A 60,948-nucleotide genomic window follows, 5' to 3' on the forward strand; every position below is an offset into this window, starting at 1 on the left:
GTGCGTCCGCTCCGGGCTTCAGTGAGAACCAGCCAGAACTCTAAAGGAGCTATCCAAGGTGCTGAACTTATTTTGGGGACAGGATTCAGCACCTTGAATAGCTCCTTTAGAGTTCTGGCTGCCTGAAACCCGGAATGGATTTACAGCCCCACTGAAAACGGAGCCACCAGCCTCCACTGGGCCTGGTGATACTTGGAACTGAGTTCAGTTCAAAACCGGAGGGACAGCTGGTGCAAGGCTAGAAGTTCCTTGGACTTCAGCGGGGATGCAATTGACCAGGCCTCCCCGCGCAGGCGCCGTTTCCTTCCATGGGAGCTCGCCTTGCAAAGCCCCTTGGCATGAATGGCGGTGGTGGGAGCAGTGAGTGTCTCTGGCGGATCGCACCCGTAGCCATTAGGTAGGTGAGTGGCCGCTGGAGTCGTGGGGAGGGCGCAGGCTCGCCAGGGGCAGCCGGAGCCCACCGGAGAAGAGGAACCCGTGGGCTGCTGGCTGAGGCCAGACCATTCAGTCACTGCCTTTCTTCGGCTGCCTTTGGAAAGGCCGGGCTAGGCCGGTGTCTGGAGCCGGGGACTGATGCCAGCCATGGAAAGGGCTGCGGGAGGTGGCCTTAGCGGCGGCGGGTGTTCGCGGAGATCCTTCCTGGCTCCAGGGAGGGGCGGTGGGTAAGCAGGCAGCCCCCCCCCCCGCTTTCTCGGGTGGCCTTGACTCCTCCCCGCAGGTTCGGTTCGAGGAGGATTATTTTCTGTTTGGAAATCGGAGAAGTGGGGAGGCTATTGACAGGGAAGCGAGCGCTTTCCCTCTGGAGAGCTCAACAGCTGCTCTCGGGCGGGCAGCGCCTTGAAATCTATTTAAAGAGAGGGAAAGGGGAGGAGAACAAAGCGGGGATGGAAGGAAGGGGGGAGGGGGAGAGGAGGGAGAGGGGGAGAGGGGGGAGCCAAGCCGGAGCTTTGGAAGGGGAGCGAGGAGACGACGAGGGAGCAGCCGCTTTGCAGTGAGCCTCGATATCTCACATCTGTACACGCTCCGATCGATGGCAAGGAGGGATATTTGTCAGCCTGCAGACCTTCGTTCTTGCAAGAAAGACAGCGAGGAAAGGGAAGCTTTTCTGTCTGAGAGGCATTTCCTCCTGGTTCAATTAAAAAAAAAAAAAAACAGTCCGTGAAGAAGAGAGCCGAAGTAGCCCCATGCACAACCAAATAAAACTGGAGTACAAACCCGATCACCTCCTTCCTGGTCCGCAGTTTAGTTAAATCCACAATTTTGGATTTAGGCCATCGAGTCCCCTTCTCTATTATACAGCTCGTGCTCCGGTCGTCAACAATATTAAATCGCATTGAAGTTACTGACCATAGCATGGTGGTAAAGGTACCTCATCCTAAACAGGTTGACTCGGACCTCGAAATGTACTTCGAGTTGTTTGGGATAATGCCTAATCATCCCGATCCTACGCGTAGTATTTGAGAGTCAGTCCTATAGGCAAGTGAGATCTGTCCAAAAATGTGTCTAGGTGCGGAAGGCAAATCAGCATAGATCTGTTATTTCCACCTAGCTGGCTTATGGATCGCTAGTAATAGAATACACAATAGTATAGAAATCGATTAACGGTGTATTAGACCTTCGGTTTCCTGTACTCTTAAAAAAAGAAGAGGAGGAAAGGAGGCAAGAGAACCTTAAGCGGGTGGTGCCAAATAGGATTTACATTCCGATCTTGAACACGATTGCAGCCTTATTCTGGAAGCCTAGTGCTTTCCCATTAACAAAACAGCGCAAACACCTTCCAGGAGAGCAATAAAGAACAAGATTATTCTCCTTCAGAGAAAAACCTGGTTGACCTGCTTTCTGCAGAGGGTCTGTCTGTCTGTCTGTCTGTCTCTCTCTCTCTCTCGGTTCGTCCTGAGCTATGAGCTATCCACAGAGCTATGAAAGGCGGCGCCTCCCTCCTAGGTTTGGGGACACATAACCGCCTCAACCACGTCGCTCGCTTCTGTTCACATCCTTGGACAGAAACCAGCGGGGCTTGACAACCCGCCCAGAGACAAACAAGGGAACCCGGCCGCGAGGCTTCTGATTCCACCGGGAATCAGCGTGATGGGGCGCCAGACCCGTTTGGCTTCGACTCCAGCTCGGCTGGGCTGTAGCTCGGGGCTACTTTCCCCCGCGCCAGCCCCTTGGCCTCGCAGCGAACGAATCGCGCACGGTCCGCATTCTGCAGAGCTAGCGGCGTGTCTCCTCTCGCCGCGCCGCGATCTGCTGGAGGGAGGGGAGGGGAGGGGAGGGGGGGCGCAGATCAGCCGAGGCCGAACGCAGCTCCAGGAGCGTCGCGCGCGCGCACACAGTTCGGCCGCAAGCCAAGGCCCGACGAAGCCGTTCGTCGACCCCCCGCTCCCTCCTCGGGCACGGCTCGGGCAGCCTTCTCCGGCGGCGGCGCAGCGTGCAAATAGTCCGGCGCGTTCCGAGGGCCTTGACGTGGCTGAGAGCTCGGTCGTTCTCTCAAGCGGCCCTTTGTGCGTCGCCCTCTCCGAAGGAGTGGGTGGGTCGGTGGGTGGCTGGAAGCCAGAGACTCCATGCCTCCCCCTCCGGCTGCACGGGGGGGGGGGAAGGGGAAGGCTGCCCTGGGATACAACAGGGAAGCCAAGGCCTGGCGCTTATTTCCTGGGAGGCGACTGGGAGGCAGGCAGACAGGCAAAGGGATATCTCGAAGGGCTGTCAGTGTCTCCACTGGGTGGACCTGGACCCGCAGCAATTAAAAAAAATATATATATATATTTTTTTACATGCAACCTCCCCACACCCACGGAGCCCAAATAAAAGTCCCAAGTGATTTCCATGGGATTCTACTTTCACATGCTTGGGAGCCGCAATTCTAAACTCAGTTTGTAAGGAAGTCCCATCGAAATTCATCCAGTGGAAATTTCCAAGTCAATGTATCGAAAAACTCTGTTTCAGGATAGAATGGGCCACCAGGATTTTAAATTCCTCAATAGGTCCCCCAAAGCAAAATGGCGCTGAATCAGACCTGAAACACACACCTCTATTTATTATTTCAGGGGCATCTGCAGGAATTTTTCTAGAGGGAAAAGTATATACATATAAATATACTATAAACTTACAGAATAGAAATCTAAATGCATAAAATAAACATGTCAAAATTTTGACATTTCTCATGAAAAACACACATTTTAATATCATCCAACATTAACGGGCAATTTTTCACTCCAAGGAAAGGAAAGCTTCCTCCTGTGCAAGCACCGGGTCATTGCTGACCCCTGGAGGGACGCCGCTTGCGCTGGCGTTTTCCTGGCAGACTGTAGCGGGGTGGTTTGCCATTGCCTTCCCCAGTCGTGACCACCTTTCCCCCAGCAAGCTGGGTGCTCATTTTACCGACCTGGGAAGGATGGAGGGCTGAGTCGACCTGAGCCGGCTACCCGAGACCCGGCTTCCGCTGGGATCGAACTCAGGTCGTGGGGAGAGTTTCGGTTGCAATACTGCCGCCTACCACAAAGAGTTTAAGTTTATACAGAAAGAACTGAGGGTAGAGAACATAGCTTAAGTCCAAACAATGAGATAGATTTAACATTGCTGCTTCCAACATGTCAATAAACCAAATGTGTAAATCTAAACAATAGGTTAACTTTCTTCATCTTCCCCAAACAAGCAAGCAAACAAAATAGAGTAGGGGACTGGATAACAACTCTGGACTGCAGGGTTGCCAATTTCCCCTCCCCCACACCCCGCAAAATAGGTATAACAACACGGGCTACTCTGTACCCACACTCTTTCAGCCACAACTTTGCCCCCTGAAATATGGGTACAATAACGAGGGCTTTATGATGGATTGGCAGAGTAATTTTTTAAAATGAATAGTCTCCCTGCCCACAAAAAAAAAGGCCTGGGAGGGGCACTTTGGCATGAAATGAGCCTGATCATGAACTCATGTCTTTGCTGCTACCTTCTGTTTTTGTATACACACAGTAGTGCCCAGCCACAGCTACACGGAGGGTGCAATCCTATCTTGATAATCAGTAGGCTCCAGAATTGGAGGTTGCCGAGTATCCAATGCAGGGTGGCCGGAGCATGGAGGAGAGCCTCACCTCCGTGCTCTGGCCACCCTGCATTTTCCCTAGATGGGCGATTTTGCCTGTCTAGGCATGGCTTTCAGGAGGGGGAGGAAAGAAGGCCTCTGGGACATGCATAGGAAGCTGAGTAAAGCAGGTTCTGTGGTCTCCCCTCCCCCGGGACCACCCTCTTTTCGCGACCATGAAGATATAGCTGGTGTGGAGAGAACCATGCCAGCTACAAGGGGTGGGGGTGGGGAGCATGGTTTCTGGGCTCTGAGGTCAGAACCCTGATTCTGACCTCAGATCCCAGAAAGTGAAATACCCTATGCCCCCCAGATGCTGTCTAGGGGACATAGGATTACATCCTAAGTTACCAAAAAAAAAAAAGCCTTAAAAATAAACCAGGAAGTTCCTACTCCAGGAAATGGGGGTGTCAGTCCATATGGCTTACTCTGTTCCTAAATGTCAGTCATAGCTATGACTTCATTCACTGGTCAAACACACTGAAATACTGGAACAGGCTAGTACCTCACAAAAGAAATGGGCAGAATCCTGCCTACACATTTTGCCTTCTATCTTGGGTTCTACAAGAGCTAGATAATTGTGTAGGGGTGGCTTTTTAAATGAAAGCTGGGGATCTGGGGACTGTTGCCCACTTATTCCCCCTTGCCCATGCTCCCTGGACATAGAAAACTAGATATTAGGAAGACGAGTTCTAGCCTAACCGCCCTTGTAAACTAGTTTTGTATTTACCGTTCTGTATTACAGTTTTCTATTTACTCCTTTTTCATGGTGAAGCACTCAACCATGGGATCTCTCACAGGCAGTTTGAAGTGCTATAGGCCAGAAAGTGATTTACCACCTTCTCTGCCATTTGTATGAGCTCTGCCTTGTGACTGAATAGTGGTTCGGATCAGAGGCAGAGGTGGCTCTATATTTGGGGAAATGGGGCAGGGAGCCCCACCCAGTTGTGGTACAGAGATCCCCCCCAATCAGGCACATTTGCTTCAATGCACGGCGTGCAGCTGCCGAGTGCCACGCATGATCTGCTCTGGTCCTCTAGCAATTTCAGTGGGATCCCGAGCATCTGCCTTGCTCTCCACCCCACCAGCCCCAGTGAGCACCAGCCGCCACTGCTCCAGAGGGTAAGATTGCAGTCTTAGACACATGCACTGCTCCATCCTCAAATCTTTATGTCACCTGCTGCCCAGATCCTCATCATATTTACTTGGAAAGAATTCTCACTGATGTCCATTAAACTAGCAAAGATGCTTGAAACTGCAGCCAGAATCAACTTTGATCTGAGTTTGGAAAACTCAGTAGGCAGATTGAACTTGCTAGGTAGTGTTAGCCTGTTGTTGTTGTTGTTGTTTAGAACTACATTTGAAATGAATGAAACTGATGTCTGTTTGTGTTTGGAACCTAAAGAAAGAAAGAGAGGGATTATGATGATGAAAAGGATAATTTAAAAAATATTCATGTTTTCAAAGCATTTTGCTTCATATTGTCTTGGGACATTAAGCAGCCTTGTAATATGGGGCAATGTATAGGCCAGCCTTCTGCAACCTGATGCCCTCCAGATGTTTTTGACTACAATGCCCATCATTCCTGACCATTGGCCATACTGGGTGGGAGTTGTCATCTAAAACATCTGAAGGGCACCAAGTTGGGGAAGGAGTCAGGGACAGGCCACATCCAGTGACCCTCAGATGGTTTAGGCCTCATTTCCCATAAGTCCCAGCCAGCAGTGAATGATCTGGGATTGTGGTAGTCCAAAACATCTGGAGGGTGCCAGGTGGCCTATCTCTGATATAGGCTATGCCCTACCAGTTAGCTGTGACCCTTATAAAGGTGTCCTGGGAACACATATATTATGTGATATATAGAGACCAGGCTGTCTGATTCTGCTGTGGGGGTCTATGCCACAGGACGATGGTACAAGCTTCATCTGCACATCATCCCCTTAACTAAAGCTTCCAGGGTCTTCTTGCCTGATCTCCCAGCCTGGCCTCCCCGCCTTTCTGACTGCCCTTTTGCTGCGGGCAGGAAACCTTTTCTCTTCTGACCACTGATTAGGCCAGGAGCCCAGAGGCCCCCCTCCCCACCCCTAGAGCTAGCCTTCTGCATTTCCTAAGAAGAAGCCCCTTTGCACCAGCCGTTTCCCCCCTCTTGGCTATTTAAAAGAGAAGGGTCGTTGTATTCTCCCACACAGAAACGCGAGGTTTCTCCTCAACAATGCTTACATTCAGCCTATACAGCTCCCTTCTGTGGGACCTTGGCAAGAGAAGCACCATTCTTTATAGTGCATGACAAAGAAATTACAGCCCAATGGGGCTAAGGGAGGCTTGCAAATTGGGCTTGTGCAGAATCAGAGGTTGAGATCTGCAAGCCAAGGCCTGGGAGACAATGGGCTCTGCCAAGGGAAAGAGGGCTCTTGAAATCACTTAAAGCAGCCTATCTGATGGGAATGTGTCTAACGGTGCAGACCACACCAACCACCTTTACAGCCCAATGTGAAGCGCATCAATTTGGAGTGGTTTGGGTGACTGAGCCCTTGAAATCCTGGGGGCCTTTTCCCAAAGAAAGGTTAGGAGTGTCAATGGGAATACCTAGTTTTAAATACCTAGTTTTAAATCTGCTTATCACCATGTCATTGTGTAGTAAGAAATACTCATGAGAAGTGGCCTCAGGTTGTTTGTGGATCATTAAGACCAGTTTAGTGGTTGCTGATGACATCTTCAGTTACCTGGGATTTACTGTGGAGTAACTCGGGAAGGGACTGCTGGAAAGGGCGGATGTGCTTTGGGATTTTTCTCAGACAGGGAAAACATCCACAACCCACTTATCTTTGACTAGCTGAATGTGTTGTTATTACATAGGAAGCTGCCTTATACTGCGTCAGGCCACTGGTCCATCTAGGCCAGAATTGTAGACACTGATTGACAGGGGCTCTCCAGGGTTTGAGGCAGTATTTTTTTCCAGCTCTACCTGGAGATGCTGCTGGGGATAGAACCTGGGACCTTCTGCATGCAAAGTGAGTGCTTTGTGGCTTACCCCATGCACTTGACCCATTTTAAGTGAATAGAACTATTTGAATGGAAGTACTTTGACCAAATTGGATTGTGGAGTCTGGGTCTGATGACGAAACAGATTTGTGTGTGTGTTTGGGGTGGGGGGCATGGAAAGATATTGATATTGCTGAGTATTCAGCAGAGTGCCAAAGGGCCAGATCCAAGATTTTGGGGGCTCTTGAGCAAGGTTCCCATAGTAGGCTTCTTCCTGCTACTGTCCCTGCTGCCTCCCTCACTTGTCCTCTTCCTCTAGACCCAATCTGTGCAACCATCCAGAGAACAAATGCAAGCCAAGTGAAGGAAGCTGCCTTCTCTTCTCACTCTGGTGCCTGCTTCCATGCTCAGAGGAGGCACATGAACAGGTAGTGACAGCAAAGAGGAAGAGCATCAGGGCCAGGGAGTTCCAGGGGTTGACAGTGGGTGTGAGCTTTGAGGTGTGGGCTTGGCAGGTGCCCAGCAATGCCTACCCCTGACACTGGCCCTGGAGGGCCATCTCCTTTCATTATACTTTATTCACTTTTAATTGAGTTTTAACCATTTTACAACTTAAACTGGGATAAGTATAAAGAGAAAGAATTATTCACCACCTGTATGAGATGTAACACATGATGGATGGTAGTGGTACTGTACATTTCTGGAACCTCTTACTGCAAAAAAAGGTTCAGAGATCATCAGGAAATTTCTCTGTGGGTCACGTTTTACTAGACATAAAAGTAAATGTTCACTACAACAAACTGTATGTGGAACTCTGGGCTCCTGCTCCAAAACAGCCTATATCCCATTTCTTCTTTGGATGGTCAGCTAGCTTTGGGTATGTGTGTGTACATGTCTTGTGTTTCCTGTAGCAGCTGGCTTTGGAGTTTAGGTCTCTCTACCATTTAAGCAAGGAGCCCAGTGATGGCACAAACCACCTTTGCGAGGTAACCTGGGGTACCTACTGCTGGCTCTGAGCACCCTCTGTTGCATCAAGGGCTCAGGGCGAGGGAGCTGTGAGGCCTGCGGGTCAAAGGTCTTGGCCTTTGGCTCACTCTACTGAAGCAGATGTCTGAGGACTTAACACTTGTGTCACAGGATTGCCCCCAGGGTGGTAAAGAAACCATGTGGAAATGTGTGTTGGCTAGCAAGGAAGGCAGTTTGTCTCTCCACTCCTTGTGAGCATGCTAAAAAAGAAAACACTTCACTGACTTCATTTGACCTTTTGGCCAAATTTGCATGCAAACTGATATTCCCCACCCCCCACTACACAAATGTACTTCGGGTCTCACTCTAAGTACACCTACACAAGAACAATATCTCTGTCATTCAGATAGCTAATCTGGAACTACCAACCTCGGTTGCCTACTCCCAGTTCATACCAAGGATGCATAGTCAAATTACTGAAGCAGGATTAGTTACTCCTTATCTCCTTTTAAGGATCATTGGGGTTAAAGAGCCATTTCCCACTTTTCACTGCCTGTAAAGCTGAGATTCTAATCTGAGTTTACTGAGTATGATCGTGCAACCTGTCAATGTGTGTGTGCTTGTGTGTGTTAGAGCTACTCTAGGTTAGTGCAGAGCACAATGAGTATGATCCTACATATGTGGCTTAATAGGGCTTAAACTCCATCTTAAATAATGAGTAAGAATAGGGTGGAGTGCAGGTGTGTGTGTGTGTGTGTGTGAGAGAGAGAGAGAGAGAGAGAGAGAGATCCACTCCTTAGCTACCCCGTTGGTGTCAAACAGCTTGACTAAAGGGATAGCTAACCCACATGAAGTGGCCTTGAGTCTGGGCCAGTAGAGCGCACGAGCGATTTCCAGCTAGCGAGAGAGAGGCAGCAGCTGTCAGATTTGTTCGGAGAAAAGCCTTTTGCCAGGCAGAGGCTGTTCTGTTTTGCACTCCGCCTAAACAGAACCATGCTCCGCTGAAGAAGCGATGCGTTTAGCTGGCGGGTCCCTTGCTAATGCTATACATCCCTCCCCCTTCTTAACTGGCTGGATTTGACCTCGGTGGCCTTGGTTGGGGCTGTTGTTCAGCGGAGGCTGCCGCTCAGGGAATATTTCACAGGGTGATTGTCTCCCCTCCCCATCTCTCCTCCACTGCCGCTCCTTCCAGCAACCAGTTTGCTCTTTGTACTGCGTTTACCTTTCACGGAGGAAACCAGCCCCTGCTCCCAACGTTGCCCGATCCTGTGCTGACATAACCTTTCCCTTCCTATCTGAAGTTCCAAAAGGCACCTCACCCACCGCCCCGTCCCCCCCGCCATCAACGATTCTAGGGGAGCCAAAGAACAAGATTTTAAAAGGATTTGGTGCCTCTGATTTGCAACCTCACCCTGCTCCTAAATACATTTATTTGCAAATAAAACCTGCAGATTATAATGTAACTTACTTCGATGGTGCCACCAAAGGATGGTGAAGATCGAGGTTTTGTATGGCATAAAATGCCAGCAAGTTCTACTGAGCTGGATCGTGGATCGGGCTGAAAAAGAGGGAACACAACTCTTTTGTGGCGAGAAATCATTGGAGAGGCCAGGGAAGGGGAAACAACAGCAGCAGCAGCAGCAGCAACAACCCAGTAAAAAGAAAGAAGGAAAAAAGAAAAAGAAAGAAAGGCTCACATTATAAATCTAGAGGCCTCTGAAAGAGAGACCTTTATGAGACAATAGATTTGGGGGCGGGGGGGGGAGAGAGGAGGTTTATGTCCATGATGCCAGCCTTCCCTGCAATAACAACAGATCGATCGCTGCTTTTTCACAAATGCACCCACATACCGCATGTTGGATGGGTTTTACTCAGGCGAACGTAAAGCCAAGAATGTAAATAGTTGCCTACACGTTGAGATGTTAATGTAAGAGTAGAGTGCCATGTGTTTGGCAGCCTTTGGCAAGGGAACTAAGAAAACAGAACGCAAAACTTGGAGACCGAGCGGATGATGGGGAAGAAAAGTTGACTTGCTGTCAAACGTGATGCAAGGCCGGGCTTTAAGCAAACAGAAATGACAAAACCAAACCCCTACTATGGCATTTGTGCTGAAAAGATGAATTTACTGCAGCTCGCGGATCTAAGGGAAATGACTGTGCAGGAAGGGAAACCGAATCCCAAGGCTTCCGTCCAATGCTCGCAGGTGGGAGCTGCGGAGCTGCCGCAGAATTCCCCTCTCGCTTCTGCCTGCCTGGGACCCGTCGTCGCGCCTGCGCGCTAGGCTCTCGGGGGACGCCTGCTCAGGAAGCGTGCCGTGCGCTTTCCTTGCCGCCTGAGCAGCCTCTCCGGCATCTCGCGCCAGCAAGGCATAATGCCACATTAATATGAAACGCCTTGCTACACAAAAAGGCGTCGCTAATTAGGAAATTGATGGGAAGGGGGGGCAGGGCGCCGCGCTTTGTGTTCGCTGCCGGTCGGGAAAGCGGAACAGACGAGGCCCTTGTCCTGAGGCTCCCCAGCACTGCTAACTTTCCTCGGCTTTTTATTAGAACAGCAAGGAGCTGGCCATGCCTAAAAGAGGCCCACATCAGTGTCAACAGCCAGGCTGGGGAGTGTACGAGCTCGACCCCACGAGAAGTCATGGGACTTGAGACTGTGCTCCTTTAGGACGATTTCATGTCAGTAGGACCCAGCCAGGAGAAATCTACCGCCTAGTTTTCCCTGAGCGAATAAACCATGGGCCTGGCTGGGTCATACAGACTGCAGGTGGGACTTATATCATTGAATGCTCCTCCAGTGGGTTCTTTTATTTGAAGAAGTTTCCTGCAGATAGAAAAACAGCTTGTCAGGGAGAAGGCTAGGACAGCATTTTTCTGTCTGACAGGGGAGTTTTCTGTGTGGAGGGAACTGTTTCATAAGGCGCAGTATTCAATCATGTGTGCACCCCTCCCCCAAGCCCAAAATGGTGCAGCCCAGACCCAGGTTCACTGTCCCCGTGAGAGTTAGACCTAAGTCATTCCTCATAACTGGATTGCTAGAGGCTCTGCTCACTTGGAGGAAATGTGGTCATCCCCTGGCTTTGTTGAGCTTGCATGCCACTTTCTGGACCATATCAGACTCGGCAAAGCCTCCATTGTGCTGCCTGCAACTGACCTCCTCCCTTGACCCCTGCCAGAAAAAGACATGGAGGAAAAGCACCCGCCACAGAGCATGCATTTGAGAGATGATTTACTGCACAGTCCTCAAGTTTATTACACCAGTATGCTTGCACTTTAACTGGTTTAATGCCACTGATTTCTGCAAGGGTAAACTGCCCTAATTGAAAATAGACCATGTTAATATGTCTATAATATAACTATAATAATTGTTATGTCTTAATATTGTGTTAATAAGGAAACGCTCAGAACAAGTGAAAATGTGTTAGAGTTACCCAACTTATTAGGAAGCTATGTTGGGAGCACACAGAAGGGTAAGTGGGTTAAAAACAAGCTTTGAAAGCTCTCAGAACTAAAATTAACTGCACACTCAGTTTACAATACACTAAAATTAACCAAATACAGACAGGAACAAATACATCTTCTAAAGGCCAGCAAAAAGGGGGCCATAAGCACCTCCTGGGGGAGGGTATTTCTAAGAGATGGAGCCACCACCAAAAAGGTCATCTCTGGTACTCACTAATCTAACAGTTTTGACCCTGGGCCAGAGGGCAGGGCCCGAGATACTGATCTTAAGGTTTGGGCAGGGTCATATGGGTGCAGGGTGTCTTTTAGGTAACTAGGTGCCAAACCTTAAAGGCTAATACCAGCACATTAAATTGACCCAGAAACAAATAGGCAGCCTATGTAGCTGGCACAGAACAGGTGTAACATGATCTAAATGCCTACCTCCTACAAGTGTTCTGGCTGCTGCATTCTGCACCAACTGTAGTTTACCAACCATCTTTAAGGGCAGCCCAATGCACATTACAGTAATCAAGTCTGGATGTAACCAGGGCATGTTTCTGGTGAGATCTCCTTTACTGATAGTATGAATATTGAAATTTGTGTTATTTCTTTTCTGTAAAAATTGTTTAAGAAGTTAATACTGCAATCCTGTATATGTCTACCCAGAAATATCCTACTGAGTTCAATGGAACTGGGTCCCAGGTAAGTGTGTATAGGATTGCAGCCTAAGTTATGATTTATTGTTTATGTGTTTTATGGTTTTACATCTATTTTATGAACTGCCCAGAGAGCTCTGGCTACTCAGTGGTATACAAGTGTGGCAAATACTCTTTTTTTTAATTTGTGCATGCAAAAATCAATAAACACATGTTTAAAAAGAATGTGACCCTTCATCTGTTATAGCCTGGAAAAAAAGTTCCCTACAGCTTGCTGTTTTACCATATCAATGTTGGCATTATCACCTGCCAAGTTATTTTTTTATTCCTGCTGAACATTTGTCTGCAAAACTCAAAAGCTTGCAACCCTTGGGTGGAAACACTATATATACCACACCTGTGTAGAGTTGGAGGTCCAACTGTACTGGGTTAAATCCATAAACCAGTGTTGATGAAATCATCACAACATACATACTTACCAGTGCATTTAATTCCCACTGATTTCAATGGAACTCAAACTTCCATTGTTTTACAGTCCTTCTCTGGGCTGTACTCATTCCATGGAACTAAGTTCTATTAATCCACTTATAAATAAATTTGTTTAGGATGGGACACCACATTGGCAAAAAACCACTTGCTCCAGAGCAGTTCTAAAGCCTTAACATTTCAAGAATACTCTAGAGCAGGAGTGGGCAGAAGGTAGATTCCAGATGTTTTGGACTTCAACTCCCAGAAGCCCCTGCCAGCATAGACAATGGTCAGGAATGCTGGGAGGTGAAATCCAAAACATCTGGAGATCTACATTCTGCCCACCCCTGTTCTAGATGATAGATTGCAGCCACAGCTATAGTCCCCCTCTATAATGTTGACATTTCCCTTACATTTATATAGTGACATAATGTTCTAGGTGCAGAACAGAGGACTGATGCCCAGAAGGCTCATGATACATGGACAGTACAAAGATGGGAGTAAAGACAGAGTTTGAATAAGTGAATAGCAGAAGAATGTAGTTTGAATAACAAAAGAAAGTACAGAAAATGTGGCCCAGAAAAGGCCTAGTAGAAGTGAACACCAAGGAAGGGCATAGGTTCACAGACTCCTGTAGGGACAGCAGATGACCTGGCAGGCCAAATTTCTCTCCTCCCCAGTTTTGCACAAAAATGACAATCCCACCTGACTTTGATGCCAAACCATCCATTCTGTCTCAACGAGCACTAAAACACACAGTCAGAAGAATCACACTGTGCAGCTTTTATTGGACTGTTCCTTTTAGACTACAGGTCAGAAGATGCAGCTTCCAGGCAGGGTTGACCCTTTGACACCTTGCTTTTTAAAAAGTGGGTTACTGATCACACCTCTGGCCTCCTCTGGCCTCCTCCTCCCAGTCTCTCCAGCCAGCTTCAACTTGGCTCACTATCCCAACCCTCATGCAATGTTCCTCCTTCCCCTCTCTTGCATGTCAAGCCCCCTTCACAGTTAGTTCTGCTCCTGCAGCTTCCCACTTCCCACTATGAAGCCCCTTCCCATGTGCCTTGTCTTGCCCTACAAAACCCTTCCACCTAACTGGGGTGGATAATGCTCTTGCTATCCATGTTTCCTTTCTTTCTGTGTTCAGGCTACTACCATGCCATCTCCTCTCTTGGCAGCAAATGCTAGGAAATTGCAAATTCCACCAGCCCACTTTGCTCTTCTGTACTTGACATGGTCCTTGACACCTGGGGTGCATAGAGGGAAGGGAAACAGAAGAGTCTGTTTCCAGGACATGCAGTAACATCCATTGGTGAGTCAAGGCTGGCAGTAAGAGCCACTGATGAGTCACCACCACCACTTGCATCAGTTTTCCATTTTCTGAGGATGGCTTAGTAATTTCAGTGAAGTGTGTTGACAGTGATGAAGGCTAAGGTGAGGCTCGCTAAACAGGCCTGATAACTCCCCCCCCCTTATGTTGAGATGGATGCATTAAGGACAATCCTTGTATCTCATGCTTATATTTACAAAATAACTTGCATTTTGTTGTCAAAAATTAATTTTGAATGAATTGTATTGTGAGGGCATTTCACAAGAGATTCAAAATTGGGTCCAGCAGCCTCCCCTACCCTCACCCAATGAGATGCAAAATGGCCCCATACAGGGCGTAGAGGGTAGGCGCCTAACAGGCTGTGCATTCCAGGACTAGGTAGGTTGCTTGGCAGCAAGGCCCTATAAAACCAGTGGGACTCCACTTCCAGCAGTGGAGTTTCAGGGATATCAGCCTGAAAATCTCATCCACGGAGAAGAAAGAACACCCAGAGACAGGACCCTAAACACACAGAAGACAACAAGATTTACAGGCATCAGAAGTTCAAGCCACATCCGTGAGCCTTGCTTTGCAAGTACAACACCGTGTTAGAATTTGGGGCATTGACAATTCACACCAGGCCCATTAGAGTAGCTTTTTGGCTGACGATCCTAAGCACTTCACGTGAAAGTATAAGTTTTTTTTTTTTTAAGTGCTTGAATAGGAGCACAACCCTAGGGCGTTGATTTGGAAAAGAAGCCCCACACCGACTTCAACACGACCTTCCTACTACCTTGTGCTCCATCCTAAGTACATCTCCTGGATTTCATTGAAACTTCATTCCAAGTCAATGTAACCATGGGTTAGACATCTGCAAGAACTCCCTTTTGGAGCATCACGCGCGCTCCCCCTCCAGAGTCACGTTCAATCTCCGCGAGGTAGGGATGCGCGCGTGTGTTTAACGGGCGACACTCCCTCCCCTCCCCTAGGGACAAATATCTAAAGCCCGAATGCGGAGACACCCAGCGAGCTCTGAGCCTTATCCCGACGGCTGTGCCATGGTTCCCGGCCCCCCATGTTGGCCGCCACTGTATCCCCCTGCTGCGGTTCTGGCTGCTTCTTTCTCGGTGGTCCCGGCTCCCCTACCGGTGGTGCGCCTTTGAGGACGCACCGAGTTCCCTTTCCCGCTCGGCCCTGGAGTGAAAGCGACTAGCGTGGCGGCGGCGAGCGACTGCAGCGCGGCGGGCACTGCCAGTCAGGTTTCGCGCGTTAGTCAGTTTCACTCCGTGGCCACCAGCATAGGCGGTGCGGCAGGGAAACACAAAGCGGGGGAGGGAGGCGGGGAGGGAGACGAGGCAGGCAGGCAGGCAGGCAGGGAGCGAGCGAGCGAGCGAGCGCGGGAGGAAACAACAGCCGGAGGGGGGAGGAGGAGGAAAGGAAGGAAGGAGGGGGGTCATCTGGCAGCGCTGAGCAAGGGGGAAGGGCTGGCTGTGAGCCTGGAGGTTTATCACCTCGCCCTTGGCTGCGCTGGAGACGAGGCTGAGAAAAGTTGAGCGTTCCTCACCCCGCGAGCCGAAAGAGAGCGAGAAGCGACCTCCTTGAGCTCGCTGGCTGGCTGCACGGCGGCAACTCTCCGGCACGGAACGCCACGACTGGCTGATCCCCCTCTGCTGAGAATAGCGTTTAGCCGTTCATGCATCATGTGTGTCAAATAAATGCCTGATTGAGGCCCTCAGCGGAGGAATTAGCCTGCCTTGCGCTGCAGACGGGGCGGGGGAGAGAGTGCGGAGGCAGCCTGGCTTCGCCGTTTAGCCACGTTCACTCCGAGATTGTTGATTGCTCCGGTGCTGTCGCCGATTTCTTTTCTTTTTGCTCTCTCGCTCCCAGACGCATTCCTTTCCACCCCACCCCCGCAAATGTGGGAGGGAGAGAGACAGCTGGGTCAGAGGAGCGTCAAACGAGGCTGAAAGACCAGCTCCAAAGAAGCGCTCAGTTTGATTAAACCAAGCACCATTTCCGAGCGAGGGTCTTGGAGCCGGAACATTCACCCCACCCCCCGCTCTCGCACTGATCCCTTCCGTCCCCATCCTAAACAGATGTACGTAGAAGACAGGCCCCCTTGATTTGAACGGGACTTACTTCCTACTATCTCTGCTTCGGGTCTGGATGCAAGGTTTGGCCAAACGCCCCGGGACTCAACGCTGGCAAGCCCACGCCTTCGGGGATTCTTTGATCAAGGTCACAGAGAAGTCGTTGGGACCCAAGACGGCTTTAGTTCCGGCTGGGGTTGTGGGAAAAAAGGATGGAAGAACTGGGGGTGATGGTGGGAATCCCCCCGCCAGACCTGATGGCTTCCCAAAGGGAACTGGCTGGTTGCCTAAATAAAGGCTGCAGACACTTTGCACCAAGACATAGATAAGCAGAGGAACAGAGGGGCTCTCCTCGGGCCTCCCTTGCTGCAACCTTGGGCCTCATTCTCTGATGCTGCTAAAAAGGTCCAGGAGAACCGCTGGTTTCAAACAGGCGTCTGAACAGGCCTTCCTCTTCCAATGTCCCCTCTTGCATCTGTTCCCAGAAGAAGAAGAAGAGCCAGTTCACAGACCCTTGAGGACTATGACCGTGCAGTTTTCTTTTTCCATCTCTTACAAGATCCTAGAGATATGGTGCTGGAAATAAAACAAAGGGGTTTATTTCCAACTTTCCAAATACAAATGCGGGGTGGGGGTGGGGCTTTATTCTTTTCTTGCCTCTGTTCTACTTAGGATGGTACATTTTTGCTTCCCTTCCAATACACGCTGATGAGGTGGGCATTCTGTTCTGTGACTGTAAGGGACCAGGACACACAAGTCTCTGGATAATTTTTGCAGAGAGTACAAGTTTACTGGGGGTAGGGGCACCTTAAATCACACATCTCTGCGACCATTTCACCCTTCCGAGGCTCTTTTCCGTGTACTTTGGCCAAGACAGAAAGAGTGTCTCAAAATCGCCCCTCTCCCCACTGCCTTTGGCATCCAGGGTTTAACTGGAGCTTGGGTTCCAGAAGTCCCGCTTTTGAGTACCAGAGCGCTGCCCTCGCATATGTGATGAAGTGTGTTACTCAGATCCCTTTTGGGGGTTCATGTGTTTGTCGCATCACCTGAAGCCCCCCAAAGGGACTTGCCTAACGAAGTGTATGTCTCAGGACATGTGGCGTCCAAACAGAAAACCACAAACCTACTACTTCCAGGTCAGAGGATGGGGGAAACCTTCACACTTTTCTTTTTAGAAACAAAGCGCTTTCCGCGCCCGCACCACCACTCTCTGTTTTGCTGCGTATCAGATGATACGTGTATCAGGTGAGAGGAGCGCTCCTCAGCAAGTACTCCAGCGGTGAAGACGAACAGCTTACTGGTCTGTGGTCCCAAAGTCTTTCGAAGCCGCCCTGCCCCCTGAGAAGGTCAAACGGCAAAATGCTCGTTTACGATGATCTTCATTGATGGTATTCTACTTTTTTTTTTTTTTAAGACAATCTATTTCGGAACGAACTTAAAAGATAAGATGGGTGAGGAGAGTAAGGGGAGAAGGCGAGGAGGTGGAGGCCGGAAATTGCTTTGGGCTGCTATCTGTGTGTCAAGTTTCAGCCCTCGCTGACATTTCTGGCTGAACGCCACAGTCCTGCAAATGGAAAATCAGACGGTGCTGAGGGGGAAGGGGGGGGGGAGAAGTGGAGCGGCGTGTGTGTGTGTGAGCTCCACTGGCAAATGGGCCAGACCGCTCCCCCCCCCCCCGCCCCGCGTCCCTCGGGCAGCGCGCTGTGGCTAGTAACGTCACTGTGCAGCAGAGGGGATGAATCAAGCAGGCATCTGAGCGGAGCAAGGACATCTTCCGCAATCCATTCAGGCACTGGAGCGCGTGAAAGGCTGCTGATCGCTGCCATTGTTACACGCGGCCGATGGGGGAACCGGAGCCTCGGCTCTGGCAAGAGATAAATAGCCTCTGACAGCGCCTTCTCGCCAGGGGATCGCCTCCAACTGCACGCGGCGGCGGCCACGGACGCTCCCAGGTCGGTGCTGCTCTCTTTCCTGCACTCAGCAGTCGCTCGTTGCCTTGGCCCCGGTCCCTCCCCCTTAGATTTCTCTGCCTTTCCCTCCCGCCGCCCTTCTGTGTTTGGAGCCCGGATCGCCCTGCGGCTGCATTCGCCTCGCCACAGCGAGGTTTTCGGAGCTGCGTGTGATCTTGGCCACCTCCGCAGTCACGGACAGGTTGAGCCAGTCCGTTTTACAAGCCCCTTATGTCGAAGTCCCTGGGTTTGCTAGCCATCAGCTGCTGCGACCCCTTGAATCGAGTGGTTTTAACGCCTAAGGGTGTTTGTGGATCGGAGTTGTTAGTTTCCTCTTTCGGGGTGTAAGCTGTAGACCTCGGATGAAGTAGGGGAAGTCCCTAACAGCGCAACCCTACGCTTGTTTTCTTGGAAGTAAACCCTGTTGAGTACAATGGGTCTTACTCCCATGAAAGTGTGCATAGGATTGCAGCCTTGGGGCTGCAGGAGCCAAGAGCCCGAGGCTACCTACGCTTCCACTGGTGACGCCCTTTAAAACTGACCCCAGCAGGCAGGTTATAAGGATTAGGGGTGACCGCAACCCTCCCCTCGCTCCCTGCCAGGATCAGGGCTGTCTGAGATCGCAGATCTTTATGGGTTGCCAGCGAAAATCGATCGCCATCCTAGCGGGGGGGTGTGTGTGTGTAAGGACGAGACTGAGTGTGGAATGGATAGAGCAGCCTTTCCCAACCTGACGTTTTGGACTACAGGTCCCATAATTCCCATTGGCCATGCTGACTTGGGGTGATGGGAGCAGCAGTCCGACACGTCAGGAGGCTACCAGGCTGAGAAGGCCGAGATCGAGGTTGCCCGGAGGCTGCAGAACAGACGAGCTTCCGGTCTTGGCAAGCGCTCCAAATCCTTTCCCCAATTTAGCTGGAGCCAGAGAAGCCCCACTCACTTCAAACGGGGTGGACACAGCTCAAGCTGAGGGCCGGTTACTTGGAAGCAAGCTGAAACAAGTGGGGCTTTCTTCCAAGCAAACGTATTTGCTTGTGGTGTTAAATTATTGTGCACCTGCTTGGTGGCTGTTTGGCAGGTAAGGTGGTATAGAAATACTAACGAATAAATAAGCTCAGTTGTGGAAAGAGTTGAACTTTCTCATCAAGGCCCTGTCCAGGCACGTTGAGGAAGTCTATAGCATCTTCCTTCGAGAGCCAGGTTTAGTGTATCGAAGTATCCCTCCTGGACTAGGCTGGAATAAGAGGTTTCAGAATGCACGCAGAACCCCCTTTCCATGGATGCGCTTGAATTCCATCCCTTCAAAAAGAGTATCGGAGTTGTAAGAACTGAGCATGATCTCAAGGTGCCCTTCTGTGAGTGGTTTAGCCCACACAGGAAGCGACACCTCCCTCTGCACACAGCAGCCGTTGGACTAGAGTAGCAAAATGCCACCACATTAATACTCGGAGACAGCACAATCCTAGACATGCTTACTTGGAAGTAAGCCCCACTGTCTTGTATGGGGCTTGTCAGATAAGCATGCATAGGATGGAATCCTAAACTGGGAGTAAGTCCCACTGAAGTCGGTAGGTCTCACTTCCAAGTAGACATGCCCAGGAATGTGCTGCTCAGTCATTTATTGGAAGTTCCATTAACAATGGAAGCAACTTCCAAGCAAGGGCGTTTAAGATCGACCAATCTCCTTGAGCCGGAATATTCTCACTTAAATCGAAGCAGGCTGAGTACACTAGGACGGACTTCTAAGTAAATACGCAAAAGATCAGGGCGATGGTAGGAGGAGTTTCAACTAACTCGAAACGTGCCAGTGCCGCTCTAAGCCTAGGCAAAGACCAAGGGCAAGCACTCCGGCTGAACTGGTTTGCGGATGGCGCTCCAGAGCGTTTGTGGTCTCGCTTTCTTCTGGACTGCAGCGCTGTTGCTGGCAGCCGTTTTAGGCTAGCCACAGACTAGCCGAGCGGGAGGCTCCCGGGGAAAATCCTTCCCTCCGGCTTTTCCTGTGGAGCGAACTTGGAAGAGCTCAGCAGAGGCGTGTCTTCCAGCGGAACTGATGGGGAGCGGTCATTGGAAGACTCTGAAGCAGCCTTCCTCAACCTGGTGCCCTCCAGATGTGTTGGACTAAACTCCCAGCATCCCCACCCAGTCCAACACATCTGGAGGGCACCTGGTTGGGGAAGGCTGCTCTAAAGGAACTGGTTTCCCTTTCCAGCCGGTGGTCGCGGTGTCCTCTTCAGGGCAGGGGTGGGGAAGGACGGGCATTCTCCCCTACGCACACCACTGCCAAATTTCCCAGCCTTGAGGCGGGTGCTGAGCTCGAGCTCTGGGCGCACTTCTCTCGAACCCAGAATTCGGTCCTTAATTACAGCCTCTCGCTCCCTCCCCAAACAAGGAGGCCAACGAAAATATTTACGCAGAAGACACACTGGTTTCAAAGGAATCTGCCTCAAGCAAACGGGCATACAGGCTGATCTCTACGGGTTTTACATACGTGAAGCTGCCTTATTCAAAGTATTAATCAATGGAGCCTAGTACCGTCCGTTGCGAGTGCGGAGGCTCTTCTAGGCTCTCAAGCAGAGGGGTCTTCCCACACCCCGCTACCACAGTTCCTACTAAACGGGGGTGTCAGGGACTGAACATGCAAAGCATGTGCTCTGCCCCTCTTAGTAAGCTCCCTGGGATCCAATGGCCTGCATTTCAGAACGGAAGGATCTGGCTACTCGGTGCCAAGGGCAAAGCACTCTTCACTTGCTCAGAGGCACTCTTTCAAACATCCGAGGGCTGCGTCCTGGGACAGAAAACAGGTCCTGGAGCTCTGAAAGCTACCCTTTGTCAGGCCGGGGAGGGGTCAACCCCACCCAGCCTTCCTCCATCCCTCCACGGAGCATGTTCTATTCTGTATGGCGCCAGTTTGAAGTCTGAGCTACCGGACTTAACTTTTAAAAACGACCTAGTAAAAATGTTTATCTTGTTTTGCAGTGTAACCAAATGCCGTCTCGTGGTTTCCTATAGGGCTGTTTTCCGCGTAGAGTTGCAGCGCCGTCCATTTCTTCTCGAAATGCAAACCATCCTACCCGCGTATTTTGTCTCCCGGGGATCTATGGGCGGACGGGGGTCTTGGCCCCAGCAATGGCCAAGCCGCTCTTGGGCAGGAGAATAAGACTCAGTGACGGCCGGAAGGGAAGGGGAGAGTGTCCGGCGCTCTGCGCTTGTTCTCAGTGAGTCATCGCTGGCAGCCGAGCTGCGTTTGCAGGTGCAGCCAAGCTGGGCGCTACCTGCTCAGAGGAAACGGGAGGCATCTGGAGCGGGCGCAGGGTTCTGTTCTTATCCCGAGCTTCGGGCAAGTCTCCTGCCCCCGAGAACCGAGCAAGCCGCTTTTGACAAGGCGTCCGCCCGGGCACGGCTTGGCCCTGGCCGCGCTCTGTGCCCGAGAGGGCGGGCGGGCGAGGATTTGCTAAGCGCTGCCTTCCTTCCAGCCGCGTTGCCGACTGTGCTTTTAGGGGATTGGCTCCCCACCCCCAGCCTCCCTACACTAGTGTGTCTCAGGCCAGTCTCGTAAACTGCTAATGATTTATTACCTAGGCTAAGTGCTTAATTTGTGAATATGAAACAGATTAAAAGGAGATCGGCATATTTTAGCAGGCAGACCACGGCGGGGCCAGCAGCTGTTTCGAATTTGGAGGTATTTCCAGCCTCCTGGAGAACGCGAGCCAACCCCACCAGGAAGGGGGCGGGGGTCGATCCTTCCTGGGATATGATCATATGAACGGCCGGGTTCGCCTTCCCGCATTTGGTTGGCTCTAGTACTACTTTCTCCTCTTGGACACCCCGAGTTCCTTCCGTTGACTTCAGTAGGACCGACAGCCCAACCCCATACGTGTTTACTTGGACGTAAGTCTCACTTGAATTCAGTGGGATAGGCGCTCCACAAAAGGGTGCAAAATGCGGCTGTCTACCGTTCTATTACCATGAGATTTTCCTCCCAGTTGCAGGCCAGTCTTAAATAGGTTTGTTCGGGCCTCACTTGTAGAGATTTCATTGAGACTTACTTCCAGGTAAGTATGTTTAGAATTGCAGCCTAATTATATTTAAGGCCAGGTGTCAAGATCACACCAACGCCTGAATGCAGCTGATTGGCTGGAGATTCAGGACACATGAAAGAAGGTACTTCTTCACACATGGTTGACGGCGCATAGTTAGGCTATGGAATTCGCTACCACTGATTTGGATGGCTTTAAAAGAGGGTTAGACAAATTCCTGGAGAATAAGGCAATCAATGGTTACTAGTCCTGATGGCTAGAGGCTACCTCTAGTATCAGAGGCATTATGCTTATGTACAGCAGTAGCTGGGGAACATGAACAGAAGGTGCTATTGCACTCATGTCCTGCTTGTGGGCTTCCTGTGAGCAGCAGTGTGAACAGAATGCGGAAGGAGATGGACCCTTGGTCTGATCCAGCATGGCTCTTCTTATGTTCTTGTTCTTATGAATCATTGATCATTGATCCATCTGCTAATCATTGATCCTACTAACAGTGGAAGTGGTTAAAGAGCGATAAAGGAGTATTTCCCCCCAATCGTTCAGTGCATATTTATAAAAAGGAGAGATTATAACCATGAGCACAGAAGTAGTTTACCCGGATTAATCAACGACTAGTACAAGGATGCGATTTGTATGTGGCTTTAAAGTCCAGGTGGTTCTGTCTGTGGGTTCTGGATAACAAGATACAGGAATAACAAAGCTGAGGGGAAGCGGGTGAGACTAGCTAACCATTAGGAAAAATCCTAGTTGCGAAGTTTGTGAATGCCTAAGTGATCAAATACTATAGAAGACGCTCAGTGGCACAGGAAAACTATCTGGTACCTAAAGAGTTAACGAAATCAGTGCTGCCCCCCGCTTCCCCTTCCAGGATTAACTCCAAATCAAGCCAGTGCAACCGCGGACTGGTGGTCCCAGCAAAAGGCACGTGATTCTAAGAGCAACGTAAACATCCAGTAGAGAACAAAGACAAACCATTACAGTCAGTTCTGCAGGCAAAACTTAAGCAGCGAGGAAGGAGGAAAGTTCTTGCCAAAAATAGCCAGGAGATAATCAAAATAAATACCTTTGATGTAGCCGTTCTCAGGCTGGCCGCCACTTTGTGTGGAGTTCCCTACCGCTCCCTCCCCAAACAAGGAGCCCGCACAATTAAGCGCCTTCCTTTGAAAGGAGGCCGGGCGAAGAGGAGAGCGGGGCTTTTGTCGCTTCCAGGCGGCACCGCACATCAAAGGAGTGGCGGCGTGGCCCTTTAAGGTTCCTCTGGCTGGGCAGCCGAGTGAAGCCGCAGGCGAACGGCTTCTCCCTCCCGGTTTGGGTACTTTTGTTACGGGACAATCCTGGCTACATGGAAGTCACTGGAAATCCGGGGGCGGGGAGAGAGGCCGAGGGGAGCGAATAAAATGGAATGAGAGACAAGCGTTTGGATAGGCCTCCATGATGGAGTACATGCGATGGGTACAGTCCCGCCCCCGGTCCTTGGCACAGGGGTGGGGTATCTGTGGCCCTTCCGGTGTTGCTGGACTCCAACTTTCACATGGCCAATAGTCAAGGTGATGGGTGTGGCAGTCCAGCGGCATCTGGAGGGCCGCAGGTTCTCCACCCCTGCCTTAGCACCTCTAGTTATCTCACCCACGCTTATTTTGGAGGGTGGCGCGTTGAACTTAGTGCAGCTTACTTCCGAGTAAACATTACATAGACTTATGCTATAAAACATAGGCGGGGAATTTGGGGCCCTAAGAACATAAGATGAGCCACGCTGGATCAGACCCAGGGTCCATCTAGTCCAGCATCCTGTTCACACAGTGGCCAACCAGCTGCCTGTGGGGAACCCACAAGCAGGACATGAGTGCAATAGCACTCGCCTGCTCGAGTCCCCCAGCAACTGATATATATATATATATATGCATACTATCTGCGTTTCAGACTACAACTCCCATGATCCCTTACCGCAGGCCATTCTGCCAACTGAAGTCCAAAACATCTCATAAGCTCCCCACCCCTGCTGTAAAGAACGTCCGGTATCGAGGCTGGGTAAGACCTCTGCCTCCAAGCTAGAGACCAGTTTTCAGTCAGTGTAGCGAGTGTAAATCCCGTACCACAAATCTAACTTGGTTATCAGACACTCTCCTTTTACATTACGACAGCCTTCTCCAACCCGGTGCTCTCCAGATCCTTTGGACTTCAACTCCCATCCCTGCTACCCATTGGTTAGAAATTGTGGGAGTTGTGGTCCAAAACATCTGGAGGGCATCAGGTTGCAGAAGGCTGCTTTACAAATTAATCACTTTAGTAGGCGGTGGCTACGAATCCCCCACCTGTGCCCAGTTACATCCCAACCCTAAATCTGGTAAGCACACTTCGGGCTGCAGCTTTAATTTACAAAACCACGGCACTGAAATAAGCAGAGCTTTGCCAAATGTAATTCAGGACTGAAAATCAAAGGCTGCCATTCTAAGCATGCTTCTGTGTAAAGGCTGAGTGAGCCTGGTTGCTTCCGGACTCTTTTAGAGAAGGAGCACTGCAAAGGCAGCCGAACCTTTTGCTGTTAAAATCAGCCCCCAGATCGTTTACTTCAGAGTAGATTAAAGTACTTGAGGACGGCCTTAACATCTCATCCAGTGGTGTCTAACCTAAGGAAATACGGGGGGGAGGGGGAAATCTGTCCCCAGGCTGTAGTCTGGAGGAGGGTGGCGGTGGCAGTGGGGTTAGGTTTGCTTCCTCCCCTCCTTCCTGCGATGGAGAAAGAGAGCAGGATTTCTCCTGGAGCTTTAATAACCTCCAGGAATTCCTCTTGGCCTGTTTCCAAATGACACATCTAACTCACGCTTCCCTCCCCGATCCCATCCTATCTTGATAAGAGCTTTTATTGTCCTTCCCTCTTTTCCCTCAGAATCTGTACGTGACAGCTCATGAAAAGGGCAAGAGGGAGAAAGCGCAGCCCCTGCTAATTATATCTCGTTTTCAAAAGTGGCTTCCCTTTACTGCTTCGCGCGTTTGGCTGGTTTACCGAGCCCTGCCCCCACCTCCTTGATCCAAATTCTCTGGTGGTTTTTAATTTTAAGTGCTTAGATTCGGAGCCTGTCGCCTCCCTTGCATTATATTTACTAGAAGGAAAATCCGATTGAAAGAAGGCTTATGTCAAACTACTATGCTCAGTGCTGGGACTAAAGAATAAACGTGCACAAGGTGCAGTTGTAAGCCTTCCTTCCAAGTAAATATGTATAGGATTGACCTGCAAGCCTCTAAGTGCTCTGGCCCTTGCTTCTCTGAGTAAACCTGCATAGGATCGGGTCGTACCGAAGACTTGGATATAAGCGTATTGACTTGGAAATAAGTGCAGGCCCCACTGATTTCGACAATTATTTACACACCACTTCGAATGTGTGCAAAGCGCTTCACATGCAAACCTGCCTGTACAGTTGGTCAGCATTCTTGCCCCCATATCGTAGGTGGTGGGTTGTTCGCCTAGGGGAGCTTCGAACCGGGGACTGCCCGGTTACGCCGTCACACTTTTAGCCACTCCATCACAGCGGCCCTCGTTCTGCTTCGTTGTCAGGATCGCAGCCAGGCTCCAGCCCTCTCCCATGCATATTGCTCAATACAAGGGGGCTTTGGTCCTCGGAAGTGTGCCGCGGATGGCAGGGTCGAGCTAAGGCCCCGGGTTCTCTCTCGGTCCGCCTCGGCGGAGCGGGGCGCGCGCTTGGGCCAGGCTGTCTAACTTGAGTCAGCGGCGGTCCACTGAGAGTGGGCCGGGCTGAGCCTGAGTGGGTCTCTCGGCCCGAGTGCCGGAGGCGATCATTAGCTGACAACCGACAAGGCTCTCCATCAGTCAGTCCGCACGGGGGGGGGGGGGGCGCTCTTCTCGCGTCGCACAAGGCTAGCTGGGAGGGGAGAGAGAAACAAAACCTTCCCTTGTAGACAGCGAGCGGGAATGCATGGGGGTGGGCTCTGGAGGCGACGGCGGCAGCAGCCTTTCCACAACGCAGCCCTTTCTGCGCAAAGGCAGGCAAGCGAGGGCTCTCAAAGCTGCCGGTTTCTTCGGGCATTGCTTCTGAAAGCCGAGAAAGAGCCCGGGGCTGTGTGTGCGTGTCATCCTCAGCGGAACAGACCGGCGTGCACGGCTGGCTCAGAGGAAAACGACCCGCAGTGCCCTGGTTGCGCCCCAAGTGATTGCTCTGGTGAGCCGCGGACGCGTCTGGTGGCGGAGCGGTAGAAATAGCTGGGGTGGGAGAGCCAGAGAGGATGCGAAGAAGACCAGGTGTGCAGTGTCACTGAACAGATTGCAAGCAACGGTTGATCCCTTGTCAGATGTTGCTGCCAATTACCAGGAGAGAGATGACAGAGAGCCGAGCAGCGCTTGGATAAAGGAGGCGGCGGGGGTTGGGGGAAAACACCCACCAACTTTGGGGTGGAGAGGCTGAAGGCGAATACTAGAGAATCGCACTTGGAAACGCTGTTGTGTGAGCAAAGGTATAAGCAAGGCATGTAGGGGTGGGTGGTGTTAAGCCCGAGTGAGCACCAATGCCAAGCAAAGCACACACACGATTGGAAAGGCGATTTCATTTGAAACCAATGATGCTGATTTCCATATAAACAAGTCCAGAGTTCCATGCAAGAAGGAAAAACCACCTGAGAGCAAAATTCCCCGAGTTTGAACTTGTGAGAAATCCAGGTCCAATCCCTCCCTGAAATATGACGCTCTCTGGGAGATCTTCAGCAAGCCATTATCTTACGTCCACTTATTTTACAGGACTATTGTGAGGCTAGGACACTGTCCTGAGCTCTGTAGACCAAGGATGCACAATGTGCCATGGCAAGGCTTTTACTGTGGCCTCCAAGGGTGCCCTAACCCCCTTGCCCATTTTACCACCACCGGTACTCTCTACTCCCTCCCATAGAGAGGAAAGAGTAATTTGTATCCAGATTGCTGGGATGTGTGTGTGTGCTTGAGCATGCATGTATGTGTGTGTGTGTATATAGATGTATTTATGTGTGTGTGGACATGCACTGTGGGCCCACCAAGCCAGCATCACATGCAGCCCATGGCAGAAAAGGTTGTGCACCCCTGCTCAAGAGAAGAGCAAGTAAAGCAATAAGTCCTCTCCTACCTGGGAGTAACTTCCATTGCACTTGGTGAGTTTTGCTTGAGTAAACATGCATAATCAGCTCTTAAGTTTAAAATGCTGTTTGCAATTATTTGTGAGTGGGATGTACTAGTTATATGTGCATAAGATCTGGCTGTAAACAGGAGCCTAACTGGTTTAAATGCTGCCATAACATTGCTGCAAAAGGCAGATTTATAAAGCTGTAACACCTTGGATGTGTTTGAATAGCAGCAAGAACACTGTTCCAGCTTGCTAGTAACTGTTGGGTAATACAAAACAGGTTGCCTAGGGAAGTCACTGGGATTTCTGCCTTTGGAATTTGTCAAGGCCCCTTAAATAGACTTGGAGACTCTTCTTAATCTTTCTATTGGTAACAGAGACAAAGCATGCAGTGGCATCTTAAAGACGAAATGGTTGGTTGCTTTGCTAGGCTCAGTTCAATTTTCTCAGATGTCTTCAAGTGGTTACACATACACACACAGACTAAAATTAAAGATTTGGTATGTGGGTGTACACCTCTGATGTACCTTCGCCATGCAAGAGTATACTTCTTTGTATCTGTGGCATTTGCACAACTCAAGCACGTTCTTTTGGTGGTTCCGACAAGATACAGAATATTTTTTCAATACTGATAAGGAGCTGAAGTATACCACCACAGATTCTGACATGATAAATACACCCCAGTAGCCTCTCTCAGGGCTGAATCACACATGTAGGTATGTCATGGGACACACTATATCTCTCCATGAGATAATGTCCTTACTCAAAAATATTTTGTTTGAAATTAGGTCATCTTTGTCTTTTAAGTGTTTGATACAGTACTGCCCATTTCACAGATACAAGTTTATCGGCTGGTGTTTCAGTCACCAAGTAATGTGTACATGTGTGTGAACTTCCCTTTTGTAAAAGAGGTGAGAATGCAGGTTAATTTCAGGACAGCCAAATCTCTTATATGCACAAGGCAATCTACTTTTTGTAGTGAGAAAATCACCCCAAATGCTTATTCAGTACCTAAGTAATTGAAGCGGTATCATAGCATTAACCCTGGTCTTAAAGACTTCCTTTCACTTTGTCCTTCAGAATTCTTCTGTATAAATAGGTGTGCTCATAAGATTTATTGGCCAGCAATAGCAGGCTCTGGTATTTTTAACTGATAGAAGAGGGGGACTGGAAAGGCCTTTGTCTGAAATTCAGCAAAAATGTGCCATATGAAGCTTATATCCAAAATGATAGACTAGAATGCCTTGATCAGTTTGGTCAGAAGTGAAAGCACTCCTGTTTATGATCTTTCTCTGGTTCAATATTCATCTATACAGTAAATATAAAAGAGTAATATGTTCACAACATGTAACAGTATAATACTGTCTTATGGACTATAGTCCACTCCATTAGATGCATGTAGTATGCTTCTGTGTGCCAGTTCCTGGGAAAACAAGTGGAAGGGTGCTATTGTGTTCATGTCCTGCTTGTGAGCTTCTCAGAGGCATGTGGTTGACCACTGTGGGAACAGAATGCTGTTCTAAGGCCTTTGGTCTGATCCAGCATGGTTCTTATGTTCTTGTGTTCTTAAATAGCAAAAATAAATTGTCTATTCAGCAGCTTGGTGATAAACTCAGAATACCTAAAGGCAACAGAGAAAAAGCCAACTTGAAATAAATAAATGAAAAAACTGAATAAAATTTGAGGCATATCTGCAGCAGTGGGAGAGTGCTGTTGCACTCACATCCTGGTTTTGGGCTTCCCACAGGCATCTGGTTGGCCACTGTGTGACCAGAATGATTGACTAGGTAGGGTTAAAATTAAATCTGCTGATTTCCAATCAAACAAATAAGCCATAAACAAGAGGTCATCAAGTACAAATGGATCACAAATGAAACAGAAATCTACAAATAACTGGTAGGAGATCATGAAGTCAGCACAAAACACCAGCCCCACATGACACATGGTATGCCTCTTTTGGAACTGACACTTCAAAAGCAATCTCTGATATTATATGGGGCATGTGTGGCTGATATTAGAAGTGGGGCAGTAGAGCTGAAATCCCACCAAGTATGTACAGGCCCTTGGGCACATGGTCAACACAAGAGGAAGAATTTGCAAGTTTCAAGAGCACTTAACTTATAAAGGGGAGTCAGAATCCAAATTATTGCAAAGATAACCTTTTTCAAACTATGGCTGTTAAGAAGACTGGTAGCCTTTTTATGTGGTGTAAAAGAATATCCCCTTAACCACAGCAATAAGTCAGTCCCATTGGGTTGGATCCAGAGTTAAGCACAGGAGGTGGAGGAGGAAAGAAGGGATCACTGAAAATTAGGTGGAGGTATGCAAGGAACCCCTGCAGCACAGCTGACTTAAATCAGGAGCATTGGGGGTATGGGGTATGGAGAAACTGTCACAGGAAGAAAGGGGCAGGGAAGTCAGCTTCCATAGTTTTACATGTGCCCTGTTTGATGTGCTTAACTCTGGATCCAGCCCAATATGTTGACACCTTTTTTCTAAATATGGGAATATTTTTAAAAATGTAAAAATAATTACAGAGTATTATAAACTCTACACAGATGTTCTTGAGAAAGTAAAGAGGCAAGTTAGCAGATGTGTCATCATACTAGAGTATCTCCTACCTCTGGTATAAGAATGACCAATTTATGAATACAGCTGACATTTTTACCAAGGGGAAATAGGCCAGAGGGTGGTGAGAATGTGATCATGCTCCAGCTATTCATCTGAAACATAATGCAGGGGGAAGAGGGGTGTGGTAGAATGCTCCTCAAAGATACCATAGAGACAGCTCCTCACATGGCTGCAGACAAACTGGTAATTTACTCAATTGGTATAAGAAACTGCAATGCCACCATGACATCTAGGCACTTCCCTGCAATGAGAACAGGGTGAGACATGGGTCCTATTCATGCATCACATACTTCCCATGTAGGGCACTCAAACATTGAAAAAGGAGCAGGGCTATGCTGTTGGTCCTGCCTCAATGTCCCTGCTTTGAGTGTGAATGGTTGAAGAGGAACCCTTACTCATGAGCAGCAGCTCATCATGCATAGGGGGTTCTTCTTGGGACATCTGTGCTCAATGTGCAGATGCCAGGGAATTGGCCTAGCCTGGCCACATGATGTTGGGGGCAGGGCCAGTAATACTGACATGCTCCTTTCTGTGGAAGGCCTAAGATGCGTGTAACACATGAAACAGGGCTGTAGCCACGAGACAAAGTCAGTGCAGTGGGAATTTGCTCCTCCACTGAATGCAAATTCAGAAATAATGAACCCTCATATTATTACACCTTCACTAAAAAATATGAGGTGGGTTTGCCCTCTCAGCATCAACACATCCTACAAAAAAAGTTCTAACACAGCTGATAAGCAGGGTGGCCCAGCGGTGAGACTCTGTTCAATAAATATTAAATTATTCAGAAAAAGATTTCCAGAAAGAAAGAAAGAAAGAACGAACTAATGTGGTAATGCAGGCCCCTTTTTGGAATTTTTAAAAATAGAATTCCCACTTCTATCATTCACTTGAGTTCACTGCTTGCGTGCACGCATGCTCCCTCTCCCTCTCTCTCTGTAATGCATTCTTACAGATATGAGGAAAAATGTAAGAAATATACAATGCTATATAGTTCAAGCATTCTAAATAAGACAGACTATGTGCTAGATCAGCCATCTCCAACCTGGTGCCCTCCAGATGTTTTGACCTACAACTCTCACCAGCCCCAAATAGCACAGTCAATAGTCAGGGATTATGGGAGTTGTGTCTAAAATATCTGGAAGGCACCAGTTTGGGAAGACTGTGCTAGGTCCTTGTTATCAGCAGGGAGCTGGAAAAAGCCCCTTATGACTTTTATGACTTAGAATAACCTTTCCCAACTTGGTGTCCTCCAGATGTACATTGTACACTGGGTTAGCTGTGTTAGTCTGTTGCAGCAAAAACATCAAAGAGTCTTGTGGCACCTTAAAGATTAACACATTTATTATGTCATAAGCTTTCATGGACTACAGCCCACTACATCAGATCCAGTTAGTATTAAATGAGGTTGGACTCAATGGTGTTATAGGTCCCTTCCAACCCTACTATTCTATGATTCTGTGATTATCATGTAACTTACAGGCATATATACACATGACTGGAGTAGGGGAGAATCTCACTGTTTACAAGGGAGAAAGGATGGAGCCATTTAAAAGAACAGACCTTCTTCCGGATATGTTGCTACTGTCAAGATTGTTCTGGTAATAATCAGGTCACTTGACTACCTAGGCTTACTGCCACTTTACCTTCATCTCTAGACCCTGCTTATTCTGTGCTAATTGGAAGGGCATTCCCCATTTCAGAACCATGTGTAGGATATTTTCTTCTGTAGTACTCAGCACACAGCTGTTATTAAATAAATGTCTAGTAGTTCTTATTGTAGCAGTAGCAGTGTGATGCAGTGTGATGTAGCAGCAGTAGTAGAAGCAGTGTGATGCACCTGTTCATAATCAAGTATTCCCAGTTTTAATTTCCGATTGACGTATGGAATTCTATCCCATTATACACCTTGTTTAGTGTTTTTTATTGTATGATAAAAAAGGAAGACTTCAAAATAGCTCACAATGGAAGCAGAAGCATCTTCTTCCATTGGAAGGGGAAAGCTAGTATAGTAGATTTTTCTACTAAGGAGTATAAAATATACAACCAACCTCTCTGGTAATCAGTGTAATATACTCATGGTATTATGGTTGGTGGAATAATTTGTATTTGGAATGTCACTATGGTTGGTCTCCAGAAGTCACTTAAAAAACTCTAAGAAGTCACTTAAAAACCTTTTTAAAAAATGAGTAACTGGACAAACTTATTTCATTTGATGTACCACAATACAAAAGAGTCCTACAATATTTGTTTCATTATCAGCATACTGTCCTCCTTTTGATGTCAGTGAAAGGAGGGCAAGAAAACAGAAGGAGTTGAGCATCCAAAGTAGATCACAAAGAAGAGAAACAAGTTTTCAGGATGCAAGATAGAATTTATTATAAGAAGCACAACCTGTTTCAGCCTTTTTTCTTGTTTTAGGCCTTCTACTGGCTATTGTTGCCAGTATATTGATGCAGGAGACAATCATTTGCTGAAAAAATTCTGCAGACTTTTTTCTTTACTCCTTGAAGAAGGCCTAAATAAGAAAAAAGGCTGAAATTCTTTGGGCTTCTTAAATACATTCTATCTTGCATCCTGAGAACAGTGAAATTAGTGCCCCTGCCCAGACAGACAATCAAGAGCAGGCCTATTGCAACTGAGACCAAATTCACTTTGGTCATAGCTGACAGAACTTGCAGCATTGAGAATTTGGCTATTTGCAAATGATAGGCAAGTTAGACTGTACTGAAAATATCACAGACGCACAGTTGCACAAAGCTGAAAGATGTTCTGTGTGAGCTACAAATCAGTCACTATTACAAATGGAGCAAGAGTGATATGCTACCCATTAAAGAGAGGCATAATCTACTGTGCTATTGTAACAAAGATTTCTTCATATTCTGTTTCTATAGATGAAAGTAAGAAATATATTATTGAAAGGAACATATGGGCTTTTTGAGCAGTCAGGCTAGACAGAACTGGAGTAATACCATTCTATCCATCTATGGATAGAGCAAGTGACAGCGAGTTATCAGTGAACTGCCTCCACAATCTGAAAAGTCTATAGGCACTTTCTTTGTTTAGGAAAGATTTTCCTACATAAAGGTCAAGTCTAGACAGTGTTTAATCAGTTTATGCACAAAGAATAAGTGGTTGGCCGCAACTACTTGAAAGTGACGCCAGCAAAATTCTAAATGAAATAAGGCCAAATCTATGGTTCATTACCTATAGTTAAATTCATATAGACCAAAAGATAATTTTGTGTGTGTGATAGTGACCCAAAATTCACATCTGCTTTGTTTAAATATTAATGCCACATTTACACAAACTGGTGTCACTGTGCTGTGCTGCCCCATGTATGAACTATTTTGGGAGCTGCTTCCAGATGTTATAGTCCTATGTATGGTAGACTACTCCTTTATTCAAAGCTGGAAGCAGGGCTGTTGTATACAGTACAAATGGGTGAGCAGAAGGTAGATCTGGATCTACTAGTAAGATGGTTAGTAGCAGAGGGAAGACGGTTTAGAACACAAGAGGAAGATGTCCGAGTCTGACAGAACACAGGTTAGAGTTCATTATCAAGCCTACTCTGTTGCAGTGAGGGTGACACATAAGGAGCTCTTTTCCACCAGCATCTTCTCAGTGTTATCCAGCAGAATTTTTCCATGGTTCATGGGCTTTTACAATCTGGGCCAGGGAGAGAGATGGTGGAAACCTTGGTAGCATGCTGCGACAAGTTTCCAGGACACTTTGAAAATAAAGTCACTGGCATTCATCACAACTTGGACACCACAGTTAATGCAGTCCCATTAGTAGAACTGTCCAGAGCATCCTCTGGTCCAGTTTTATTGGATGAGTTTCTATTGTTGAGGACTGAGGATACAGACAAGGTGCTGGGCTGAGTTTGGTCAGCCACGTGTGTGCTTGATTCTAGTCCTTCATGGATTATTACATCTAATAGGGAGGGGATGTCCAACTGGGTCCAAGAGGTTGTCAACTCCTCCTTGAAAGAGGGAATGGTGCTGGTTGCTTTAAAGAAGGCAGTTATTAGGGCATTAGGTGCTTGAGAGGGTGATTGCTGACCAACTCCAGGCACTCTTGTATGACACTGATTATCTAGATCCATTTCAATTGAGCTTCAGGCCTGGTTTTGGAACAGCAACTGCTTTGGTCATGCTGTGGGATGACCTTTGGCAAGAGACGGATGGGGTGGTGGTGGAGTGAGATCCTGTTGATTCTTTTGGACCTTTCAGCAGCTTTTGATACTATCAACCATGGTATCCTTCTGAATAGGCTATCTGGGCTGGGAGTTGGAGGTACTGCACTGTAGTGGTTCTTCTCCAACTTGGATGGCTGATTCCAGAAGGTGATGCTGGGGGTTATTGCTCTGTCCTTTGGCAGTTATGCCATGGGGTGACTCAGGGCTTTATTTTATCCCTCATGCTGTTCAACATCTAAATGAAATTACCGGAGGAGGTTATCTAGAGATATCTGAGGTTTCACCAATAAGAAGATGACACTCAGGTCTATCTCTCCTTTTCATCAAATCTAGGTGAGGCAGTCAGTGAACCAGTGCCTGGGTGTGGTGATGGAGTGGATGAGGGCCAATAAACTGAGACTCAAACCAGATAAAATGGAGATACTGTTGTGGTTCTTCTGCCTGGATGAGTGATATTCAGCTTGTTCGGGAGGGGGCTGTACTCCCCCTAAAGAATCAGGTTTGTAGTTTTGGGGTGCTCTTACATCCAGCACTGACATTGGAGGCACAGGTGGCCTCGGTGGCATGGAGCGCCTTTTATCAGCTTAGGCTGCTATAACAACTATGATCCTATCTGGACAAAGATAGCCTAGCTACAGTTATTCACATTCTGGTAACCTCTTGTATGGATTACTGCAATGTGTTATATGTGAGATTGCCTTTGAAAATGGTCCAGAAACATCAGATGGTCCAAAATAGGGCAGCAAGATTGTTAATAGGGACTGACCAATATGATCATATTATGCCAGTGTTTTATGATCTGCACTGGCTGCCAGGCCATTTCAAGGCCCAATTTAAAGTGCTGGTATTAACTTACAAAGCTGTAAATGGCTTCGGGCCATGTTACCTAAAAGATAATCTCCTTTCATATATACCTGCCTGGACCCTAAGATCATCCTCAGAGGCTCTTCTCTGGGTGCCCCTGCTGAATGAGGTGAGGCCAGTGGCTAGTGAAGAGAGGGCCTTTTCACTGGTGGCACCCTGGTTGTGGAATGACCTTCCCAGAGAGGCTTGCCTGGTACCTACATTGTGATCTTTTCAGTGCCAGATGAAGACTTTTTTAATTTTCCCAGGCTTTTTAACCCTTTGGTTTTAAAAATTGTGTTAGTTCATTTTAGATCTAGATGCTGCTAACTTTTATCATGGTTACTACTTTGGTTTTGATCTTATGGTTTTATATTATGTTTTATATATTATTGCATTTTATGGTTTTAAGCTTTTTCTTGTAAACTTCCCAAAGAACTTTGACTAATGGGTAGTATATAAATGTGATTGATAGATAGATAGATAGATAGATAGATCAATAGAGCGATCTCTGGGTAATTGGCAGTAATCGGCAAGTACTTCTGCCCCTCGCCCCCATTGTTTAACAATACCAGCAACAAAATTGCTTCCTTCCTACCCTAAGTTATACTGCTGAAAAGAAGAAAGCTTGGAGTAACTTGGGGTCAGAATTCTTTAATCCAAAGTATGGAATCTTTTGTGTCAGGCTCCAGTTGGTGGATCTTAGGGTTCTAGTGAAAAAAACAAGTAGCTCTCACACACCTGATGTCAGCCCATCCCCACAGGACATGAAGTCAGCCCCATGCTCAAATTATAGGGGGAAGGAGCAGAGGAAGCCCAAAGCCTTTCCTTTTTAAGTAGTGCTTTAGCTACTGTTTTCAGAAAGGTCATTATTTGGCTAAAATCAGGAAGTGGGCCTTGCAGGAGGGCCCCTACCTCCCTTTTACAGAGGAGGGAAGAAGCACAATGTCATTTCTAGACAAGCTCAGTGTGATCACTCTCCTGAACCCCTCACACATCCCTCCAGAATGTGGATAAATTAACAACCTACGGGTAAATTAAATAGGAATTCTGTTGTGGGGCAACCAATCTGCAATGAAAAGGAGGAAGAGGGTAAAAGATAAGGCAGAGACACCAAATACTTGGGGATAGAAATGAACCATAAACAGAGAAGTGACTGAGAAGTATGTATTCTTACCATTGGGAACAGTATTTTGTCCCCTGAGAAAATCACCGTTCATTTATGGTTCTGAATAGAACAGCACCATTTCAATATTGGTTACCCACAGCAGGTGAATCTTCCTATTGTATTCAGCAGTGGGTTATCATCTGACCCAATTCTTCCCTCTGCTTTCTTGGGAGAAATATTCAGATGAGTCAGTTTGCTCAATCATGACTAGAGCTATTGCAGAACTCCAACCCAATTCTGCTTCCTCTACCTGTGCTCACACTTTAAAATTATACCTCATCAAAATTACACTGCACAGCATCAAGGAATATTTATCACTTTGTAAACAAAAGGCTCTGAAAATGATAACTGAAATAGTTTAGGAGGTGACCACAGCTCTCAGTGTTGTTCAGGCGTGCTGCTGGAACATGAGAAAAATTTAAGTGAATTATTATTTTTTCCTCAACTGAAGCACTACCAGTATGCTGTGCTTGCACTGCTACTTGCACCAGTCTTCTGCCTCTAAATGTCATGGCTGTTGGGTAAGTGCTCTGTTTGGCTTGTAAACTGCGCATTTCTTTTTAGATAAGCCTGAATTTATGTGGCACATCATATACACGCTAAAGGGCCAAATTACTTGGCTTCAGAAGTTGCATCTTTGTCCTGTGTTGATATTTTTGTAGTTGTTATGAGATACAAATAATATCACAGCAATGTTCCTAAAAAGGACTATTTTTCATGTTTTAACTTTAAAGAACGCAAGGGCTGGTCCTTGCACCATTCTTCAACCCTCCATGCTCTTCCCTGCTGAATTCCAAAATGCTCCTCCTTTCTTCCATGGCATACCCCGCAACAAGGAAAATGCTTTGTACAAAACCAGTTCTTCAGAACTGCAGGGTCTACTACAAATTATGCCAAAACCTGCAGGGTGTGATGAGTCAACTTTGTAGCCACCAGTGATGGAACCCTATCAAACCAGATAATCCAGGCAAAGTGTCTTGTTTGTTCCATGATCTGTCTCATTGCATATATATTTCTGACTAATCTAGATTGAATGTGTACATTAGTGGCCTATGAGAACAGATGGGCCTAACAAAGCAGTAGGGTATTTTTTGGGCCCTGTATTTTTATTAATGACTTGGAGAGGGGATGCTTATCAGATTTGCAAATGACACAAAATTGGGTGGGGTAGCTAATACCTTAGAAGACAGAAACAAACTTCAAAATGATCTTGATAAGTTAGAAAATTGGGGAAAAAATAAGAGAATGAAATGTAACAAAGATAACTGAAGTTCTTCATTTAGGAAAGAGAAATCAAATGCACAAGTATAAGATGGGGGATACTGGCTTCACAGTAGTAATATGAAAAGGCTCTTGGAGTTGTAGTCAATCACAAGATGACTATGAGCCAGTAGTGCGATGTTGCTGCAAAAAAGGCAAATCCAATTTTAGGTTGCAACAACAGAAGTATAGTTTCTAAATCATAGGAAGCATTAGTTCTACTCTACTTTGCACTGGTCAGACCTCACCTTGAATACTGTGTCCAGTTCTGGACACTACACTTTAAGAAGAGTTCAGATAAATTGGAATGAGTTCAGAGAAGGGCAACAAAGATGACTGGGGACCAGAAATTAAATCCTATGAGGAAAGGCTGAAGGAACTGGGTATGTTTCTCAAACCTTGAGAAGTTTGCGTGGGGAGGGTGGATATGATAGCACTTTTAAAGTACCTAAAGGGCCGTCACACAGAAGAGGACCACAACTTGCTCATACAAGACTTAATGAAATAATGGGCTTAAGTTACACGAAGGCAGATTTCAGTTGAATATCTGGAAAAACTTCCTAATGGTCAGAGCAGTCAGACAATAGAACCAAGTTCCTAGGGAGGTGGTGGGCTGTCCATCACTGGAAGTATTCAAGCAAAGACTGGACAACTATCTGTCAGGGATGCTTTAAACTCGATTCCTGCTCTGAGCAGGCGGTTGGACTTGATGGCCTAAATGGCCTATTCCAACTCTATGATCTAAGATTCTATGAACAAATACTTCCTCTAAAGAACTATCATATTAGAGAGAGCGCCTTCTCCCCTACCAGCCTGACCAGTCACTGAGGTCATCAGATGAGGGACTCCTGATTGTTCAACATGGACCTGCATTCCATTTGGAGTCCACTCAGAGCAGAGACTTTAATGTATTGGCTCCCTTTCTATGGAACTCCCTGCCAAAATATTGCTTTGTTTTGAATGCCTGCTGAAGTTATTTTTATTTAAAGAAGCTTTCCCTGACTAACAAGCCATGGTCTTATTGGTACAATCTGATTTTAAAGGTTTTAATTCTGATTATTATTATTATTATTATTATTAATAATAATAATAATAATAATAATAACTCCCCTTTTTATTGCTCACCACTCAGATATTTTATTGGATGTAGAGGGTATATAAATCTTGTAAATAAATAAATATAAAAATTATTGAAAATAGAGCCTGGTAATTCTGACAATATAAATATCAAAAATGTTGAGAAAATAGCTTTCTGTGTTGATGAAGAAAACTGCTCTTTAGGGTAAAACTTTGTTTTACTGTATGTTGTCCCTTTGCCTGTGCATAGTGATCTAGTGTTGGTTAAAACTACTATACCGATAGTGAAATTTTCACTCACAGAAATAGTTGTAATAATAGCTAACTTCCGATAGGAGATGGCACCTTAAGAAGAAGATAGTGAAGTTGTGTAATCTTGGATAAAACATTAGACACAGATGTGGAAATCCAGGTTCAAATGCCTACTCAGCCATGAAACTCACTGGGTGACCATCTCTTAAGATAACCTATCTCATGGGTTTGTTGTGAGGATGGGTCTGAGGGGGCAGTGTATGTTGCTCTGAGCTCCTTGGAGGAAGGGTGGGATACAAATGTAATTCTAAGTAACTAAGGGTGCAATCCTATGTGGATGGTTGGCAGCCTCTGAACTTGGAGGCTGCTGAGTATCCAATGCAGGGCGGCTGGAGCATGGAGGCGATCTTTGCCTCTGTGCTCCAGCTGCCCAGCATTTCTGCTAGATGGGCGATTTTGCCTGTCTAGCACTGGTGGCTTGGAGGGGGAGGGAAGGAGGCTGGGGCAGCCATAGGAAATGTTGTATGGCCACGGAGTGGGTCTCCTCCCCTCTCTTGAAAGGCTGCTTTTCCCCATCTCTGTGCTCCATTTTCTGAGTATGGAGAGGCAGCTGGCGTAGTTCTCTTCATGCTGGTTATGAGGGGGAGGGGGAGGGGAACGCAGTTTCCTGGCTCCAAGGTCGGAGCCCTGTCTCTGACCTCAGAGCCAGGAAACTGAACAATCCTATGCTCCCCACCCCAACACTTTCTAGCGGCCATAGGATTGCTCTCCCCATTATCTTTCCTTTCACATATTATAATTCATCTTTGATATTCAGTTATTTATAATGGTCTGTGATCCAGGAAGGGAGACTGCATGCACAGTTTCTGCATGTACAGCCAATCCAGATGCACATCTGGATGTGTATCCATATATGCTGCAGTGGACTTACGTTTTTATATGCTGTGGAACAAATGGGATGGAGATGGAACAAATGGACAGTTGGAGGTGATTAGATGCATTAACTGTTACGGTTCCTGCTATTTGTTGTTAGTTTCTCTCTCAATAAAAGAAAGCACTGTTTGGTCTCTGGAGAAATGATCAGGAGAGTTACACATAGCTCATCTGGGCCCTATTAAATTGGCTGGAAGAATAGTTTGATGCAGATGGGGACATACATCCCTATCTGGAGCTCCTAGTTGTTGCATATGACTGACTGTTCAGGGCCATGATATTCACAGATGAGGAGAAAGATCACAGAAAGACAAGGCTATGTTCAGGGCTGTTCATATTTTGTGGTAAGAAAATATATTATAAAAGAACTACATATGCTTTTTAAGGGAGCATAAATATATTCCATTTGCATCTTACACTCTAAAGCTGATGACTCTTAAGTTTGCAGACAGACAGAGCTCTTGAGAAGAAGGAATAAGTTTGGGAGCCATTCCTGCTTCCCAAATAGTGCTATGTAGAATTGTATACCAACAAGAAAAAGTGGCTTCAAGAACCCTTCTTCCACATACAGCTCAAAGCCAGAGAAGGTGCCTTTTATAAGGACTTGATATTGCTAGAAGATGGGACAGGGACTAAGACTTCCTGAGACCCAGCATTTATCATATATTAAGGGGCCTGGGAACAGATAGCCACATAAGCAGAGAAGCACTGTTCCACATAGTAATGGTGGTCACTGAATTGTACCTAATATTGGCCCTACTTAGTGTTGGTCCATACACTGAAATGAATGGGACTTAAGTCACACTAATATTAGATACCATCTATTGTTTTCACATTTTTTAAGTCATGGGGATGGAGACTCCCATTTCAAATTTTGCATGGCTATTAGACTGAGTAAAATATTCCACCCAATGGACACTCAGATGACAGAAAAGCCTGAATATACATGTCTAGAAAGCCCAGCTGCATCAAGAGAAACAGAAGACAGAAGAGTGATCAGTAGTAATTTCCCTGTGCTTCAACACACTAGGAATCAAGCTTTAGTTCTGCTTTGAGAGCCTTTGGTAGTTAGTGGTGGTTATCATTCAACTAAAGCACAATATTGAATAAGTACAAGAGAGAACTGCACTTCAGCCTGATAGCTGATGCCCAGTGTCATGGATTTGAGAGGCAACTGGCTAAAATATCTTGGAATTTCTAACATAGACTCATAATGACTTTAACAGTGTCTGTATTACTGTGAACCCCTTTGGATGGGGGAATCTGCAACACATTTCAGATAAATGGATTTATGTGCTTATTTGCTTTCTCATTATGTGAGAAGAAATCCTAAATATTATATTCCCGTCAAAACAAAGTAGTATGTTCTACTTATTTCTTTTTAATAATATGACTCCCTGCTCTCATCATTCTGGGTTTTTCTTTCTATCTCGCTAGATGTGTACATTGTGAACTTTCATATATTAATGTTTTAAATCTGTGGAAAACAACTCTCCAAAGGATTTCATAAGGCACCGGAGCACTATAGCTCACAAGCCCACATTCACCCCTCCCTCTATACAGCACCTCTTTAAGCAGAAAAAAAACGTGGTGTTGGATAACCCAGCAGTAATACCATTCCAAAGAGTATACAGACTGCAGACAAGCAGTGGCACCACTGATTACACTGGTCTCCTGTTTAGATCCTGCTAGTTGTTCTGCATCAGGAGGCAGCCAATACACATCCTTGGGGATTCATGCTGGTGCAGACACCCCCAAAAGTACTTCCCTGTTTCATGAAACTGGCACAAGATCAACCCAATACAAGGTTTTCCCAAGGCCAATTTCAGATTGTGTAAATTCAGAAGACAAGGTGCCAGATGGCAATTGACTGGTGGCTAATAGCCTGATTCACAAAAGAATGAGTATTTGGATACAGGCCATTTTAATCTTCCACCTTAAGTGGTTTGTGAATCATATCCCCAGATCACCTCCACTTTTAAAGAGGTGATTTAGTTGCCTATCTACTATTTGATCGGCCACTGAATTCACAGATCATGAAATGGGTCCCCTGAATTACATGGTTGGGACAATGTATATCAGTTTCTAGTTAACTGCTTTCTCCATTTTGCATGGAGTCTTGAAAACATTAGTTTTCAACTAATAATCATGAAAACATTTGTTCTCTAGATATGCTGTAGTCTTTCAGAGTAGATGAGATCTGATCATAAAAGTAAAACCAAACCACAGATCCTTTTTGCTCTCCACATTTGTTCCACAATGCCTATATGCTTAGACAGGGAAGCAAATGAGCAAACTCATAAGGTATCAAGTACAAGTTTCTATACAAAAGACTTTAAAGATGATAATGCATCTTACAAAAGTTTAAAGAGTCTGAAGATTTTAGGGTGAATAAAAGTTACATTATTTGTGGTCAGGCATTAATGATATTACTTGACCTATTTACCAAGCATCTTTAATAACATTGCTATTGTTAAAGCATACCACTTATGTCATGACTGGGTGAGAGGGACACATTTTCAGAGAGCTGCAGATGTTTCTGGTCACTTAAATGAGAATAAGACCTGCTAGGTCTTAGAGTCTTGTAAATCATTCTTCCTGCTTCTGATAAATAATTCTAACTATTTCCAGTCATACCACTCACTGTCTTCTTGAGATAGAAGATATGCAACAGACAGTAATCTCTTGCTAGAAGTAGTGGATGTCTTTCTACCTTTTCCTCTTTGCAGCTACTGACTGCAACAGCATTTTCACAAGACTTAGGGCACAATCCTATGCATCTTTAGTTAGAAATAAGTCCTATAACTCTGATTGCTCAGAGTTGTAGGACTTATTTCTGCTCAAAACATGCATAGGATTCTGTCTAAACGTGCATAGGATTGCATCCTTAAGTGACAGTCAGCTCCTAATAGAAATGTTTTTTTTGTTCCTAATTCTCCCCTGAATGAATTAAGAACATGTATATATGAAAAAGATACCATTATCTGTTAGCTGCCCTAGGAGGTTTTTTAAACTTAAAGGTAGCATATGTATCTAAATAAAAGAATAAAAATAAATAAGATGGGCTCAAATGGACTTTTTAGTGTAATGTATGAAAATGTACAGTTGTGTTAGTCTGTTGCAGCAAAAACATAATGAATGTCTGATTGCACCTTAAAGACTAGCATTTTAAGCCATGGTAAGACTAACAATAATATGACTAAGTTTATGCCACAATAAGGGCACAATCCTATGGCTGCTAGTCAGCGGCTAGATGGCCATAGGATAGGTCAGTTCTAAGAGAACCGAGCCCCCCCCCCCAATGCCACCTCGTAGGCAGTGTGGATCAGCCCCACACTCTGTGCTCATAAGAGCAGTGTGGGGCAGCGAAAAAGGAGCATTCCCGGGGGCAGGCTGGGGTGGGGAGGTCAGAAATGCCGGTATGACACATCCTATGTGTTGTCCGGCTGCTGCTTCCTGCGCCTGGAGGTCCTGTGGCTAAACAGCCGAAATTGGCTGTCTTGCCATGAAAGCCAGGTGGGGGGAGTGAGGAGGAGATCCCCAGGAATAGGGCTGTGTACGGACCCACTGCTTCGCTGTGGATGTTGCTTTGGACCACTTTGACTTGGACTGATTTGGATCCCATGCACTTTGAATCGGATCCAAATACAAAGCGAGATTTGGATATTTGGATCACTTGGTTTGGGCATTTTCCCATTGACTTGCATGGAAAAATACAAATGGCCAAAACTTTTTCAGTTTTCATCATAAATACAGGAAACTCTCTGCCCCCATGGAGGGGGATCCCATCTGCCAAAGTTCAGACAGTTTGGCCCAGTACGTTTTGTGCTAGGCACAGCTGAAATTTGATGTTTTCCACAAGAACTCTCAAAGCAAAGAGCTATACCTCTCAGCCCCACGCCTCCTCCTCCTGCTTGTTCAGCTGTCAAGGACCGCTAGCTATCTCCTGCTGGTGAGGAGGAGACAGCTAGCTAGTGGCTGGGGTGTGCACCACATTGCTGGTTAGCTGTCCTTGACAGCTGACCAGGTAAGAGGAGGAGGCATGGTGCATGCCCTCGCCGCTAGCCATCTCCTGCTCATGTGGGGGAAACGGCTAGAGGCTGGGGCGTGCACCGCACCTCCTCTTCCTGCCTGGGCAATTCACAGTGCTTTTTGCATATAAGTCTATGTCCACACATAGACCTATACACAAAAAGTGCTGTGAATCGCCAATATACTCAAGATTCACGGCATTTTTGCGTATAGGTCTATGTGCACATAGACTTCCAATTGTCATGTTTTTTTAAAAAACATGGTGATTGCAGTGGAGAACCAGCAAGCAGAGCAGGGGCTGGCAGGTGTCTGGAGAACCTGGATGGATGGGGGTGGGTTCTCACATCCCTAAGTAATGCCACCAGAATGATCTCTGTCTCTACAACGCAGCTGTTTTTCTCCAGTTATTCAGTCTTCCGCCTCTCCTCCACCACCGTCACTGATTGGTGATTGCTGGGTTACATCCAGCCCTGATATGGCAACTAGAGTTTCCATTCGCCAAAGCTCCCTCCCTCTCCCCCTCCTCCTCCCCACTTGCCCCTTCCCTCCTCCTCAATCCCTCGCTGAACTTTCTCAAGTTGATACTTTTGCACCAGGCTGTCTGAGCTGCTCAGAACAAATCACCAAGTCAGACGTGGCACTTTGTATACAAGCCGCTTCGCTTCAGGGTGCCTTGTTGCTATTCTGCTCTGCCTCGTATCATGCAGAGGCACCTCCGAAGCAGCCCGTTTCGACTCGTTATTCAGGCTTTGAACTGAAGCGATGCACAGCCCTATCTGTTAATCTTTAACTTGTCATAACATTTCTTGGAGAGGGTCTCAGTGTGGATGCTTTCTCAATTACTGTCAGGTACTACCAGCTTCCCTCAGAAATAAACAGCACACATCAGCTAAAATCTACTTCAGCAAACAAGTCAACTTAAGAGACAAAAGTCTGTCAGAATATTTATTTATTACATTTATATCCCGCCTTTCCCCCTCCTTAAGGAACACAAGGTGGCTTACACAATCCTCCTCCTCCATTTTATCCTCATTCCAACAACCCTGTGAGGTGGGTTGGGCTGAGAGTCTGTGACTGGCCCAAAGTCACCCAGTGAGCTTCCATGTCTGAGAGGGGACTAGAACCCAGATTTCCCAACTCCTAGTTCAACCCTCTAGCCACTACACCACACTGGCTCTTTTGTCTTTTCTTGCCATCTTTACTGTTATACTTTAAATATGTTATAGTTCAGGTGAAGTAATCCTGTTATCTCAGGCTTTTAGTGGTAGTACAGGGACAACTCTACCTTTAGGCAGAGTGAAGCAGCCACCTCAGGCCCCAGATTTTGGGTGTTGTAAAAGGGTAGCAAATGGTTAGTTGTTCAATTAATTTTTTTACTGCTAGGGAGAGGTGTTTGTGTGATTTTTTTGCCTTGTGTGCCAACTTACCTTGATTGGCTCTGGGTACTATGTATCTTGACTTGGAGGGGGAGAACCATTTGCTGCTTTACCTCAGGCAGCAAAATGTCTTGGTTAGCCCTATGTATGAAATCTCTTAATGGCCTTTAATCTGCTGGCTTTCAGTGTGATCTTTATATCTTGTTGTTTAACTGTATTTATTGTATTATATTTTGTTGTACTTTATTATTAGAATTTGTCCTGAGGGCATTTTATAGCAAGAGGTTTTTATTTTATTAAATACATACATAAAGTTTAAAGAAAAATTTAATGGACACCAAATGTGGCCAGCAATTGTCAACTGAAACCAACAAGGGCTGAGTTTAGAGCTTTCTAATTGTCATTTAGCCAAAAAAGAAACTTATTTTTGTGAATTTCTTGTTCACATTTAGTGTACATAGCATTGTGAGGTAGGGCAATGGCTGTGTTTATCCATTGTTACAAAAATGAAGCGACTCGTGACATCTTAAAGACCTATACATTCATTATGGCATACACTTTCATATTTAAAAGCCTTATATTTCATCATATCCTTACCCTGGTCATAATAATGTAAGAACCATCCAGAAGCAGACCAAAGCCCTATCTAGTCCAACATTCTGTTCCCACAGTGGCCAACCAGATGCCTATGGGAAGCCCCCAAGCAGGACATGCACACAACAGCTACCTCCTGGTTCTGCTCCCAGCAGCTGGCATACTGCTTCTGACATGGGAGGAAATACATAGTCATCATTACTAGTAGCCAGTGATAGCCTCACCCTCCATGAATTTGTTTTATTCCCTTTTAAAGCCATCCAAGTTGGTAGCCATCACTACAACTTCTGGAAGCAAATTCCATAATTTAACTATGTGCTTTGTGAAGAAGTTCTTCCTTTTGTCTGCTTTGAATCTCATACTGATCCATGTCTTTTCTTGTCCTCCATGCTGCAGACACATATAACATTGCCTCTTTCTTTTCCTCTTCTATCTTTCTAGACGTATTTGTATCACTGTCTGAAATAGCCCCATTTCAGCCCTACCTACTTTGCTGGATTCCAGAATTAGAGGAATATGCCCATTGTGACTAGTAGACAACTACTGGATTTGCTCTACAGGCATTTCCATGTTGGCTTGCAGGTGACTTTTGGTAATATGTCTTATGATTACATATGAATTACAATACAGCATTGTCTTTTCCTGGATCTAGTAAAATGATCCCAATTAGACTGAAGACTGGTTGCAGTGGGCAGTACCATAACTGGAAGTGGCAGCAGCGGGGGCACCTAGCAACTGGCTCAGCACCCCTTATGTGTCCACAGAATGGATAAATGACTTGGCTGTCTGCCTGTGGAGAGAGTTGGAAGAGAATTTTCTCTGACTGCTTCCTACCATGTTAATCGAAAAAGGATCAAGAAAATAACAGCTCAATCAGCAAACCAGTTAAATCAAAGTAATTCAAACCACTCAAAGGTTGCAGCTGCCCGAACTGGTCAAGGTGGTGTATAGGACTGAAGGTAGTTTAGTGGTCATAGCTCAGTGGCAGAGCCCCTGCTTTGTATGCAGAAGGTCCCAGGTTCAATCCCCAGCATCTCCAGGTAGGGCTGGAAAAATACTCCTGCCTGAAACCCTGGAGAGCTGCTGCCAGTCAGTGTCGAAAATTCTGGGCTAGATGGACAAAAGATCTGACTCCATATAAAGCAGTTTCCTATGTTCCTTTCTTCCTAGTTCTGTCACACAACCTTCAAGACCAGCTGAACTCTGCTGTTCCTCAGACTGAAGTAGGCTTTGACTTACTTTAAAATGCTCTGACCCCAGTCACTCTAAGGTACTAGTTAAATCCTCTCAGACTTTTACCAGCCTGGCCTTTACTTCCAGCTGCAATCTGTCCCAAACCCAGAGCACTTTCGGCTGTGTGAAAGGAATTTGAATGGGAATGGTACTTTTGTGGAGAGTAGAACCCAGCCAAGTTGACCAACCAACCAATGTTCTTGTCTCTTAATTATACATCACTTACAAGCCATTTTATAGTATATCAGAGGATTGTAGAGAATCAGTACCTGGGCTATTAATGTATTGGGGGAGGTTGGGAACCAGGGGACCCATAGGGACCCCATAGGACATCACCAATTCTACTGATTTGAATAAGGATGCTACTTATTTTAAGAAATTAAAACAAATTTATGTGGAAATTTACTAATTTCAGTGGGAAGTATATTCAAAGAAAAGTGCTTATGTGGTACAATGTCATGTTCAGTGATATTGCTCTTTTAGGTATTAATATATGTCTCATGCAAAACATGCATGTACTGGTGAATCAAATCATGGGATCAGTCTAATAATTCACCAAACGTTATACCTTCTGCACACCCAGTAGCTGGAGAGCAAAATAAATGTGAAATAAAAGGCAGATTTAAACAGATTCAGATTTACTATTAAAATAACGATTTCACATGCAAACCAGATGAGGGGGGAAAAGGTGTTGTAATGATATGCAAATTCCTCTGCAGACCATGCAACATGCCTGTGTTGTTTCACAGCTATAAACACAGGAGCAGGCATGCAGTCAATGACAGCAGCCTTCTCAGGGCTATTTTAGGCCCCTTCTCTGCATGTTCAGCTTCCTTTTCTTTCCTTTTTTTAAAAAAGTATCCCTTGGGCTAGTTTATTTATGGGAAATTAAGTAAATGTAGGAGCAGTATTTTACCCACTTGCTATTAGAAGTAAAGTTGTTTTCAGTTTTCAGTATTCTGGCCAATAAGTGTAGAAGTACTGGAATGATTCAGAAGCACTTGGCATTTAATATTAATTTTGTAAAATTAAAAGTAGTGAATATATGATGTTAAACGTATTAGACAATGTGTGCTTAGGTTTTTGCTGTTTCACCTTGAATTACAATGCCTCCTTCCCAATGTACTCTTAGGTTTCTCCTACTGTAAAATACCTGGATAAGGGCTGGTGTTGCTTTACAGCAGCCTTCCCCAACCTGGTGCCCTCCAGTTGTTTTGGACTACAACTCTGAGCATCCCTGGCAATTAGCCAAACTGGCTAGGGCTGATAGGGGTTGTATCTCAAACATCTGGAGGGCACAAGGTGGGAGAAGACTGATGTATACATCTCCCTGGTTAGAGACTAGAGAAGTGCATCAGATCTGGATACAGTCCAAAGCCCAAGCAGAATCAGGTCTCATTGGTCTGGTTCTGTTCAGTCTCAAGGAAAAGTGGGCTTCCCTCTGAAGCCAACAGAACTGAAGTTGCTTCAGAACAAGGCTTCGTTACCAACTCATGTTTTGGATATGATACACACCCACAGACTTTATGTCTCCAAATGTCATCTTTTGGATTCGTTTCTGTAAACACTGCAGGGGGAGGGTGGTTTTGAGACTGACAGGTCCATTTTCTAATCCCAGGACACATTTCACCAGAGGGTCTAATCACTGTGCTTTAGGGAAGGGCAAGGATGGGACTATGAGATGGCCATTCTTCCAATGCCACTGCAGTAGGGCCGGCACAAGCTCTCCTGTTGCCTAAAGCAAAAGACAACTTGCACTGCTGCAGCCACCACCTCACAGCCTCCCTCTTGTTGCCACATGTCTCCATCCCCTACCCCCCTTACCTTTGCTGCCATGGCATGCAGCTGGAGGAAGTGGCCTCCTGGTTCTCATGTGGTTGCTGCTTCTGGCCATGTGGTTCTCACTGAGAGTAACAGACAGCTGATGGCTGCTCAAGATGGCCCCACCAGCTGCTCTCTTGCTGCAGCTGGCAGGGCTCTCTGGGGCACCCACTGCTGGAGGCAGTGCAGGCCCTCCTGTCTGGGGTGGGAGCAAAGGAGAGAGGCATTTTGCCACTCCACCACCTGATGCAGGTGCAAGAGCCTGCATAATGGTAGGGCTAGCCCTGCACCACACTGTACTATGGAAAAGCCTTAAACTGGTTTTCAAGCATCATAACTCCCTAGTCCTTGCACTTATTCTTCTGAAAATCTGCAGCTATCTTGCCTGGGGACAGTGTTCTATTTTCATACAAATTGACCAAAAAACCATGGGGTTGGGGGAGGGGGAGGGGAGGGGAAGCAAATCACCTCCCCGAAATTGGAGAACTCCCTTCCACATGAACTGCTGCACCTATTCTTCTGAAACTTTGCGGGATTCTTGCTTAGGGTCATCTCTAGACTGCCTGTAATTTTCAGAACAATAGTCCACTAAGAACATAGGGGGTATGTCCTCTTTTGGAAGCCCTCAAAATGCCAATACTGCTCTTGCGCAAAAATCCCTGGGGCTATTATTCTGAAATCTGGCAGGCTTGATTTGCTCAGAAAAGGCAACTCTCTCTGCAATTTTCATTCAAGTCTTTCAAGAAATAAAAAGATACCAGCAGTTCCCTTTAAAAATAATAATCAAATATCAAAATGCTTAGCACAAAAAAACTACACCTATTTTTCTGACATTGGGCAGGCATAATCCCCTCCTAAGTGGCTACTATGCCTGTAACTCTTATCCAATTCTGATTATGAGAAAAATGTTATAGGCATTTTTTTAAAAAATTTCCCATGATAGTCAATGGGAAGCATGAACCCTCAGTTTTCCAAACTTCAACTCAAGTTTGGTACCAAGTCAAAGTGGACTCACTCCTAATTGGTCCAAGGAAAAGCAGAGCATTTTCCAAAGTGCCAAATCGAGCTCTGAATCAAAGCAGGGTGGTGGTGGTGGTGGGTGAACACCTCTACTTGAGACCTAACAACCCAGTAGCAGCCAGTCATAATCATCCTTCCTCAATGTCTTTTTCTGGCTTTTTCATCATTCACTCTTCATTTCTTTTGACCAGTCTACCTTCCATTCCTGCCCTGGTCCCATGGGGACCCAAGGGAAGGAATCTGCTGTCTCATCAGACCCTTGCTTCCTTCTGTGCTAGACTGCTTTGATTCCTCTACTCCCATTCCTAACTTCTGTTATTTTAAACTCCTATTTCCCCCTCATTCATCTGGGAGGGTAGGATGTTGTGACATCAGTGCAGTTCAGCACATGGTAACAAAGGGACTAAGGCTCCTCTGCTGCTCCACCTTTCTATAATATCACATCAGATCAGCCCAACACTGCCACAGGCTTCACCACCACCACATCCCTCAGCACATTACAATATAGACTTGCGCTATCAATAAGGTCATAAGAGGAAGCCCTGCTGGTTGTATTCCAACCTGCAGATGCTCATCTGGCAGCAACCCAGAAGTGGATATTCTCTGTGTTGGCACCCACCTTATGGAATGCCCCCCCCCCCCGTGGTATTTGGGAGGCACCAACTGTGGTGTGCTTTAGACACTTCATAAAGACTCATCTATTTACCCAGGTCTTCCCTAATTGATTGTGCCACCCAGTTTGTTTGTTAATTGTTGTATTTTGAGTTTTTGGTTTTAAATGTTTTAACTGATGAGTATTTTCATTTATTATGATATTTTGTTTTAATATCTGATTTTATAAACCACTTTGAAATATTTTTTTAAACATGATAAGCAGTATATACAATAAATAAATAAATAAATAAATAAATGAGATTTCTGGTTGGTTGTATATAGACTAGCAACTTGTTCTAGAACTTCTTTCAGTAGATAAGTTGGTTCCAATTATGCTTACCATACATGCTAACCACTGTTATAGAAAACAGCACACATATGTGCACAAGAACACACACAAAATTCTGTGTGTCCAAGAACTATACCAGTAAATTATACATGGATAGAAAGTACAGTTAAATTACCAACAGCTTTCTGTGGACTGAATAACATCTATTAGCGATATTCTCAGAGGTATAAAGCAATGCGGTGTATCACTTGGGAATGAGATTACACAGACTGAAAGCCAACGGCCAGCCCCAAACGATCTCCCTAACCATGGGATTGGTTGTGCACTCTCTTAGTTGCTGGCTGCAGGCTTAAGGCCTGATGAAAAAGGGGAAGGGGGCATCTTCTATAAAGCCCCTTTTGCCATTCAGCTTCAGAGAATTTGGGAATGCATGGCCAGGGAAACTAGTGTTATGTTGGCAACAAAAGAAGGCAATAGGATTCTGTTTCTCACTCTATATGTCCCAAAGGCATTTTCAGTATGAGAATGGATCATTTTGAGAAAGTTCAGATCAAAGGGTACAGCATTCCCAACACATACATAATTGCAGGATTTCAAAGCTTAATAAGTCTTAAGAAACTGTGCATAACCCTAAGCCTTCTGCCCATCTTAAACTTTGGGGTAATGTTATATATTTACGGACATGCTTCAAGCCCTTCTTGGAGGCCAGAGAGGGAGATTTGGAGATGTGGTAGCTACAAAAATAACCCAGGCCTCCTGTGACAAAAAGAATTAAAAATAGACTCGCTTAGCTGGCGGTTTCCAACTCTGGAACACTCACGGCCTGATGGTAAGAACTCTGGTCATTAGACAGTGAATGGCCTTGTCTGAAAGTGAAGAATATGCAAGGGAAGATCTTTGGTGACTTTAGGAACATGGCCTTTCCTGAAGGAGCAACTCCTTTTGTTGTTAATGAACTGGAAGGTTAAACATAAAGAGAGCTTTTAAACAGGAAAAGAAAAGCCTCCAGGTCAAATGCACATATTTTTCTGATGTCAGAAGGTGTGGTGGGGGCAAATTGCTGACTGTGTGTGGGGGTCTTTCCATTTCCAAACTAATAGCCCTGAGGACTGTCTGGTTTTGGGTGTGGGAAAACAGGTCATTGTGCCCCCAAATAGCTGCCTCACACCAAGTACATTACAATGGACAATTAACCACCTGTAAATTCTACTGACAGTTTATGTTGCAATTCACTTGGTCTGCAACAATCCACTAATTTTGGTGCAACACTTCAGAGTAAATGGTCTGAGAAAAGAGGTCATACTGCGTGTCTCTTTTGTTTCCTCTTTGCTCACAAGTAAGTTCCACTGAGTGCAAGTCGGTGACAATTACTCCAGTTTAACCATAATTTTATCCCATGGAGTAAAAAGCACGATGGTTCTTTACTGTTTGCCATATGTAAGTATGCAATCTTACTTTTATTTCTTGGTTACATTTATATCCCACTTTTCTTCCAAGGAGCTCAAGATGGCAGACATGCTCTTCACCACCCCATTTTATCCTCACAACAACCCAGTGAAGTAGAGTACTTTAAGAGATAGTGACAGGCCCAAGATTTACCCAGCAGTCTGAGAGAGGATTTGAACCTGGATCTCCCCAGTTCTAGTCCAACAGTCTAACCACTGCACCACACTAAGCACACATTAGGGCATTAGTCCCACTGTGGGGCTTACTCTCTAATAACTGTACTTAGCATTGTAGCCTTAAAAAAAAAAAAGGTAGAAGCACAGCATGCCCTCTACTCTGTGAGTAAAACTGTGGCTAAACTGGAATAATTCATTGCCACTGAATTGAATGCAGCCAGGGTTTCTGCAATTTAACTGTTGATAGAAGAAAACCCACTATTAGCATATACTTTGCTCCAGTCCTCTGAGACTCCTCTGCCCACCCCCACTCCGATAGTACATAGAAAAATGGTATCCAGGTTTCAGTCATAAGTTATGTAAAGATCACATTGCTAAGTTATATGGCTAACACAGACTGGGCAGAAAGTAGATCTTCAGATGTTTTTGACTTCAACTCCCAGAATTCCTGGCCATTGGCTATGCTGGCAAGGGCTTCTCAGAGTTGAAATCCAAAGCATTTGGAGATGTACCTTCTGCCTACCCTTGAGTTAATCTACACAAAGAAAATGTTACAGGTGCTGGTGGACCTGTAGCACTTGCTCCCTCTCCTACTATATTGTGCATTTGGTACAACTGTGGATTATTCTGTGTTCTTATTATGTGATATGTATATACACCATGTACCACACCTATATCTTTTACAGCTTCTTCCCAAGCTACTGCAGTCACTTGAGACCTTCTGTAATTGGGGTTAAATGGCACATTCACACATTAGCATAGGGGGCAGAGAATCTCTGCTCTAAATCCTTTACATTAGGAGTGGGCAACGTGTGCCCACCCAGACGTTATTAGTCTGCAACTCCCATCAGCCCCAGCCAGCATAGCCAATGGTGAGGGATGATGGGAGTTGGAGTCCAACAACATCTGGCGGGCCACAAATTGCCTACCCCTGCTTTAATTTAAAGAGGCCAGCCCTATGACCAGTCTTAAAATATACAGTTCCATTGTGAAGATATATTTGGGGACTCAAAAGTGAAACTGTACCATACCGAGTGGTGTATGGAGTGGGTAGGTTGAGAAATACAAAAGGAAGTTTTTTTGCTCTCTTAATTAAAAAGGAAACTCTTCCTTGGTTTGACCCTGTATTTGTGAAAAAAATCATTAAAAAATCTGATTTCAGACAACCTGCTTTTGTCCACCACACACATACATTTCAACCAGATGGTGTAATTCTCAAAACGGGTTTTCTGTGAAGGCCCTAAATTACTAACATGGGCTGAGAGAGCTCAATTTCATGTGCAAAATAAATTACGCAAATCAATTAATATATGCTCAGTTTATCTTTTATTCCTATCCTATTTGAAATGATTGATAGATATTCCCCCCATAAGCATGTGGCTGAGAAAAAGATGTGAGCAGGAATTACTCCAGGCCATACAGGAGGGACAAGCAATCAGTCAGGACTCAGAAACTCCAGGCACTTTCTTTTCAGAAGTAAAGACATACGCCATAGTTGAATAATGGCCTGGGGGTGGTGAGAGAATGATCTATAGTAGCAATTTGGCTCCAAGTAATCAAGAAATAACTAAAATTACCATTTAGTAAGCATCAGCTACAGTTCTTCCAGGAGGGCTAGAAACTTGTCCTTTTGAAAAATAAAAGCAGGGGACCTCAGAACTACAAATATGGGGTTCCAAGGTGAACATCCAGGAAAAGAAGTTCACAATGCTTATATTTTAATCTCCAGCTGAGCTGTTCTAGATCAAAGAGCGTAAAAGTTATGATATCCTTTGGGTTTACATTTAGTTAAAAAGAAAACAAACAGCCCCTAGTTCTAAGCATGTGCAGTTAAGCCTCATAGCATAAATCCAAAGCTCCTATCCTAAAAACGAGAATCAAAAATATATCCCATTGATTTCAGTGTGACCATCTTCCTACTGCTAAAGATCTGGGCCTTAACCTTCATTTTGAGTTAAAGGGCTGATTACAAGATTCTGACGAAATCCTGCAGTCCGGGGTGGGGGAGGAAATACTACCATAAAGCTCACCCCCTTTCGCTCTCCATTTTCCATTCTAACAATCCTGTCCTTCTTTAACGCACGTTAGTAGCCAGATCTCAGAACTCGAAAGGAGTTTATTTAAGGTGCACGTTTGCAGCACTGCTCTTGGTCTTATGCCAGAAACGCGTTCTCCGTCTACTCCCCCTCCTTACTCTAAGCCCGTGAAGTGGCGAGGGGAGATCTTTCCCCCCTTTCGCTGCCTTTACAGCTTGCAGGGCAGCCTGATCACGTGCGCTCGCTGTGTTTGTCTGGCCTTGGAGACTCTCGTCTACGCGTGGAGCCGGAGCTCGCTCTCCTATTTACAGTCGGCCTGCCCTGGGCCTAGGCGAGAGGTTAGGCAGCGCTCACTCGCTGCTTCTGCAGCATTTGCGCTGCAGTTCCCCATCGGCTCCCTCCCCGCCCAGCTTTGCGAGACGTGGGAACAAGGAGCGAGTGGAGAAGATAAAAGGGAGCTGCCTGCGGAACGAATGTGCTCGAGGGTGGCTTTCGGTGGCGGAGCAGAACCTTGTAAATGAGAGATTTCCGTTCACAAGACTCTGCTTGCACGGTTCCTGTCCTGCCCTTGAACTGCCAGGCGAAATCTCGGCGTCGCAACCAGAAAGTAAATCAAATCGAGCCTGCCTGCCTGCCTGCCTGCCTGGCTCCGGGAAAGCGCGGGTGAACAACGCTTGGCTCGGTTGCTAAGTGCTGAGAAGTGGAAGGTTTCTGCTTCCAGCCCCAGCCAAGCCGGTGGTCTGTTTGCCAGGCACTGTTTACTCGGCGCGCCTGCACAAATACGTTCCCTGTTTACTAGGCAGAGCCTGGCCTGGAGGCTCTCGTTTTCATCAGCCTGCCCAGACCGGGAGGACTCCTCAGGGTTGGTGGTGCTCTCTATGGGGGTGGGATGGGAGAAGGCACAGATGGGACCATGCCCTTTAACATTAATTGATTGATTAAGAACTGTTTCTATTTCCTTCAAACCAATCAGACGGGTTGGGGTCACACAACACTGGTAAAACCAGGTTTTAATAAAAAGCGGCCAGGAAAGCTTGATTGTAACTGCAAAAGTGTGATTAAAAGAGGTGGTGGTGCAGTTAGGGATGGACCTCGAGAGAAGTCCAGGGCCCACCCCCACATGGGGGCAGAGGCAAAGGGGCCCAGCGTGACCGCCTGGGCATGCAGGACCCACTGGGCCTGATGCTGCTTACCACAGCATCTTTTCTCTCCTCTTATTTAAAAAAAAAGGTTTATTTTATTTAAATTTATAGTGGAGGGTGGGGCTGGCAGGGCATGCACATGGTTGCAGATTCTAATTTTATTACTTTAAAAATCCTCTTCTACAACAAAATGGCACTTATTCCCACATCAAATGTGTTTAGTATCAAGGCAGCAATAGCGAACTCCATTTTATTCCAGTAGTTATGCTGGTACTATGATTTAAGTGAATTTAAAATGCAAAACTGCTCCGATTCAGAGTATTCCTTGTTTTACTAGAGTTGGAAAACAGTCTTGTTTTACTCTAACATAACAAATGTAGAAGCAGTTGTAAAGGATGGAATGACAGGGCTCCTGCTCTGAAAGGTAGCCTAGAAATATTTAACATAAATGAAATAAATGATAGTGAGGGGTGAAAAGAGAAATATTAGTTGTGTACTTCACAACTGAAGTAACATAACATGGCCATCTTAAATGCCCCTACCCCCCTCCCATTCAATCCAAGGTCTAAAATTACCTAGCTGCACCACTGGAAAGAGGTTGTGAAATAACTAGTCCACCAGAACCGCCACTCCTATTTTCCTCCTAAATGTAGGTGCCGGCTGCTCAGTCCAGCTTGAGAATCACACCCTTTGACCTAGAAGCTTTTATGCCTAATCCCAGATGTGCTTTGGGTATGTGTTTGAAGGGGTAGGGAGAGATTTGTGATTCCTGCATGATGAAAGGCACCACTGAAAAGCACTTTTCTTCATTAAGCAGGAGTGGAGAGAAAAGCATAGTTTTCTTTAAGAAAGCAGAAGATGTCATCACAGAGCCCCGCCTCCTCTATGGCGAACACTCATTGTCCTATTATCATCTCCAGTCAAACAGGCTTTGCAGGTTTTTGAAGCAGGACTAAAATCTGAAAAACCTGGTTGAATTGATATAATGATGGGATGGGGCGGGGCAGGGATGGGACGGGTGAGAGTGGGTACAGCTCTATCGTACTACTTCCAACTTTCAGGAGGAGGAGAACATCTGTCTCCAGTTCACACACACCAGATCTGAGCCCTGACATTGAAAACAAGTGCTGGCATTTAAGTGCTGCTTCAATTTCAGCCCTGAAGGGATCTCAAGTATATTCCCTCCCCCACTTCAGTGAAATTAATTGGCCTTGGGAAGGCAATTCCAAACTTCTAGTTTACAGCTCTACTTTGTATTTGACAATGCCCATCTGTTTACTGTCTTGCTACAGTGCGATCCATTACCTAGTTAAGTCAATGTACTTCGATAGATTGTTGCTGGATTGCATGCAGAACCTATACTGCTTTTATTTAGAAGTCAGTTTCATTCATTGCTGGATCGCATGCAGAACCTATACTGCTTTTATTTAGAAGTCAGTTTCATTCATTGCTGGATCGCATGCAGAACCTATACTGCTTTTATTTAGAAGTCAGTTTCATTCATTTCAATAAGAAGCACTAATCCTGAAATTCCATGGGCATGAATATAAATTACTTCCAAATCAGTGCCTTTGCTTTCCATCTTGAATTTCACTATTTCAGTACTTCTATCCAGCAGAGTGGTAGGATTGGGCTAGTTCATAGCCCTTCTTTTGGGGGAAGTTCACCTTCGTCCTTCTTCCATATAAAGCTGTTTCAGCTGCAAGGGTGCCAGCAACTTACTGGTGCAGTTCAATTAAGATGCAGTGGGAGCCCTTTAACCCTTCTGGGTTAGGAAGTCAAAGCAAACACCGCTGGAGAAAGAAATTAACACCTTCAGCCAAACCACTGGCCCACATAGGTTGTCATTTTACATGCTGTGGCCCTGGGGGACCCCCTGCACCCATTTTTTTTAAAAGAATCAAAATCGGCTCTCTCACAACTCCTCCATCAGCCCCACAATAATCCGATTAGCCCCACTGCATTTAAAGAAGAAAGTGCCTGGTGCCTGCTTGCTTTTAGAAAAGCAGACAAAGGTCTAAAAGGCAAGGCCTCCCAGCCGACCGCAGGAGGCTGATGTTTGTTAATATTCAACCCGGAGCTAGATAACAGGTACAAGAAAGAATCTTCTCCGCATTTCCGCTATCAAAACCAGCAATGAAGTTGGATGTGCACCTCCAACTTAGGACGATTAAAACACACACACACACACAAAGAGAGAGAGAAAAAATATATAGGACAAAAGTAGACCTCTCTCGAGACAAGTAACAATCTTTCTCTTCCTCCCCTTCCCCCAGTTCCAGAGTTCAGGCATAGAGGCCCCTTTGAAACCTCTTAGGAATCACCGAACTACTCCACAACAATAGGACATACGACCTGACCTCTCGTGCTCTGCCTTTCTTATCATCAAACAATATGTTTGAGGATCGCAGCCCTGCATACTGTTCTATAGGTTTCTCTCTCTCAATCTGGTCAAACAGATTTGATTTAGAGAATCGCAGCCCAGGAGGCTTTGGGGGGTAATTTTTTTCTAGACACCAGACTACTGGAGAGTTACATTTGCATTCTGAGTCGGTGATGGGATTCGACTAACTCGGTTCTCATTATATGTGTCTGGGAGGTGAAAGAGCAACTGCGACCTGGGTGCCTTGGCAGCAGAAATCAATGGACTTGAAAAGAACAAGTGGAGAGCTTCTGAGAGATCCATAAGCCCAAATGGAAAACTTGCACCATTGCAAATGTTAACAGGCGAACCAACAGTCACTCAGCCTCCTAAGTTAATCAGAACAGAGGTCAGAATTTTCCTGACCTAACCCATCACAACAATCGAACTGGACTCTTCACTGTGGTAGCCACACTTCTCAGGATGATGGATCCACCACTTAACTGACAATCAGATGCAGATTCGACAATAAGGAAATCAGTTTGACTTTACAGACAAGGGTATTGACACCTACCAGGAACAAAATTGCATCACCAGCTTGTATTCAAAACACCTTACTTAGAAGTAAATCCCCCAGAAATCAGTGTACAAAATGCCCAGCCCCAGTTAAGATAGAAATGATTGAATTTGCTGTGATTTATCAATTTCTGATTAGGATGTGGTTCTGGGTGGAAGTCTGTCTAATTTTGCATATTCTATCCCTATGGGAAAATACCTACTCTTCTTTAAAGCAGATTGCTACAAAGCTCTTGCAGGCAAAGCAAAGTCCTGGCAACGTTGTAATTTACACACACACACACACACACACACACACCCTGTGTTCTCCAGCAGATTTACAATCTCACCTATTGTGTTTATGTTTCAATACTGGGGAGGCGGACCTCCGTGGTAGTTTGTCCGCTTCTTATTCGCGGGTAGAGAGCCACCGAGGCCTTTTCGCCTCTCTGCCTAAGCAGCATCGCAGTACCACAAACGCAATTAACAGCCTCTAAAACAGGCGACCACAACACTGAATTTCATTTGCAGACTTCACAATAACAACAATAACAACATCATCAACACAATTCTTAGCACGCAGGGCAAATGTGACTGCGTGGTGTACACCGGGGGGTCGGGTTCCTGGGACTGCATCGGAGGAGGAGAATGGTAGTTTGGAGCTGATTCAAAGGGTTGCTCGTTCCCCCTTTTGTGACCAAATTTCCATGCAAACTTCTCCGATGGCTGTGATATCTGCAGTGTGCCTTCACGTAGCAACTCTTTCCCTTCCTTCCAACCCAGCCCCCTCCATCCCTCGGCGAAGGTGATGGGTTGAGAGGAAGTGAAAAACAACGTCAAACCACCAAAACGCGGGGGAGGGAGGAGAGGAGCATGATGGAAAAAACAGGCAGACGAACAACAGTCAGGGAAGCAGCGCCGGTGGCGCCCCGACCTCTGATCCACAACTCTGCTAAGCCGGAGGATCTGGATTCAAACAGGCACCAAGACCGGTGGAATAAAAGGTTTCGATTCGAAGCTAAAATGTTATTATGATAGGAATCATTATACTTCCATAATAAATCTTCGTAATTCATAATTATCACAGGAATTATCATAATTGGGTGTGTGTATTGCGCAGTGGATACGACGACACAACCTATGTACCTGATTAGGGGGCCACTAGATCTAAAGACTGTTTTCCAGAACAAATTCCACTCGTTTTGTAAGCGCTGGGCAGCTGGAAGCCCAAATACTCCGGCATGATCGCGTTGTGGATCTGCCTGTGCCTGCAACTCGGCTAAACTCTCCGGCAAGGCTTCCTTCCTCCTCCCGGGGAGCCTCGCGCTTCCCCTCCCCGCTTCCGAGCTCTTTGGCCTTCCCGTCCCAGTGGCTCCGGGGGTGGAGGGGTGGAGGGAGGAAACTGAATGGGGGGGGGGGGTGGAGCGGAGAGGACGGCCGCGGCCGAACTTTTCATTTCGCCCTTCTGCCTCGCCCGCCCCCTCCCACACCGCAAGCTGCCTGACATTTTAAAAAGAAAAAAATAGCAAAGTTAACACGCCAGAGAGAGAGAGAGAGAGAGAAGAAGAATAGGAATCGGGGAGAGGGAGAGAAGGCAGAGAGACCCACCGAGCTAATAATGGTGTCCAGCTGCCAAAGGGGGAGCCTTTAAAACGGCCCGACAAAGCTGCTGAGAAGGAAGTGGAAGCCGAGAGGGAAGGAGGGGGAGGGGAGGCAGCGCCATCTTTTCGTGTCACACAGTCCCAGAGACGGAGCGCCTTGCTCGGCGGCCGCCTCCGGCTCGCTCTTAGCTCTGGAGAGCGCGCCTTTGGGCAGGCTGCGAGGCGGAGGCTCTCATCTCGGCGGGGGACGCACAAGGCAGGCGGCAGCAGCAGCCCCACCAGCCTCCCGCACCGGCGCTTCTTCCGCCCCCAGTCGTGGCTGGTGCGGGGCTGCAAGCAAACCAGCTCCTGCGCGAGGCTCCTCCGAGCGAGTTTCCCTCCTCGGCTCCTGCGCGATCCCTGCTTTGGCGGGCGACTGGGCGCTGCCGCAAAGAGGGAGAGGCCAGGCCGAGGGGTGGCTGTGGCCCAACGCGCAATAGCAGGAAGCAGCACGGAGGCCCTGGCGCGCGTTGTCCCCCCCGCCCCCGCCCCGAGCGCCATTTGGCCCCTTTCAGTCTCACCCGTAGGCGGCGGAGGCCCTTGGCCTCAGGAGAGAAGGCGCGAAAGGACGGCCAAGGGGCAGCTTCCCGCTTGGGAGACTCGTCTTCGCGCCCTTTTCGGCTTAGCCTCCTGTGACCGTCAACGAGGGTCTCCTACGAACCCGGGGAGCACCATCAAAGCCCCGCCGGGCTCTCGTCCGGGTGGTTTAGCTTGCTTTCCCCTTCCCTTCCCTTCCCTCCCCGCCCCCAGCCCCGGGCCCACAGCGGGCGGCTAGAGCTGCTGCCACCTGGCTGTGTTGCTAGCGCTTCTTCCCGCCCTCGGGGCAGGTTTCGCCGCACCGCGAGCTCTGGGGCCTGCGCCAAGGAAGGCTCCGCAGCGCCGGTTTCTTGAGCAGAGCGCAGTTTCCTTGTCCCGCCGCCCAGGACGTAGCCAAGTCGTTGTGGCGAGGGGAGGGGATGGGGTGCACCACAGCTCGCCTCCGACGGTTTTGCTTTGCTCCCCCACCCTCCCCAGTGCCTTTATTATCTTAGCACCGTTTAACCAGGAAGGGACGCTTTTCATGGTGCGCGGCAGAATCACCTGCCTCTTCTTGTGAGGCGCTGCGGAATGGCGCTTCTCGCGGC

The 60,948-nt window shown here is 46.6% G+C and overlaps 1 protein-coding gene across 5 annotated transcripts; it reads right to left on the minus strand.

Annotated features, from left to right (window-relative positions):
- Positions 1-3,011: 3,011 nt before the first annotated feature.
- LOC146349977 (uncharacterized) lies at positions 3,012-60,736 on the minus strand. 5 transcript variants are annotated; one of them, XR_014789134.1, is made up of 5 exons: positions 60,346-60,578; positions 15,470-16,571; positions 9,498-9,587; positions 7,717-7,776; positions 3,019-5,480 (listed from the first exon to the last, which is right to left on the minus strand). XR_014789134.1 is itself a non-coding variant. In XM_084843926.1 (4 exons), the coding sequence occupies exons 1-2, from the start codon at positions 60,323-60,325 to the stop codon at positions 9,563-9,565; spliced, it is 558 nt and encodes a 185-aa protein (XP_084700052.1). In that variant the 5' UTR covers positions 60,326-60,381; the 3' UTR covers positions 3,019-5,480; positions 7,717-7,776; positions 9,498-9,562. The 5 variants fall into 5 exon arrangements, 1 of the variants encoding a protein (XP_084700052.1); XR_014789135.1 differs by having other exon boundaries at positions 16,045-16,571; positions 60,346-60,566; XR_014789133.1 differs by lacking the exon at positions 15,470-16,571 and having other exon boundaries at positions 3,012-5,480; positions 60,346-60,736.
- Positions 60,737-60,948: the final 212 nt, after the last annotated feature.

Source organism: Heloderma suspectum, chromosome 3, assembly GCF_057233095.1.
Source record: "Heloderma suspectum isolate Gila_16-S chromosome 3, 16-S_ref, whole genome shotgun sequence".
Classification (NCBI taxonomy): domain Eukaryota; kingdom Metazoa; phylum Chordata; class Lepidosauria; order Squamata; family Helodermatidae; genus Heloderma; species Heloderma suspectum.

Coding starts and splice junctions, on each gene's coding strand:
- LOC146349977 (XM_084843926.1), bottom strand. CDS start 60,325: ATGGCGCTCGGGGCGGGGGCGGGGGGGACAACGCGCGCCAGGGCCTCC. Junction 9,588..59,792: donor TGGACACCATTATTAGCTCG/GTGGGTCTCTCT, acceptor CCTCTTTTTCAG/CCCGATCCACGATCCAGCTC.